Here is a 72,089-nt window from a genome sequence, read left to right on the forward strand (position 1 = left end):
GAATAGAGGCGAGGTGGTGCTGTTTTTCAAAAAAGGTGATAACAGTCTATTGAAGAACTACAGACCCAGCACGCTTCTGAGCCATGTCTATAATAAGCTGTTTTCAAGGGTCATCACGAACCGTCTCGAACACAGACTTGATGATTTCCAGCCTCCCGAACAAGCCGGTTTCCGAAAAGGCTATAGTACCATAGACCATATCCATACGCTGCGGCAAGTTATACAGAAGACCGAAGAGTATAACTTGCCATTATGCTTAGTGTTTGTGGACTATGAGAAAGCCTTCGATTCAGTGAAAACATGGGCGGTGCTTGAGTTTCTTCAGCGATGCCATATTGACTATCGGTACATCGAAGTGTTGAAGTGTTTGTATAGTAACGCCACCATGTCGGTCCGAGTACAGGAGCAGAGCACGAAGGCGATTCCATTGCAAAGAGGCGTAAGGCAGGGAGACGTTATCTCTCCGAAACTGTTTACTGCCGTAATGGAAGACGCCTTCAAGCTCCTGGAATGGCAAGGACTTGGCATCAACATCAACGGCGAATACATCACTCACCTTCGGTTTGCCGACGATATCGTAGTCATGGCAAAGTCGATGGAGGAACTCAGCATGATGCTCGATGACCTTAACCGAGTTTCATACCGAATTTCAAGACGAAACTTATGTCAAATGCCAATGTTGTGCCCATCCCAGTCTCTGTTGGGAACTCGGTAGGTACTCGAAGTTGTTGACTCGTACATCTACCGTAACCCGTACCCGTACCCGTACCGTACCGTATCTATCGTAAGTAGTCCAATTAGGTAGGTCCAACTTCGAGAAAGAGGTCAACCGGCTAATCCAACTCGGTTGGGCAGCGTTCGGGAAACTACGTAATGTCTTTTCGTCCGACATACCTCAGTGCCTCAAGACGAAAGTCTTTAATCAATGTGCGTTACCAGTGATGACTTACGGCTCCGAAACGTGGTCTTTCACTATCGGCCTCATCTCAAAACTCAAAGTCGCTCAACGAGCTATGGAGAGGGCTATGCTCGGAGTTTCTCTGCGTGATCGAATCAGAAATGAGGAGATCCGTAGACAAACTAAAGTCACCGACATAGCCCACCGGATTAGCAAGCTGAAGTGGCAATGGACAGGCCACATTGCACGCAGAGAAAATTGCCGATGGGGTCGAAAAGTGCTCGAGTGGAGACCACGGACTAGCAAGCGCAGCGTAGGACGTCCACCCACAAGATGGACAGACGACCTTGTTAAGGCCGCCGGAAGACGTTGGATGCGGGTCGCTTCCAACCAGTGCGAATGGAGGTCCAAGGGGGAGGCCTATGTTCAGCAGTGGACGTCTTATGGCTGAGATGATGATGATGATGATGATGATATAGGTATCAATGCTAAAGGAAAATAATTCGATTTTTTTAATGTTTAACGACACGGATTTTGTAAAAGATAATATATGTCAGTAAGAAAAACATTTGAAAAAATATTTACTAACAGTTAATGTATTTTTGGGCGACCCCGTAAAGGTCGGTAGGTCGCATCATACCGTCGGTCAATGTAGAAACGTTAGCGAAATATTGTACAGATGTAGTTCGTAATTATTTTCCATCTTATTTTCACGGAAACGTCTCGGTACAAAAGGTACTGAGGTTGACTGAAGTAGCATGACAAATACGAACGTTTCCGAGAAAATACGATAGAAAACAATTATGCACTACATCTGTATGTGAGGTATCACAGCTCAATGCTGATTGACGTTGTTAAGTTCGTCAATTATGGGTTCGATTCGGATCGTCGGTAAAAGTGACATTGGTTGCCCGAATTGCGCTGCAAAAGAGAACTAGTTGATATCTAAACTATAACGTATCTAGAATGGATCGAGTACGTGTCGTGTCTTGTGAATATCATGACGTTCGAATACGGCAGTAAGGGTGTTGCAACTGGCCCTGAAGCTATTATTCTACGTCATCGTTTCACTCTAAACGACTACATTTTATCGACAAACAGAAAGCCTACACAAGACTGTTTCTCGTAGAGGCTTAATTGTATCGCATTGTCTCCGTGAAATGTAGCACAACTTAATTAAAGAGGAAACATAAGCTACAATATTTCTCGCGTGACACCAGAGGTGGCATTAAAACTTTGGAAGTCCTTAAACAGCCTCAGGTCCCAAGTTGGTCGCTGTAGGCAAAACATGGCCAAATGGGGATTGCTCCGTAGCCCCTCAACCCAGTGTACCTGCGACACAGCAACGCAAACCATGGCACATCTACTGGCGTAACCCGCATGCCCGCATCACTGCTCGGAGCTGGATCTGAGGGACGCGACAGCCAGGGCTGTCAACACCGCTGCCTACTGGGCATCCATCGTATAAGAAAAGGAACCTCGACACGAAAAGAAGAAGATTCAAACATTAATAATATTATAATGATTTCACATTTGTTTGATGTTATTAGGCATATATGAGCAAGATGCACTGCAAATGGGTAGGGACAAACGTAAAGAAAATATATGTCAGTATTTGTAGCAGGGCTCGGAGCCAGTATTAAAAAAAACAACTTCGTATTATTCGGTTGTCCCATTAAAAATAATAAACCAAAGAACGAAAAACAACGTAATAATACCAGTATTTTCGTATGGAGAAAATACCGGTTTCCGACCCCTGATTTGTAGTTTATAGTTCATCTTGCTCAATAGATACCTACACTGTATAAGTAATCAAGGGCGTATTGCACTTAGGTTACTTGAAAATATATTTAATGTCAACGGAAAAAGTCAAATGTCAAACACTAAACATAGGTACTTACAGAGCGCACTTACGTGGGCGTACCCAGCATTTCTTAAAGGGTGGGACAGAAGTAGGGTTACGTGCCTTAATTGTTCCTAAAAATGTTTAACTTCTCGTCAGACCACAGACCAGGATGGGGCAACCGCCCCACCTTGCCCCACCGAGGGTATTACGGCTATGCGCACTTAATGAGATCTCTGCATCACATGTTGTCTGTTGAAGCTCAGTGTGGCATCTTGTTACCTAAATTGCTAAATTTTATTCAAATCAGGTGAATATCAAATCAGCATGAAATATTTAGAGTTTGAACGCCTCTTCAGGAAACAGGGCATTTATTTTGCTGGTTGTTTTGATGGCTTTCGTTAATAAAACTGTAAAGTATGTTGAGATACATTCGCTATTTAATTTTCTGTAATTGACTTTGTACAAACTGAAAGCTAGGATGGGAATCATTCAAAAAAACTTAACCCATTTATAGCGTAAAATCAATGAAATAACGTAGAAAGTATAGTCAAATTCACAAACATTTTTACAAGCCAATATTCTAAAAAATGGTGTAAATATATTTTCACAGTACATATGGTGCTATTTTCCCGCACTAGTGCGTAAAGCGCGCTTTCCGTGCGTATGTCAAAAGTTTAAAGGGCCATATGTACTGTAAAACGTTGTACGATACACGTGCGAATAGGTAATTCGCATCTCGTGTCGATTTAAAACACTCCCTTCGGTCGTGTTTTAATTTATCGCCACTCTTTTCAAATTTCCTCTTTTCCGCACTTGTATCGTAAATAACTATTTCTGTTCTCCGTGCGGAAAACGTCAACTTTCGGCACGCTGCGCTGCGGTAAATGAAGTTGCCGCTTTCCGGCTCCGTCGGACAGAAAAATACACACCTTTATTTACTGATCAAAATAAAAACCCGGACAAGTGCGAGTCGGACTCGCCCACCGACGGTTCCGTATTTTTTTAGGGTTCCGTACCTCAAAAGGAAAAAACGGAACCCTTATAGGATCATTCGTGCGTCTGTCTGTCTGTCTGTCTGTCTGTCTGTCCGTCTGTCACAGCTGATTTTCTCCGGAACTACTGGACCAATCAAGTTGAAATTTGGTACACATATGTAAGTTTGTGACCCAAATACGGACATGTAACGTAAACAAATGAATTTTAAACATGGGGGCCACTTTTGGGGGGTAAATAAAAAAATGAAAAAAAAAAAATTTTTCAAACTATATCATGTTACATATCAAATGAAAGAGCTTATTGTAAGGATCTCAAATATATTTTTTTTATAATTTTTGAATAAACAGTTTAGAAGTTATTCAAGAAAATAGGCAAAAAATGACCATTCCCCCCCCTTATCTCCGAAACTACTAAGTCTTAAATTTAAAAAAAAATACATAAAATAGGTCTATACCTATAGATGACAGGAAAACCTATTAGAAATGTACAGTCAAGCGTGAGTCGGGCTTAATTACAGTTTTTGATCCGACCCCTACGGATTTTTTAAAGAGATTTCACTCACGTTTCACATAAAAAATACATTGTTAACAGTGCCGGATTACTTAGAGTAGTAGTTTTCTTAGAGTAATTGGTGATAATTTTCTGATAAGATAATCATTTTAAATATTTAACGGTCTTACCTACTTACGAGTAATTGTAAGGTCAAATTAAAAATAATGTTTAAAAAAATATGTTAAATTGAGAGCTAGCTCAAAGTTTTTTGTACTCGTCGACTTTAATGGTTGAATTAATAAAGACTTTGTAACCAATAAGCAAAACAAGCACGTGCTTACGGCACCACGTTCAGGGGGGGCACCAAAATGCCAGGTTGAAAAAGGTGAACAAATTTTAAAATTAGGGACAGACACATCGTTTTTACCACACGATTTTTTTAGCTGTCCAAAAGCTAACTTGCAAAAATAATGGCGCGTAATTCTTTGGGAAACAATCGGTAGCAGTAGAAGAGTCGTGATTACATGCATAGATTCGATTTCAACCCACTCTTTTGCGGTTCGGCGTTAGGTCTTATGCGAGGCCTTCTGCCTTACGGCAAAGTTGATCTTCTGCCTTAATTACACTTGGGCGTGGATCCAAATCCAAGCTTTCCTCTTTCGCAGCTGGGCCTACTGCCTTTCTCACACTTCGCCAATTCAATTCCAAGCTCTCTGCTTTCTTGCATATTTTATGCATGAAAACAACCTCGCTGAGACCTTTAAATATCGAGCCCTATGCGAAGCTAGGCTGATAGAAAACTGTCCCATCCCTTCTCTGTATGAAATCCTGGATTCGCGCCTGGTTGGGACTATAACTAAAATTGCGTTTTTATATCGAAAAATTTCCGCGGTATAAGGTATGATAAAGGTGACATTCGGGTGGCGACTGCAGCAACATTACTCTGTTGCAACGTTACTGCTGCAGTACTGTCAACTTCCGTGATAAAATGATGTGACTGTTTTCCATACTAAAAGTAAAAATGTACAACTGTCTATCATATTGCGTTTTTATATCGAAAAATTTCCGCGCTCGCTTCGCTCGCGTTTCTATTACTTTCTAAGCTATGATAAAGGTGACATTCGGGTGGCGACTGCAACAGCATTAGGTACTCTGTTGCAACATTACTGCTGCGGCACTGTCAATTTTCGTGATAAAATGATGTGACTGATGATTTCCATTCTCAGCTGTAATGCGGCAATGAACTTCTCTCAATTTACCAAAAAATCAATGTAATCTTGATGACCCTAGGGAGAGGGGGCACCTAGAAATGCTTAGGGCATCAAAATATCTTAATCCGGCACTGATTGTTAAAAATTGTGTAATATACGGAACCCTTGGAACGCGAGTCCGACTCGCACTTGGCCGGTTTTTAGTGTTTGTTGTTATAGCGACAACAGAAATACATCACGGTTCGTGAGACGCGCGCCTTTTTAGGGTTCCGTACCCTTTGGGTACGGAACCCTAAAAAGCCTCAGATCAAATGTTTGTAGACCTCGGCTTCGACTCGGTATGTAAATTATTTGGAAGAGTCCAAACAAAGAAGCGTAGTTTTCACATTCCGAGGTAGTGTGTAATTTTACTCGTTATTGACTCCGTGAAATTCATTTGACTCAGATATGAATTTGGTTAATTCGCTAAGAAAGTGGTTAATCTTGAAAGAACCGCGTCTTTACTTAATTAGCTTAATGGGATTAGTGTTTTCCATGTAATTAGTAGACACGTAAGCTAATTCTAAAAATGGCGGGCTCAGATTAGAAGGCAGGTAGGTAATGACGGAGGAGAATGGGCTTTAATCACGGATGTCCCAAATTAGGCCGTTGTTTAGCTGTAGCCCGAACACAAAAAATAGAAACTAGAAAAATAAGAAGCACTGTGAAAAAACCGGCCAAGTGCAAGTCGGACTCCAAGGGTTCCGTACATTACCCAATTTTTAACATTGTATTTTTTATTAATTATATTCGTTTATTTAAGTTTCAGGTAGATGGTAGATACAATATTCCTTGATACCCGCACGATTCTCTCATCTCCGTTTATCTCTGCCTCAGTTGAAAGGCAGCCTTAGAGTTATTGTGTGGAACCCTTTCTACTATGGAATATAACAATTTGTATTTGTGTAGACACCTACGCATCATATATGTAGTCTGGTGTACAATGTAACTTATTTTTACGGGATCCTTTTAATTTACAGAAACTTTTTTGACCAAATGTCGTTTCCCAACCAAATTTTACCAACTGCACGTTTGTCAACTCAATCTTTCCCATATAAACATTTAGCAAACTTAAAATCCGACAAATGATCATTTCCCAAACTGTTACTTTGCAACTTTTATAAGACCAACTGTTTTTTCCCAAATGTTTTACTTAGACTATAAATGTTCGCTCAAATTTATTTTTGTCAAATAAATCACTGGACAAAATTATTTTGTCCAAAAATATCTTTACTTAAATAATGTTTGTTCAAATAAATGTATTGCAAAACCACTACTTGGCAAATTATGTCTATCCAAAACATTATGTTATTAAAAATGTGTTACGGCTAGGTTAGGTAAAGTGGGTGCTTAGTTTGGTTTGGTAAACTAAACAGCCCGAAAGCTACCAAAAAAAGCGGCCAAGTGCGAGTCGGACTCGCCCATGAAGGGTTCCGTAATAGCAAATAACATAATAAAATTGCGGTCTAGGGTTTATGACGTATTAAAAAAAAACTACTTACCAAATCTTGTTCAAACCAATTTCCGGTGGAAGTTTGCATGGTAATGTACTTACATCATATATTTTTTTTAGTTTTATCATTCTCTTGTTTTAGAAGTTACAGGGGGGGGGGGGGCACACATTTTACCACTTTGGAAATGTCTCTCGCGCAAACTATTCAGTTTAGAAGAAAATGATATTAGAAACCTCAATATCATTTTTGAAGACCTATCCATAGATACCCCACACGTATGGGTTTGAAGAAAAAAAAAACGGCGAAGCCCCCCACATTGAAAAAGCACTACAGTATTACCTATATTTTTACCTAGATAGGTTCGTTAGTTACCTTGTATTCCTCAGAGCACGTTTTGATTTTGTATTCTTTGGTAAGTACTCATTTGGAGTAGTTAAAATTTGTTCAAATAAAAATTGGCAATTTCTTTTTTTGATAACTGTTACGTTTGTCATGTTTTGTTACTTATGGTTTTTGTATTCTTTGGCAACTAATAATTTCGAGTAATTAAATTTTGGTAAAATAAATGTTGCCAAAGTAAGGAAATGTCAATAGATTTTTTTGCATAATAATATTGTTCTCTTGGAAAATATTTATATGCGACTTGTTTAGTTGGGAAATGATTATATAGTTGGCTTTTATATTTTTGGGATATGAAAATCTGGCAAATAAATTTCGGTAATCCATTAGTAACCATATTTTTACATTTTAAATCAGTCTGTATGTAAAACATTTTTTTAATGTTGTTTACGCCGTATGTTGGTTTGAATTGTAAAATCCTTGACTTGTGCTATTTTTGTGTTTACAAAAACAAGTTATACCTAAACATGGCTTGCTTGCGTCTGTTGGTATATTGTATTTATTGAAAAACTAGTATTTTCCATCGCTGTACGCGACAACATTTCTATCTTCACCACTTAGATGGTTGGCCGTCCTCAACTATGCGCTTCTCCAGAAACTTCCTAGCTAAATACTTCTTTCTGCCTGCCTATGTGACTATTTCGCTTTATTCTAAAACTTGTGTCATTCTTGCGACCTCTTGCCCTTAGTGCCATCTAGATGAAGCGTTTTATTGGGTCCATCGATGATTCGACACGCAACGGGCCCCGTGCCCATTTATCTGTCTAGTGAACATGAAAACAATACATTACCATGATCACGTTTCTTTTAGGGTTCTGTATTCAAAATGGTCGAACCAAAACTTTGGTTCGGCATAGTGTGACTGCTATAGTCGTTGAGCACTCCATAGTAATAGGCCTGATGACAGTAACAAAGAATCATGGAAATAATGGTTTCAAAGAAACATATATGTTAATATGATTCTAAAAAATGGCCCAATCTCAGTATAAACTGAAGGATTATATTCAATAAAATAAAAGTACAAAATTCTCCAATCGGCCATTTTCACTGAAACACCAATCAGAAGCGATCTAAGAAGTGACGTCATCAATCCATGACATATATCAGACAGATCATCATGACAGATCTTGTCAGTAGAAAACGGCGGCAAATTTGAAAAATGTAGGCACGAAGGGATATCGTCCCATAGAAAATTTGAATTTCGCGCCTTTTTTTACTGACAAGATTTGCTTGACCAGCTATATTTCTTAGAGCAGCATAGACAACCTCATTTACCGTAATCCATACGTCCTCACCAAAAAGTTTGGAGGTTCAAAAAAAATATTATTTCGCCACTAAACATTTATTACGTCCAAAAAATATTATTACATGATATAAAATAAATATTTATTTGTTATTTTATAAATAAAATGCTAAATAATACGATATTTCACCAAAAACTTTTTAAATTATTTGGTTGAATGGAACTATCATTGCCATGTTGGCGTAACCAGAAAAAATTAAAAATTAAAAAGTAAAACCGGCGCTCGGCACTTTCACTAAAAATTTACATGACGTATCTAAATAATTAATCTTAAATTGCAACCCTGTGAGAGTTTTTGTATAAAATGAGTTATTGTGATAAATTTTTGTAATGTATTTATCACCCCTAATCTTAATATATGGTGCTGAATTAACAATATCATTCGGGTTCATGGCAAAATTCGTAACTGAAAGTATGTAAACAATATCTACCACACTACCACCAACTAATTTATGACGTCACAAATGGCGTGCGAGGCGTTTTCGCGCTAGGTTTAAACTAGCTACAATAAAATGCAATTATTTATGTTAAATCTTATGAGTATAGCTGAAATATTCTGTTTTTCGGAACCAATACAAGTGTACCGACAATATTAGAAGGGATTTCAAAATTGGTCATCAGGCCTATTGACCACTCTTAACAATAAGACTTCTCTTGCATTGTTTTTTTCTGATTTGTTAAGTCTGGCCAATTATTATTGAGGGGCTAATAACTATGGAGGATAATAATTTTCTTCTAAGTAAAGGAATCGGCAAAGCTAATAGATAGATAGATAGATAGATAGCGTTTATTGGTAAAAAGTAATATTTTACATGTCAACAGTCATAAAGCTTAGCATAAAGCTTTATGTCTACGCAAGAAGAGCGAAAAAAGACGGTTCGTCGCTACATAAGGCGTCGGTTAGCCAAGCCCCTCCGAGCGCCGTCTTTTCTTTTTTCACTGATTTAGCTTCATATGTGAAAATTCCCTAAAACTGACTAGACTTCAAATTTCCGGTTTCCGTCTATCACCCAGGACATTAAGATGATAGGTGTAGGTAACTTTAGCAATTAGCGACATATGTCGCCATCTTGCCTTGAATCCTACGACACACAACGTTCGTGATAGTTAGCCATGAATCAGGGCTAAGTATTTGCCATGATGCTAGTCATTAGGGATATACTTTTACATTATGTAGAATTTTTGAAGTGAAAACTTCTTTAGCGGCGCTGTGCACTTTTTGTGACGGGGAAAAAATGTTAAACTCGTAACAGGTGTCACGTGACCGTAAGACGTGACGTCACGTGTGACGCACACTATTACAATGACTTTTTCTTTATTGATTTAATGCCATCTGGTGAGTTTCCCTCAAACTGGTATTAATAACTCACACTCTTAACTAACTCTAATTCTATAACTCTAGTACTCACAGTGATGTGCTTAGGGGTTTCAATTCAAGTAATGCGACGAAATAACGCTAGATGGCCCTTAAGAGCGCTCTTACAAGAAAAGTCGAAATAATGCAAAATTGATGATACTAGTCGACGAAATTCAGGACTTTGCGCTCATTATTAGAAACAATGAGTACTTGTTCCAGTAAAAGCGTCTTCTTATCTTTATAAATGTCGTTGTAAATATTAGAAAAAGGACTTATTAAATTAGTAATGATTTTTTTTCTGATGGTCGTTTCCGAAAAACCCCGTGAAGCACTGAATGGCGAGCTCTTATTTGGAAATGTTGAGAATTTTACTCTGCTAAACCTGGCTATTTTGTATTACTAATACCCTGTACTTTAGGCATATCAAACTATATTTTTCCTACATACCTTTGGGAAAGAGAAAATCAAAGTAAAACGAACTCGATTTTCTCTCCGAAACAAGTGTCAATTCCTACGAAAATCTACTTAATATCGAAGTCATTTTCATACTCAAGCAATCTGCAACGTTTGCTTATACTGTTGGTATACATTAGTGTTTATGAAATTCTACTATAATTTTTTGGCAATTTTTTGAAAACTACTCTATATTACCGATGACGCGCGCTGCGCCAGCTCAGTGCCGCGGCAGAGCTTGTAGAGGCAGGACGTGTGTCGGTCGGCTCCGCACATTTTCAACGGCGACGACGAGGTTTTTTATCATTGTGTGCGGCGGGCGCCGTGTAAAACGCTATACTGTGTGCGTGTAAACCGCAACGAGAGACTTTGATCCTAGCACCGTTTTTATAGTATTATAATTTATAATGGTACAGTTTAATAAACTACCGGACAGGATTAAAAATATTTGAAACGACCTGACATTCTATATGTATTTATTTGACTCAAGATAGTACTCAGGGTCTGATGATGGAGCCGGAAGGTGGGCACCGGTACCAATCAACCATGCAACTAAACCACTTTGTGTTTAGGCTCGTTTTATTCATCTCAACAAGATCTTTGACACAAGATAGTACTCAGGGTCTGATGATGGAGCCGGAAGGTGGTCACCGGTACCAATCAACCATGCAACTAAACCACTTCGTGTTTGGGCTCGTTTGATTCGGCTCAACAAGATCTTTGACTTAAGATAGTACTCAGGGTCTGATGATGGAGCCGGAAGGTGGTCACCAGTACCAATCAACAATGCAATTAAACCACTTCGTGTTTAGGCTCGTTTTATTCGTCTCAACAAGATCTTTGACTTAAGATAGTACTCAGGGTCTGATGATGGAGCCGGAAGGTGGTCACCGGTACCAATCAACCATGCAACTAAACCACTTCGTGTTTGGGCTCGTTTGATTCGTCTCAACAAGATCTTTGGCACAAGATAATACTCAGGGTCTGATGATGGAGCCGGAAGGTGGTCAACGGTACCAATCAACCATGCAACTAAACCACTTCGTGTTTAGGCTCGTTTGATTCGTCTCAACAAGATCTTTGACACAAGATAGTACTCAGGGTCTGATGATGGAGCCGGCAGGTGGTCACCGGTACCAATCAACCATGCCACTAAACCACTTCGTGTTTAGGCTCGTTTTATTCGTTTCTATAAGATCTTTGACACAAGATAGTACTCAGGGTCTTATGTTGGAGCCGGAAGGTGGTCACCGGTACCAATCAACCATGCAACTAAACCAGTTCGTGTTTAGGCTCGTTTGATTCGTCTCAACAAGACCTTGGACACAAGATAGTACTCAGGATCTGATGATGGAGCTGGAAGGTGGCCACGGGTACCAGTCTACCATGTAACTGAACCACTTCGTGTTTGGGCTCGTTTGATTTGTCGCAACAAGATCTTTGACACAAGGTAGTACTGAGGGTCTGATGATGGATCCGGAAGGTGGTGACCGGTACCAATCAACCATGCAACTAAACCACTTCGTGTTTGGCTTCGTTCGATTCGTCGCAACAAGATCTTTGACACAAGTTAGTACTCAGGGTCTGATGATGGAGCTGGACTGTGGCCACGGGTACCAGTCTACCATGTAACTGAACCACTTCGTGTTTGGGCTCGTTTGATTTGTCGCAACAAGATCTTTGACACAAGGTAGTACTGAGGGTCTGATGATGGATCCGGAAGGTGGTCACCGGTACCAATCAACCATGCAACTAAACCACTTCGTGTTTGGCTTCGTTCGATTCGTCGCAACAAGATCTTTGACACAAGTTAGTACTCAGGGTCTGATGATGGAGCTGGACTGTGGCCACGGGTACCAGTCTACCATGTAACTGAACCACTTCGTGTTTGTGCTCATTTGATTCGTCGCAATAAGATGTTTGACACAAGATACTACTCAGGGTCTGATGATGGAGCTGATGATGATAGACAGGTACCCGTCGCCACCTTCGCGCTCCATCATCAGACCCTGAGTACTACCTTGTGTCAAAGATCTTGTTGAGATGAATAAAACGTGCCTAAACACGAAATGGTTTAGTTGCATGGTTGATTGGTACCGGTGACCACCTTCCGGCTCCAACATCAGACCCTGAGTTCTATCTTGTGTCAAAGATCTTGTTGAAACGAATAAAACGAGCCTAAACACGAAGTGGTTTAGTTGCATGGTTGATTGGTACCGGTGACCACCTTCCAGCTCCATCATCAGACTCTGAGTATCACCTAGTGTCAAAGATCTTGTTGAGACGAATCAAACGATCCTAAACACGATGTGGTTTAGTTGCATGGTTGATTGGTAATGGTACCTTCCAGCTCCATCATCAGAGCCTGAGTACTGTCTTGTGTCAAAGATCTTGTTGAGACGAATCAAACGAGCCCAAACACGAAGTTGTTTAGTTACATGATAGACTGGTACCCGTGGCCACCTTCCAGCTCCATCATCAGACCCTGTGTATCTTCAGTGTCAAAGATCTTGTTGAGACGAATCAAACGAGCCTAATCATGTTACTACATGGTTGATTGGTATCCGTGACCACCTTAATCATCATCAGATCCTCAGTACCAGTTCGTTTTTAAACCCTCGTTGATACAAACTTTACAACCTATAGGTACCAAATGCAATGACGAAACATGTAAATAAGCGAGTAGGTACCTATAATTTCTTTCGAGTAATATACCTTCATAAGTACAAGTATGGGGCTATTCATAAATTACGTCGTTTCAAATGGGAGGAGTGGGGGGGGGGGGGTCTGGACATCGGATGATGGTAACATGACGTAGGAGGAAACAGATTCATCCGAAGCTTGATTTTTGGATGATTTGAGGGGTGGGGGGGGGTCAAAAATCGTCAAAAATAGATAACGTAATTTATGAACAGCCCCTATGTACATTTGCACTGCATTTAGTATTTTCGTACTTACCAAATAACAGTTTTAGAACTTTAAAAGTTAAGTACAGTTAGTGTTGTTATGGTTGATTTCAATATGCTTCGCGAAGGATCAAGAATGTTTAATCCATCATTGTAGTGCGAGTTTGGTAGAAGGGATCGGCGTACTGAGCTCGCACGGCCTGCCGCAGCGCGTAAAATACCTAAACTCGCTCAACGCCGAAATGTAATAGCGCTCTTAACCTCAATTATACATAGTGCTGCAGACATTCATTGAGTTTTCACTTCTGCCGGCACTCCCGGAGTGCAACCCGTTGTTTTTTTTTGTGTAAAAAGGTCGGTAAACAAGAATTTACGAACAAGTGTTAGGTAATTAAGCTCGAATCCGAAGGAAAGCTCGATATTGTATCGAGAAGGAACGATACATGTTCATTATAACATTGTTTTGATTTATTAAAATCTGACTTTATATTAATGATGTAATGTCCTCAATCCGCTGTACATGAGAGGAGGCCTGTGACCATCAGTGGATTGTGTATACAAAATAATTTAGCCTGTATAGGCTAAATAATTTTTTCCCATAAATGTGCCATGTGATGTTTTATTTGTTTATGTATTTCATTTCAGTCGGTTTTTCGCAGCAGTCGTTTGAAACCCGCAGCAAATGGAACCACAACAAATACAAACCAAAACAAAATGAAAAGTAAATAACTAAAATAACGATACAGCTTCCAAACAAAAAAGCATCAAACAAATTGCGCTGTATGCCGATTCAAACTTATCTACATTTCGATATCAAAACGAATTCATTTTGTGATTTCGCCCGTGCATTTCACTCGTACTTGTTCATTAACATATTGGCATAAACGAGATGCAATGTTTCGATTCACCCGAATGATAACAAAATAACATCGTTTTAACATCAAAATGTAAGTACGAATTGGCCTCCTGTTTTACCGAACATAAACTTTTTAATAAATTGAGTTAAATGTAATTCCGCAGGGAATTGGATATTTAGATTCCAATCTGGATAATTTCCCTCAATTATTCCTAATCCTTTAGTCCAATATGAAATCAAACATTAATAAAAAATTATTGATAAAGTTTTTTTCCTCTCCTCTATTTGGTCCTCTCCGTCAAGATTTTACCACAATAGGATGAAACTATCAAATTGATAAAACAAAACGTTTTTGATCTTATAGTCATACCGTAAAACGGGGTGAGTAGGTTTCGTGGGGAGAGGTGGGTTATGAATGGGGAGAGAAGGTTTGAGAGGGGGGTGAGATGGGATTTTAAGGCTACTGCTACAAAAACAATGTATTCCAATTTAAAATGGAGCTATAGTAATACGCATAAAAAAAAAAAATCGATCCAACAATCTTCCAAAATCACCTTTGTATGAAAACCCCTCTCACCCCAAATACGAGGCACTACGGGGTGAGGTGGGTTTTCCTCTTTATCGTCAAAGTTATGAAATGGAACTACCCAAAATAAAATAAAAACTAAAATACAAACGTCCGGAACACTTATTATATACACCATTCAGTTTTCATATGTATAAATAAAATGTTATCGAGGTTTGAATTTCAGTTTTGACCCTACTCACCCCATTAAACGGTATAAGTTTTTTGTAAAAAAAAACATTTTTAATACAAGCTTAATTTTGTCACTGATTGTACTCATCTTTCACCGGGCAACGGGCAACTTATATTCATCGAGACAATTTTAACAAACCCAAAAAAAAATCGGTTGCGTTGTTTCAATCACCGAATTCCTATGGCCACTGCCTGTGTCCATCATCAGGTCAGTGTCCATCATCAGGTCAGTGTCCATCATCAGGTCAGTTCGATGGTACTATAATTGCATTGTCACCCAACCTACATATTATGTATGTGAAGAATCAGCTTAATCAAATAATGGGAAGTGGATCTAATCTAGCTTGTAAGATGTGACCGGAACATACAAGTTAGGTAATAAAAGCTTGTAAAAACCAGTATGATATAATAAATTCTATAAAGTTCAGTTTCAGTGTAGTGATAAGAAAAGTGTGACTTATTAAATATTCACAGAAACGTCTGGGAACCCCATTAACCTTACCTCTGTTACTCCGTTACGGAATTGTGAGTGACGGATGTAGCGGCCTCATGCAAAATTCGGGCCGGCATTTTTATTTTACGCTACAGGTTACAGACATATATTTAAATAGATACTGCACCTGTGTTAAAAATATTTACTTACAACCCAGCCATTCTCTACGCGATGAATACCTTGGTAATTCTAAACAACTATTACTATGGGAACAAACCCGAACATACGAAAACAATCTTGAAATTTTAATCGATATCGATTAAAATTTTGATCAACATGAAAATAGTTATGAGAAAATACATAAGTTTTTACAATATATTTATTCTAACTCTAAATTAAACATTTTCGTCATCTTCCTCGCTTTATCCCGGCATTTTTGCCATGGCTCATGGGAGCCTGGGGTCTGCTTGAAGAAACTCTGAATTAAACATTATCAAAAAATATATAAAAAAATAATGTGTCCAATAGGTGTGCAATTAGAGAAGAAAAATGGATGAAATGAAGCATCATATTTTGCCCACCACGCATAACAGGGGTAACAGATAATGTTCCATTTTGTTGTCCTAACATGTTCGTACATGTTTTGTGATTATCATTAGATCATTACATTATTCTTACGTACTGAATTCCAAATTAAAACTATGTTTTCCATTTCTGGAACTTCTATTTACTATTCGTGGTAGGGCAACATATTGTCCCAATTCGCATAATAGAGTTACTCATCATGCGTTTGCGTAGTCTAAATCAGTTTATAAGTCTGTGGTATTGTTTAGCAAATTAGGGAAACTAACCAACTTTGAACCTGGTTCGCTGAAACTTAATGATGCCTTTAACATGTGCGTATAAATAAAATAATTAAGATAACCAGTACAAATTCCTAGTATTTCTCTTGAGACCTAAAATGTTAATGGCATATGTATTTTATTACAGAAATAAAGGGGCAGAGGATATAACGTAATTAGTTTTGTGTTTCATTAATTTTATAATTATGTAATTAACGAATGAAGCCGTTCCTTGGCCTATTAAAATGGAATCCTATAAATAAAATATTAATGTGTACCTTATCTATCCCTAACGATGATATCGTTGTTATTTTTTTAATTTCACCTACCCACGTGTAAGCCGGTAAAGCTTATTATAAAAAATAGGTGTACTGATTTAAATTTTCATGATTTTTGATGACGTAATAATATCATGTAAAATTGCAAGTAGGTAGGTAGACCCACTAGGTAGTATAATTTACAAGTATAGTAGTTTATGAAGTAATGTTATTTGCAAGTACTTTTTAATGATGTAGAAAGCCAATTAGGAAACTATGATAAGCAATTACCGTCGTAGTATTGAAGAATGAAAAATCGTGCCTACGCTCGCGAAGAGCGATGAAAATATATTTGAATACCTGCAATTATTGGGTTTTCAGCTTCATTTCTTCCATTACGTATAAAATTTTCCTATTCATAATTTGAAATTGTTGTTGTTGCATAGTAAATTTGGAAGAACCAAACAAAAGTAATGCTACTTTTATTTGCTTTGTGTAAACTGAAAATGATGTTATACACTGAAGAAAAAGTGGCTAAGTCCACGGTATATATAGTTACTTTAGTGTGACTACTTAAAAAACACAAATCAAACATACATAATAAAATAATTTGATTTGTTCTCTAGTTGGTTTATGAAATGTTTTATTAAAATAGTTTTGAATGATTTACGGTTAGTTTCACTAGATTTATATCGACCGGGATAAGAAAACAATACAAAAGGTAATCAGTTAATCACGGTTCATATCCCGGTCGATATGTCTATATTTTTAGGATGACTCATGCTAGACCGGCCGGGGCCGGGCCAGTCATCATCCTTTATTATATTGAAACGGAGCGTACATTTTAAGACGCATTTGGTTTTACTCTTTCCTATAAATATTTTCGCGAAAAAATGCAAAATAATTTTTCACAGCTTTCAGTTTCCTCCTTCTAATAAAATTCTGAATGTCACTTTAGAAGATATCAAACGAAAGCAATAAATTACATTTTCAATTAAGCGAACTGGAAATTACGAAAAGCTGCTTCCTATTTCATAAAAAAGGGGAAACGATGGGTGCCATGGGTGGTTACATGACGGAATACACGCTTTACAAAAGCAAATAATTTACGGAATCACATATTTTTCTGAATTCAATACCTGTTGGTAGGTTGCTATGAAACCGTTGTTGTTGTAATGTCTGTACAATCAACCGTCAGTCATCTGATTTTATGTATCAAATATATTCCTCGATATTCCACTGCGACTTATTATTCTTCAGGTTATGGGCCCAGTTTACAAAATTTTCTGTTACCAAATTAAACGGATTAGAAGATTATACGTCATGGAAGTTCGCAATTAAAATGCTACTCGTTCGCGAAAAATGTTTCAAGTACACGTCAACGCTACCGAAGCAACTAGATACTGCAGAAATAGAAAAGGATCAGGAGGCTTTCACGTTAATATGTCTACACCTGGAGCCGCATCTGTACCCGTATGTGCAAAATCTATCGAACGCTAAGGAGGTGTGGGACGCGTTGGCAGCTATATTCGAAGATAAAGGTATTAACCGGCGGATATCTTTGATGAATAATCTCTTGGATGAAAAGCTAGAAAATCACAAGTCTATGCATGAATATGTTGCATCCGTGATGAGCCACGCTCAAAAGCTGAAAGAGATTAATCAGAGCTTTGATGACGATCTGATAGCCGTAGTGTTATTGAGAGGTCTACCTGATGAGTATAGACCATTGCGAATGGCATTAGAACACTCAGGTATGAAGCTTACCTCTGAAAATGTCCGTCAGAAGCTGTTACAAGAGGATTCCGGCCAGAGTTCTTCGAATGATTCCTCAGTTGCGAATTCGGCGTTAGTAGCAAAGAAACAAGGTCAACATTCAGTATTAAAGCTCAAATGCTTCAGATGTGGCAAGAAAGGTCATAAGAAGTCAGATTGCCCGAAGCTGGTAAAGGAAATGGATGGCGAAGGCGTATCAACGGTTTCTTCAAAGTCGAAGAAAGTTGCTTTACACTGTTCACTGTCGGTACACGATTCCTTCAGCCCCTCGGCATTTTATCTGGACAGCGGTGCGTCGAACCACATGAGTTTTAAGAAGCACTGGTTTAGAGACTTTATGATAACTGATAAGAATGTTGTGACATGTGCGAATGATGACAAAATGTCAAGTGAGGGTAAGGGTGACATTATGGTAAGTCTAAAAGGAGTTTTGTTTCCCGTAAAAGATTGTTACTATGTACCCGACTTGAAAGTTAATCTTTTATCGATATCGAAGTTGGTAAAGAATGGGTGGAAGGTTATATTTGATTATAATGGTTGTAGGATGATTCACCAGTCGATAGGCCAAATTACGAGTAAACATGTGGTGACTGCTAGTGAAGTCTCAGGTATCTATAAGTTGGATGATTGTTTTCCTGTTGTAGAAGGGGCTTTGGCTACAGTTCAAGTTGAGGACTCGTTGGCCCTTTGGCATCGGAGGCTTGGACACGTGAATCTGAGCGATTTACGGAAGCTTCCACAGATCGAGCTTGGAGGTAAAAGCGTAATGGAACCTTGTGTCGCTTGTATAAGAGGTAAGGCACATAGATTACCTTTTCCAAAGGGTGAAGCAGGACGAGCTGATGACAAACTCGGCTTATTACACGCCGATTTGTGTGGACCAATGTCGGAACGTTCTTACGGGGGTGCTCATTACATGTTTGTCATTGTGGATGATTTCACTAGGAAAATGTTTGCTTATTTTCTTAAGGAAAAGTCGCAAACTTTAAGCTTCTTTAAGGATTTTGTGACGCATGTGGAGAATGAGACAGGTTTGACAGTTAAACAACTGAGAACGGACAATGGTACCGAATTCGTTAATAAAGATTTTAATGCATTTCTTTCCAGCAAGGGAATAAGGCACCAGTTGACAGTTCCCTACACGGCAGAACAGAACGGAGTCGCGGAAAGGTCCCTGCGTTCGATTACGGAGATGGCACGGACCATGCTTATGGACAAAGGCTTAAATAAGAAGTTTTGGGCGGAAGCTAGTAACACAGCGGTATACGTCAAAAATAGACTGCCTCATAGCGCTAACAATGGGAAGATTCCGGAAGAAATGTGGACAGGGAAAGTGCAGAAGTTGGATCATTTGATAGTATTCGGTTCAACGGCCTATGTGCATATTCCGAAGGAGAAGAGAAAGAAATGGGACGCTAAGGCAAAGCAATATATTTTCGTCGGCTATTGCGAAGATACTAAAGGTTATCGCTTTGCGGATCTTAGCAATCCTAGACAGATTATAACAGGGCGAGACGTTACATTTATTGAAGGTTCTGATTTAAAGGCGTCAGAAACTGGTTCAAATGTAGAGTTGTTATCGTCTCAGACGACTGTTCAAGATGAAGACAATGCTGTTGTATGGGAAATCGGTCATTCCTCAAAGACGGTTCCGAATATGTCAATGGCAGAAGAGTTCTATGAAGATGCGGTAGAGAGCTCGGACACAGTCGATGTACCCGTAGAAGCTTGCGCGGACACTACTCGTACAGCTGAGCCCGATGTACTCAATGAAGTTTCTAGACAAGAACCCACCATTGAAGATCGTAACGAAGAACCAAGAGCGGCTGATGTGCATAATAAGGCAGAACCTAGGTATCCTCTACGGAATAGGTTACGTAGTGCACATAGCGGTCTGTATTGCTATAATAGTACCTGCAATATAGAGGAAGAGCCCCGGTCATACAAGGAAGCATTACAGAGACCTGACAGTCATGAGTGGCAAGCAGCAATGGAACGTGAGTTGGAGTCCATGAAGGAGCACGACGTTTGGAAGGTTGTTGATAAACCGTCAGAAGCCAAAGTAGTGGGAAACAAGTGGGTCTACAAGTACAAGTATGACGCCGATGGAAACCTGACATACAAAGCCAGACTTGTCGCAAAAGGCTTCACGCAGTCATACGGTGTGGATTATTTTGAAACGTTTTCACCCGTCGTAAGAAGATCAACTCTAAGGTTATTGCTAGCGTTGGCTGCAGAAAATGATTTACAGGTACATCATTTTGATGTAAATACCGCATTTCTGAATGGGGATTTACAAGAAATAGTTTATATGCGACTACCGGAAGGATTTGACAGCGAAGGTCAGTATAAAAAGGTTTGTCTATTGAAAAAGGCAATATATGGCCTCAAACAAGCAAGTCGTTCGTGGTATGAAAAAGTCAATGATGTTTTGCTGTCAACAATGTCATTTCAACGTTCTGAATATGATAATTGTCTATATTTCAAAGATGATATTTTCATATGCTTGTATGTAGATGCAGGGCCGGATTAACCCTAAGTCAAAGTAGGCAACTGCCTAGGGGCCCCGCCTCGGCTAGGGGGCCCCGGCGGCTCAGAGCGCACCATCACAAAAAAAAAATGTTTCATAGGGTCAAAATTCACGCGTAAATTTTTTGTTCTTATTAATAATGAGTATGCTTTGTTATTGTTTTTTTTTCGATCCATTCTTTAATTTAATGAAACTGTAATAAAATGGAAGCAATACGTTACAGTTTGCGGGGCATATATGCGTACCTGGGGCCCGTTTCTCAAAAGCTTAACTTAAAAGCGTAACTTGTACCTAATACAAGTGGAAGTCCCTTTCTAACAAAAGCTGTCAAAAAGTGACATCCGCTTGTATTACAAGTTACAAGCTTTTGAGAAACGGGGCCCTGTTGTAAAGGTTTTCTGAAAAAATTTAACATTTACTTTTTTTCGAACAACTTCTGGGTTATATCGACTCAGAATCACGAGGACTATTGATTAAAACAAAGAAAAAAAGTGTCCCCAGTTTTTCATACGAATTTTGGGTGTCAGTTTAGTGACGGTCCATACAAAATGTATGTATGTAAAAATGCGCGTCACAAAAGTGACCTATTTCGACGATTGGTTCATGTTAGAGCGCTCCTTCCTTACATCTCGGCCTTCGGCGTCGCTTTTTAAGAAATATCAACATTGATTTCAGTAGCTTGGCCTTTTGCCTCACATGAAAGCTCACTTCGCTAAAAAACGCTTCGGGCTTGTCGAGCAATGCGGAGATTGCTGAGCTCTACCTTTACTTCAGCCTCACTTTTTACCTCATTTTACCATTGGTATGTGTTTCTCATCTCCTCTACTTCAGCTTAGCCTTTGGCCTCGCTGCGGCTAGCTCGGCCAGCGGTCTCGCTTTTTAATACAATGGAATTTGGTTCGTGTCTGTGCTCAACTACTTATCCCGAAGCCTGAACGGCTTTGAGTTCGCATGAAAGCTCGCCTCACTGGGGCACTTCGGACTTTTAGGCCCAGGTGAAGATCGGTACCCGGCCTGGCCTTTTCACAGGCTTTCACAATTTGCGATATTGTTAAAAAAATTTGCGCTCGCTGCGCTCGCGTTTTTGCAAAGTTTTTTGGTTGGCCCTCTATCTACATGTTAGCTTGACTGGTGAATTAATACAGTTAGACCAAGAAAAGTCTGCAATGATTTAGATAAGATACGCAGTGCAAGTGTTATTTATACGTTATAATTTCATAGAAGTTTGAAGCGCTGGTGGCCTAGCGGTAAGAGCGTGCGACTTTCAATCCGGAGGTTGCGGGTTCGAACCCCGGCTCGTACCAATGAGTTTTTCGGAACTTATGTACGAAATATCATCTGATATTTACTAGTCGCTTTTCGGTGAAGGAAAACATCGTGAGGAAACCGGACTAATCCCAATAAGGCCTAGTTCACCCTCTGGGTTGGAAGGTCAGATGGCAGTCGCTTTCGTAAAAACTAGTGCCTACGCACTCGGGATTAGTTGCCAAGCGGACCCAAGGCTCCCATGAGCCGTGGCAAAAATGCCGGGATAACGCGGGGAAGATGATGAATTTCATAGAAGTTTGACGTTTAAAATAACACTTGCACTGCGTGTGCTATCAAAATCGTTGCAGACTTATCTTGGTCTAACACTAATAATTTTAACATATGGAAATTCTTTATTACCATGTAGCTCCTAATAATGTGGCTCGGCGTTTTGTCTTATGGTCGGTGTTAGAAAAAAGCTTTATGTCCAAGCAATAAGTGCGAAAAAGACATCGTTCTAACTAGACTCGGATCGGCTCGGCTGAAGATTGAAATTAAAAACGCAAACTTTTTTCCCTGTAACTGAACATGCTGTATGCAGAATTGACTGTAAGGGGGCCCCGAGCCTTGCACTGCCTAGGGGCCCCGACATGCTTAATCCGGCCCTGTGTAGATGATTTCATAATATTTTTCAAAAATATGAAAAGCAAAGTGGCATTGTTGAATGGGTTGCGAAAATTCTTCAAAGTTAAGGATTTGGAACAAGCGCGCCAATGTTTAGGCATGAATTTAGAACGAGGAAAAGAAGGTACGTTTTTCCTACATCAGAGGAAGTTTATTGAAACCGTTCTAAAGGATCATGGTATGGATCAATGCAAACCAGCGAAAACTCCGCTAGAACTGGATCTGCATAAGGTTTTGGCAGATGGGGGTGGTGAGGAGATGAATCGTCAAGAACAATTACGATACCAGTCTTTGGTTGGTGCATTGAATTACCTAGCATGCAACACGAGGCCCGATATCTCGGCGGCTGTGAGCTTTTTGGCTCAATATAATTCATGTTGCCGATCTGTACACATGAAGGCGGCTAAGCGTGTTCTACGTTACATAAAGGGAACGTGTGACTTAGGCCTTCTATTTCAGAAGTCAAAAGGTGAACGTAACGATCATTTAATTACAGGTTACGTTGATGCTGACTGGGGAGGCGACATTAGAGACAGAAAGTCTTATTCGGGGTATATGTTCAAAGTTGGACCGAATATAATATCCTGGGCCATGTTGCATAATAAACTACAACTAATATTACAAGCGGAACTCCTTTTCTAATAACTGAAGTTAGAAAAGGAGTTCCGCTTGTAATATTAGTTGTAGTTTATTATGCAACACGGCCCTGGGAGTGCAGAAAGCAGAGCTGCGTGTCACTTTCTTCAAGTGAATCAGAATTCGTCGCATTGTCTGAAGCATCCAAGGAAGCTGTATACCTCCAGAGGTTAGTGAGTCACGTATTCAAAAAGGGGAACTCTGAGGATGTCAAGTTGTTTGTAGACAACCAGAGCGCCATGGCGTTGGCGAACAATCCTGTTTCTCACCGGCGGACGAAGCATATCGACATTAGGTACAATTTCGTTCGTCATTGCGTCAATGAGGGGTTGATTAATTTGGAGTACATCCCGACTGAAGACAACTTGGCCGATGTCTTAACTAAGCCATTGCCCCGCGTTAAGTTTGAAAGGTGTGTGACTGGTTTAGGTTTAGACTTGAGTGCTTGATGATGCTGTGAGTGTTCACATGATGATGGATGGTTGCTTGAGAGGAAGTGTTGGTAGGTTGCTATGAAACCGTTGTTGTTGTAATGTCTGTACAATCAACCGTCAGTCATCTGATTTTATGTATCAAATATATTCCTCGATATTCCACTGCGACTTATTATTCTTCAATACCCGACCTACATACTTCCAATGACACAAAACTGGACTCTCTCTCTCTTCTTAGTCGTGCACTCTTGACAGAGTGGTCGTGGTCATGTCACGGTCGATTTCTGCGCCACCGCAGCTCTGGACAAAACTGTACATCATTCCGATTTTGGTGTAACTATTGATATGTGACAGGTAAACTTATACATTGTAGATCTGTGGTAAAATATGTCTAAAGGGGCCCACAGATTACCAGTTCGCCGGACGATATCAGCCTGGCAGTTAAACGCAAAAGGTGACAGTTCCGAACAACTGACAGGCTGATATATCGTCCGGCGATCTGGTAATCTGTGGGCCCCTTAAATATGTTTATAATTTCATCACACTTTGTCGTTACCAAGACACACGGGATTGTTATGCCATTTAGGGTTCTTGCTGAATTGGAAATTCTATAGCGTAAGTATTGAACATCCAATTTAGCTAAGACTCTAAATGGCGCAACAATCACGGATCAAGCTCCGCGATATTTCAAGCGCCGCGTATTTTGACAATCCAGACTGCAAGTATTATTTAAACGTCATAATTTCATAGAAGTTTGACATTTAAAATAAAACTTGCACAATCTGGGCTAAGAAAATCGCTGCCAACTTAGCTTAGTCTTACACTACAGAATTTTCATACACTACTACTACCTGTTTTAGCCTTGAGCGTAATATGTATATGCCTACACTTGTTTGTCGCCTCCTTGAATTTTCTCCTCTTGTGCAAAAGTTTCCCTCTCCATAACGCCCTAGAGCTTTCAACAAAGTTAGGCATGCTAAAAGTTGGACCTGTCTTCATTGACTTATATTGTAAAGACGGGCCTTACGGGCACTAAGAATGGGGCCAGGGCTATAACCGCGAAAATCGAAGTTCGCAAATTGCGGGCATTTTTATCTGTCACTCTAATTACGCCGTCATTGGAGTAAAAGAGAAAGATCCCCGCAATTTGCGAATTCCGGTTTTCGTGGTAGCCCCTCTGTACAGCGGTGTCGCGCGTACGATTTCGAACCCATCGTGCAGTCTAACGCCACAACGCCATTGGTTGATGAGTTCGCATAACGCGCGCCTTTGGTCGCAACTAGTTGCGTTAGACTGCACGATTGGCTCGAATTCGTGAGTGACATCGCTAAACTAGACCATTTTTAGTGCTCGTATGGCCCGTCTTTATAAATATATCAATGCTTGTCTTGCCTTGCCTTGAGAAGTTAAGGAACAAAACGAGACAATATTTATTGGAGCTGCAATTGTTTTTACTTTGTGCAAATATTATATTGTAGGAACTTTCAGAGCGTTTTCACATTGTCGGATCCGATATCGAATGTCCCATGGCATCGTATATTTTGTACTTACGCTTACATTTCAACAATAAACTTTAAAAAAATGAACTATTAAATATATTAAGAACGGGTTACTCACGTATTTTAAGTCGAAAAACGCTCGACATGTAATACGTAGTGACCCGTTCTTAATATATTTAATATGTCTGTGTCTCACGAAAGTTTTGTTATTACAATTTTAAATAATGAGTAAGAAATAAAACACTTTACATTTTGCTTCTTAGTGGTCGTATCCTACATTCCCCATATTTTAATATACCCTTTGTAATAAAAATACTATTGGATCACAACTACGTCTCTATTTTTGACTCAATAATCTAACTCAACATACTTGACCATTATGTTTTATCTTGCCTCAGTCAGGTGGCCCTTCAACAAGAAACCCCATTCAGCAGAATTCGTAGGAATAATAAATAGTAAAAGCGTGAATATTACGGTAAAGGTCAACAGGATCGTTAACATAAGTAAGGAATTTAACCGTTTTAACGAGATATTTTAGGTTACAAATATATTAAAGATCTTTACTAAATAGGTATATTTAAACTCACGTATTTTGATAATTTGATACAGCATAATAACTGTGCACCACTGTGCTTCCAAATGTTACACTTTTGTTCACCAACGTGTGGGGCTTAGTCTAAACTAATAGGTATGTTAGTTTGTGTTTTAGTGTTTATATATTATTATTTTTGAAAAGGAAAAATAATAAATACAGTCCTTTGGTATAGTTTATTGACAGATTGACAACGAATTGCACATTTTTCCATTGACATTTAGTACAAGGCCTAATTTCGTATCATATACATTAACAATTAAAAAAATATCCTTAGTTTAGACAGCATTCGTTAACCTAAAACTTAAACATACAATACAAGTACTTAATAATAATTTACAAAGCTTATTAAAAAGTGTTTCTATCAATGGGCTCATAATTCCTTTAGGAATTAATTGATGTAAACACTTTTTTATCACAATAAAGTATGTATGTACACGAAACTAATTATAATCTATTTTATTTACAACGTTCGTATACTATTACAGTATTTATCTAAAACAAAACAACATCGCAGTTTAACTACTAACAAGCTTAAAATGTATATTAAATAATACTATTAATTATTATAAAAATCACAATGAATGTTCAACACATGATGTTTCATACGGTCTTTCTGTGAGGTAGGTAATTATTTTAGTAAAAGTAAATCATTTGAAGCGTGGAAGTCATGGGACTAAAGTTGGGCCAAGCCTGCTGATGCGTGCCATTTGCAATGACAAAGTGTCATCATTAATGTCAAATTTGTATGATAAAATGACCAATTATAAGTAATGGCACTTCCTCACTTGGTTCTGTTCAAGTCGATGCAAAGCTAGCTAGACGGACTCTTACCGTAAAATATATAATAAAATCAACATACTAGTAGGTACAAAATTTAATCGTCACATCGGTTCGCCGAAATGAAACAGCCAATTTTTTAAGCGATTTGGGGTTGTTTCCATATCGAGTAAATTTAGTTTAGTACAAGGCTCGGAGCCGGTTTTTTTCAAAACCGCCTATATCGCCTATACCCAATATTATTAATTATTTTATGCTCTTTACGTAAGACTGAATTATGTATTTAGGTACAAATTCGTATGATTAGATTGTCCCATTAAAAATTAAATAATAAAACAAAGAACGAAAAAGAACGTAATAATACCGGTATTTTTTGTATGAAGAAAAAACCGGTTCCGAGCCTTGGTTTAGTATGACATACAAATATAGCCTCGTACTTAAGACCCAAGCCAATTTTTGCGCTTTTGAATTTGGAACTTTCTTTTATTTCTATAAGAGTTCATAACTCGAATTTAATTTGTACTTTTACAAGTACGCCGGGACTTACGAGGATAGGCTACGCTGAGTAGCTATCTAATTAGTAAAAGATCTGATGCGTTGGTGTCCTAAGATAAGTTTTGGAACGGAACTGAACGTCATTTTTTCGAAGTCCGAGGACTCTTCTCTTATTTTAATTATTTCATACAACATTTTCAGAAAATCCATCGTTGTACATAATCCCAATGCCCCTTACAGCGTTTCATCATGCCATTTTCCATTGATTAATTTACGGAACAATAAAAGGCAATATCGTTGAGTTCGACATCACCATCAGCTTTCGATCTGATTTAAAAAAGAATACGTCACATAAAATTAAATACAGGGTGATTCGGGAGACGTGAGCAGGATCAACCCTGCGCATTCAGTAAATTATAAGGATCTATTTTATACAATTATAAGATAAACGTTATTTTTCTAGAGTAAAAGAAAAAGTTTTAATTTATTTACGACATACATGGACACCCTACAAGAATACTTCCGTCAAATACCGATACTCTTTGCTTTATCCATGACAACTCTCAAATTGAATCTCATCAAAGTCTTCTGGTTACTTTTTAAAAATCGTATCTCATTCAAGTGTGAATTATTTTTTCTTCATACCAATCAAAGAGCTGTCATAACGGTCGAAGAGGTTTGCTTTATTAATTAGATGTTGTTGGGTGGCCATGATTGTAGATAATTAAAATTATCCTTACTAAAAAAGTTATAAACAGGGAAAAAAATTATGATTGTTTTTTGTTTTTTTTGATACTGATTTACTGACTGCGTAGGGTTAGCCTTGTACATGTCTCGTTAATCAACCTGTATAATAAAACGGTCGAAGTCGAACATGTCAATCAGACTTCAAAAAACAGTATGTCCTTTAAAATATGGATTTAGCTACCTAAATCCATATTTTAAAGGAAAGGAAGTCAGCCAAGAAAGTGGCTGACCGTACTACTCAACGAATTCAAATTGTTCCACTGGCGTTAAAATTTAATTCGATTATATTTTCTACAATTGTCTATTTTCATTAGATATTTACATCGATCACGAAAATTCTAGACGACTCTTCCTTTAAAGCACTTTAACAATTAACGAAAACTATGTAATCACGTGCACAGAAGTAGTAGGTACCTGTAACAGAAAAAAATGGCGAATTAGGCAACAAAAAAGTGAGGCAAGGACATATAATAGCGTATTTCACGTGCGAATTTCGTGGTCTTGGCGTTTAATCAAATAGAAATGAATGCTCTTATTTGGTTGGGTGAATATTTTAATCAAAATCTCAGTACCTATATTTGATATAAACAAATTAAATGTCGTCCTATTTAATTTATTTTTTGTAAGCTTTAATATTTATATTGTAGGTAAACACATGTTCCTTTATATAAACCTTAATAAGTACCATATAATCTACGTATTTTATAAATAAATATCTAGTAGCCATTTTAGGCAAATAAATCTATAGGTGCTATTTATGTATGCTTGAACCTCAAAGTTTAATAAAAGTTTGACGTTTAAAATAACACTTGCACTGCGTGTGCTATCAAAATCGTTGCAGACTTGTCTTGGTCTAACTCTATCTATCATAACCATACTAGCATAAACTACTAAGAAGATATGCATACTAGTCAGTATTATAACCCTCATTTTGCTCTGCCAAACCGGTAAAAATGGCCGCGCCGCCGCTATACGGAAAGTATAACCCGTGCTTTTCTAATATCTGAATAAACTACAAAATAATCATAGTAGAGTTTTCTTGATCTATATATGAAATCATAATAAGAGAGAACTCAGAGCCTGATAATGTACCCAGCTGTCGTGTGCAAAACCTTTGTCCGCACTCTAGTGAGCATTTGATTGCCTCACTATATCTCTATTGACGCGAAGAAGATTGGCTTCATGGATATATCACAACCATAATAGTCAGTATTATAGCCTCCATTTTGCTCTGCCGTAGTCCGGTAAAAATATTGTCAACGAAAATTTAGTTTTTAAAATAAAACTATATGGTCGCCGCTATACGGATAGAATGGAATAGAATAGAATAGAATAATTTTTATTCGCAAGAATATGTATGTACAAAGGTGTCCTTATAAATAGTGAGTAACGATATTCAGCCATTTGGCATGCAAATTTTAGGAACATCAACAGCATAAGAATAAACAAAACTTCCGTGAGACACAAACATATTAAATATATTAAACATATTAAATATATTAATTAAGTGGTTGCCGGTTAAGAATAGCGCCAACCTATCTCCTCCTTGGGTGTCGTAAAAGCCGACTAAGGAATTATACTGTGACAGGTCTAAATAAAACCTTTGATCAGTCACAATATGCTACTTTCGCTGACCCTAACTGCGTAAAGGAGCGGCTCTCAGGGGTGCCTGGGGGTACGGTTGGTAGTACAGCATAGCTAGCCACCAGCTAAGTCCGATGGACTCGCTAACAAATTACGGATGTGGTCCTCCAACATAGTGGGGGTTGTGCGGCGGGTTAACAGCCCTCCCACGGAAAAACTAATTCGTTATGAAACCGACACAAGAGAATATACGATCTGATCCCAAAACAAACGACAAATGGCATGGCATTGAGGATCTCCGATTAGCCTCGTGGAATGTGCGTTCTCTTTATAGGCCTGGCGCTCTGTACCAAGTAAACAGTGAGCTACTTAAATACAGAATAGATATAGCTGCCCTTCAAGAGGTCAGATGGCTGGGCCAGGGAGAATGCGATGTTGATAACAGTTCAATTTTGTTCTATAGTGGTGGTAACGCTGGGCAACACAGATCTGGGACTGGTTTTATGGTAAGGAAAAACTTGGTCGGCAACGTGATTCGATTTGACGCAGTGTCCGATAGAATATGCGTCATTCGTATCAAAAGCAAATTTTGTAATATTTCAATTGTAAACGCGTATGCCCCTACGGAAGTATCCGAGGACGAAAGGAAAGATGCTTTCTATGACCACCTGGAATCCGTCTACGATCAACTACCAAGCTTCGATGTCAAAATACTAGTAGGCGATTTCAATGCCAAAGTTGGACGTGAGGAAGCGTTTGTGCCTACGATAGGGAAGCATAGCAAACATGAAATTTCGAACAATAATGGTGTAAGACTCATAAGTTTTGCATCATCAAAGGCAATGGTCATCAAAAGCACTATGTTTCCTCACAAAGACATATACAAAGGCACCTGGAAGTCGCCCGATGGTCACACAGTAAACCAGATTGACCATGTTGTTATCGATGCTAGACATAAGAGCACCATACAAGATGTAAGAACTTTTAGAGGAGCAGACTGTGACAGCGACCACTATTTAGTAGGTATTAAAATAAAAGCAAAGATTAATGTAGAAAGAAAACAACGCATCCAAGGCAGTAATAATATCAATATTGAAAATTTGAAGGATCCCAACATAAAAGAAAAGTTCCAATTGGAACTAAGCAACAGATTCAAAGGACTGACAATAGACGCTGATATAGATAAAAACTGGGAAGTTATGAAAAACACAGTTAAAGAAGTTGGACTAAGAATACTTGGGAGAAAGACAAAGAGCAGACGGAAGAAGTGGTGGAATGAGGAGTGTAAGAGAGTAACAGAAGACAGGCGACATTACAAATTACTGGCCGAACAGGATAGCCAATGGAAAATAAACCATGAACAGCTACAGAATGAGGCGAAACGAGTCATCAAAAGAGAGAAAAGAAAACATCTTGATAACTTGGTCAGGGGTATGGAAGTTTTCATGAAAGCACAAGAGTCCCGAAAATTTTTCCAAGAGGTGAGATCTTTCAGGAAGGGCTACCAACCCTCTACACAGATGCTCATTGATGACAGTGGGAACCTAGTAACATCACGTGAGGAAATTGAAGGTATGTGGCGGGATTACTTCAAACGTCTGCTCAATTGTCCTCCTATAGAAGAGCAAGCCTCGCTAACAACAGACGACAATGACCTGCATGTAGAACCTCCTTCGTTCGAAGAGGTACACAGCGCTATCATTAGGCTAAAAAACAACAAAGCTCCAGGCATTGATACGTTGCCTTCCGAGGTGTGGAAGTATGGCGGAGGGGCTGCCCAATCCAAGCTATATGAGCTAATTCTCGGAATCTGGGAGCTGGAACGACAGCCCCAGGAATGGAATACAGGTGTCATCTGCCCCGTGCACAAAAAAGGCTGTAGAAAGAAGTGCTCGAATTACCGAGGGATTGCCCTGCTTCCTACGGCGTACAAGGTTTTGTCGTATGTGCTATTAAAAAGGTTAGAACCGTACGCGGAAAGAATCCTAAGTGATTTTCAGTGTGGGTTCCGCAAGAATCGTAGCACAACCGACCAGATCTTCCTCCTCAAACAAATCATGGAGAAAAAATGGGAGTACGCTCAGAGCATCCATTCGTTATTTGTGGATTTCACAAAAGCATACGACAGCATCGACCGAGGCGCCCTGTATTCCATTTTGAGAAAGTTCCATATTCCCAAGAAACTTGTAGATATGATCCAAGTAGCCACCAGTAAAAGCCAAATGCGCGTAAGAGTTGGTAATGAGTTGACGGCTGCTTTCACGGTGAGTACCGGTCTGAAGCAAGGCGATGCCCTGTCCTCTATGCTTTTCAATTTGGTTCTGGAACATGTTGTTCGAAAACTACTTACGCTTGACATTGGTGTCGAACTGAATGGAAGGCATAGACTGATAGGGTACGCGGATGATCTAGCCTTGCTAGGGGAAAACCGTGAAGAGGTAGAAATATCGGCAAGTATCTTGGAGCAAGAAGCAGCAAAAGTGGGTCTCAGAATCAACCATGATAAATCGGAATACCTCCACATGAAGCGGTACAGGGACAGTCGCACCCAAAGACAGAACCTACTTGTGGGTGAAAACACTTACAAAGGAGTGTCCAAGTTTAAATACCTTGGGTGCACTGTCTCGGATACACATACAAGGGAGGACGAAATCAACATCCGAACTCAAAACGCCTTACGCTGCAGTGCTGCGCTCCATAAGGTTTTGGTGTCCAAGCTTCTTAGTAGACGTACTAAGCTACGGATCTACAAGACCGTGATCCGCCCCATTCTGATGTATGGGTGTGAGGCTTGGACACTAACACTCAAGGAGGAGAACAGCCTTTTAGTCACAGAACGTAAGGTGTTAAGGAAGATTCTGGGACCCGTCAAAAGAGACGATGGCAGTTGGAGGATCCGAAATAATGCCGAAATAGAACATCTGATAGCCGAGCCAAATATAATAGGTGAGACCAAAGCGCATCGTCTCCGCTGGCTTGGCCATCTCGAAAGGATGGGTGAAGATCGGGCAGCCAAAAGGGCCTACTTGGGTCGACCAACTGAGCGCCGTCCTATTGGTCGTCCTAAATACCGTTGGGCAGATAGAGTGGAGGCAGGTCTCCGTGAGCTGGGCGTCGGCGAAAGCTGGCGGGATACCGCTCTGGACCGATCAAAGTGGCGTGCTCTTGTGTTGGAGGCCAAGACTCATTTTGGGTCACCGCGCCAACCAAGTAAGTAAGTAAGTAAGTAAGTAATTAAGAACGGGTCACTCACGTATTTTAAGTCGAAATACCCTCCTCGACATGTTTCACTTCTCGGTACGGAGTGAAACATGTCGAGCGTTTTTCGACTTAAAATACGTGAGTGCCCCTTTCTTAATATATTTTTTCTACTCCCGTACTTTTATTTGTCATTTAAAGGGTCGTGCACACACCTTTAAAACCCTACCTTATAGTTGTCAAGATAGTCTATTCCCCAAAAAAGAATTCGTGCATACACGCAGTATCTTTTTGGCGATTTTACGATACTTCGTGTAATGACCACTTAAAAAATCTTGAATGAAATACAGTGTTGCCAACCGTATTTTAAATGTCATCTCTGACAAATAAGTGAACCATAGACATTTTTTTTTTAATTTCATTCGTTCATTCATTCTTTTCCCGCCCGTACGGATTTTTGCTACTTCTTGAATTAAAAATAATTGTTCAATTCATAATTTTATTTCAAAGTAAGTGCTTGGTCATAGAAAAAGTATTGTATGCAACTTTGTTTAACTGAGTCAAAAAAATACTCGTGGCGCCTTTATTAACAATTTTCGGCTTCGCCTCAAATTCTCTCACGCCACTCGCCTTTTTTGACCTCTCTTAAACAACGGTTGCATAAAATACTATAATAGGCATAATAATTAAATGATAACGGAATGTATAACCTGTGTACAGCTTTTCTAATATCTGAATAAACTACAAAATAATCACAGTAGATTTTTCTTGATCTCTGTATCAAATTATAATAAAAGAGAACTCAGAGCCTGATAATGAAACTAACCAGCTGTTGCGTACGAAACCTTTGTCCGCGCTAGTGAGCATTTGATTGCCTCACTATATCTCTATTGACGCGAAGAAGATTGCCTTAATGGATACATACGACTGAAATCAATTCTAGGAAGTTTTCCAATTTCAGTGATCTGATATTGATATGATTTTAATGGCACTTTTGGCCAGAGCAAAGATTCTGGTAGTGGTAGGTACCCAATACTACCTATATACTTACATAACAAATAGGTACATGAAAAACATTGAGTTTATGACTTATTATTTTTTTCATTAAATCTCGAAAAATCATTCTAATTCAGAAATTCGAAAATAATCGCTGTTGTTGTCGTTTCTACCACTGCAGAGTGACCTAAGACAATGTTTACAAAAAGTAATTGGATATATTAAATTTAATATGTTGTTTATTTACAAATATACGGAATTAAAATTACAAATTTTCTTGATTTGTAAACTATAGATGGTCAAGCAGATCTTGTCAGTAGAAAAAGGCGGCAAATTTGAAAAATGTAGGCGCGAAGGGATATCGTCTCATAGAAAATTTGAATTTCGCGCCTTTTTCTACTTTGCTTGAGACGTAAGATTTGCTTGGCCATCTATATATCATCAGTAGCTTATTCTTTCATCTTATTGGTCCCCACCCTGTATTCGTACTAAGCTAGAAGCACTGCGGTATGTCAAATCGGTGTCAAATCACCAAAACTCGAATGCTTCTCCGGTAGGTATATTTGCGTGTGTACAGTACATTATGTGCGTATACACTTGAAAAATATTTCTGGCTCCCAGAGAATTTCATTACGCGAATATTTTTAAATGAGTCCCTAGCCTTAAAAATATTCGTCTGCATAAGACTATAATATAATTATGCACAATACTAATTAAAAATATCTAATCAAGCATTTGATCCTTGACATAATTTTATATACTTAACATTAATTAAGTCAGGGACTTAATTTTCTATTAAGAACGCCTGTTTGCATAAAAGCACGCTCTTAATCTTTTACACGATAAAATTAAATATTAAATATTAAGTGTGCTCGTATATACGGAAAAGTTTAATAAAATATTCTATTTTTAGTAACATCGCTATTTGACTTGATATTTTTGAATTTATTTTGCTCGTCTCATTTATTACGATATTGTTAATAAGTAGGTAAAGAAAAATTTTTAGAAACTTGACGTACTCTGTTCAAGCTTTTAGTTACTTGGCAAAATTGTGATGAAGAAGAGAAATCAAAATATGCACCGTATAAAAATCTTTGTCAGCGTATTTTTGAGCTATTTACATTGTACTAGTGTAAAGATTTCCGAAAACAAAACAAACATTTTTTCGCCTTTGTACTTCCACTACTGTAATTTATTTTTGTAAACCCATGTTGTGTACAACAAAGTGATTACTGCAATTACTACTACAAAACGCTTTGTAAATTCTTCTCTCAATATTTAGGTCAAGCTTTGTTTTAGCGAAAATCTAGACTCTTTTACTGGAATTTGGTTCCTACTTCTCACTTTAATCCCGCTAAAATGCTGATATCACCGCTTCAAGCCGTTAAACTCTTTTACGGTTTATGACTTCATGCTTTAAAATATCGTGATAAGACGTTGTTTCCTCTTTTAGAACATTTTTGTTCTAGCTCTTGTGGGATAAGTCCGCTTCAATAAATAAAACTGGTGTATCTTCCTCGTAAATAGCATTATTGCGCTCGTAACACATTTTATTGCTATCTGTACGTAGATTTCGTCTCATAGATTCTTCATTAATCGCAGAGAATCAACCTCCACATTGGCTGTGTTATACCCAGCTACCAATAAAGGTGGCATTCGGATGGCAACTGCAGCTGCATTGCTGTAACGGCATTACTGCTGCGGCGTCGTCGCGGGCGCTGTTACTGTCAAGTTCCTTGATAAAAAAATGAGTGACGGATTGAACGTTTTTGTCGTGGCAGTAATGCGACCACGAACGTCACTCATTTTCCTTTACTTTTACTACTTCCCTCTCGTGCTAATATTTCTTAATTATTAATATTTCGAACGAAAAGCAAAGAGATTTGTTTAAAAACCTGTCTCCAATGAGTAGATATAGATATACATCAACAACAATAACTTTTGTAAACCGGCGGAGTAAGCAAAGTGCTACTGTCCGAAAAACTTATTTTAATTGAGATAGTAGAGACGCTTGCTATACACAGGTCTGGTATTCATGATCACATATCGTCGGCCTAATTCGCAAACTTCGTAACTCAATTTGACCAAATTTTACAGGAGGCACAAAAAACTTAATTACCAAAAATTTTGCATGAAGACTTGCTTAGTTTTTTTTTACATAATGTTAAGTTAAATTTAGCCGTCAGATTGTTAAAACCATTTTTTGTTTAAATCACCTGAACCTGGAAAATTTGACGTTACGAGTTTTTCTTGAATATTTTCGAAAGTTAATCGGGGGTAAGAGTTTTGCTATAAAAATCCTTGAAAATAGTGGATAATCTTTTGATCTGAACATTCTGAACAAGGTAATTGTGGATCTAAAAATATATTATTTTAGTAAACTTTAAACAGAAAAGCCTCTTTACGCAAAACTGACGTGCTATCACAACGCCATTGCAGACTGTACTGAAGGGAGTGGCGGGGGGGGAGATATGAGTTATTCCTTTTACAAAATAGCGGTCGGGAGTTGCGAGGTTTTCTATTTTGCTTATTAAACGTAAACGGTTTCTTTTTGGTACCTATTTAAGAGTTTTGCCGTTAGATGCGTTCAGAATAGTACTATCAAAAAGTGTCAAAACATGATTTACAAAAAAAAAAAACGTCATCGCAAACTGTACTGAAGGGAGTGGCGGGGTGGAGATACGAGGTATTCCTTTTACAAAATGGCGGTCGGGAGTTGCGAGGTTTTCTATTTTGCTTTTTAAACGTAAACGGTTTATTTTTGGTATTTAAGAGTTTTGCCGTTAGATGCGTTCAGAAAAGTGTCAAAATATGATTTTCATAAAAAATGCAGTTACGAGGTATGCGAATTACTAGTACTTGAAATTTTGTTGACAATATTTTTACGCGCTCAGAAACGCCTAAATCATATGACTGTGTTTTGATCAAATTCACTATGTAGTGGATGGCAATCTGTGTGTCTACAAGATTTGTGCTCGAATCGGAATGCGAAAAAGTGGGAATTTGCTGGAAATGGTTGTTACGTGGTTCAGGCTTATTGTAAATGTCGTTTTTATGATCAAAAGGTCTCGTGGGGATAATATTTGTGACAAATAGAGGACATAGTGTTTTGTTAACAATATGGTGGATACAATTCACAGATTTTATTTCCTATTGCGAAGGACATGTATGTTGCTAATTTGAAATGGTAAAAATATACTTAACAATAAAATTAGCAGCAGAATGGAAGTAAAATCAATGTAGAGACGACCGTTTATATACTCTGAGCGTACCTAATGTAGGTTTAGGTATTCAGGAATGGCTAGATGCACTAGGTATTACATCCTTAGGGCACAGGTATTTAATATGATAACTAGTACGCGAGGCACAATGCAGTCTCTTTATTGCTACTGTCCGGACAGAACGAGGTTCAATCACAGAGTGTCCCAGCTCTGCCTGAGCAGCACCCCTTCCTTTCTGGCTGTGTCTACGCGACTTACGCATTCAATTCTAGTTTATGCCCTGTTATAACAGACTTCTCTTCTTTAAATTGTATATGCCGGTTATTCTTTAATAATTAAGTTAAATTTACGGTTTTTCAATTATTCAGAAAAAATAAATAAACACGAGATTTGAAATGTAAATTGCCGAGCAGTCCGAGCACTGACTGTTTCCGTTTCTCGATTAAACTTTTAACCCCAGACGTAAAACAACAAGTGTGTTACGGATCTGGAAATGGCAAAGCAAATTAAGCATTCCTGATTTAACTTTGCATTGGTGATTTTTCCAATACTTTGATTTCATACCATTTTTAAGGGTACCCGTACCTCAAAAGGAAAAACGGAACCCTTATAGGATCACTCGTGTGTCTGTCTGTCTGTCCGATCATTCCCCCCCCCCCCCTCCTTTATCTCCGAAACTACAGGGTTCCAAATTTTGAAAAAAAAAATCACAAAATAGTTCATGACCTACAGATTTTTTGATCCGACCCCTACGGGTTTTTTAAAGGCATTTCATTCACGTTCCACATAAAAAATACATTGTTAAAAATTGGGTAACGTACGGAACCCTTCGAACGCGAGTCCGACTCGCACTTCACCGGTTTTTTAATGTAAGAGTTTTACATTCAATTTAAATTTATGCTTGTGCATGACGTCAACATTGAAAAGTTTTTTTTTGTACTTGGCCGGTAAAGGGAGAAAATTAGTTAAGCTTTGAAATAGCATGAGTTCTATTTTTCATTAAAACTGCTCATTACGTTTTTCATATTTCAGGATATTTTTTTTTAGTTTAGGCTGTAGTCTTATTAGTCTCACGGCAGTTTTGTATTTAAAATTATCTTAATGTTACATAGGTTATGTTTAACTTTTTTATTTATTTAATAAATGTAGGTAGGCTAATTAATGTTAAGAAATTATCTACTAAGGTTCTAAGAATAACATAAATCTTACCGTTGAAGCTACAACGCTGACACGATGGGCTCCTTATCCGAAGTAGTTACAGTTTTATCTACAAACATGTACATATTAACACAGTCTTCACTCGGACTCGGATTGTCCTCCGGTTTCTCATCAGGACTTATATTTTCATCGTCCTCATACACTTTCATCTTATCTTCGAACTCCATTTTATATCTAACTGAAGGCATTTTATTTACAGTTGACAACAAAGATTCTTGTATCGTGTTCTCATTACCGTTGCAAGTCTTTTCGGATCGAAACATATCTGTTCTCTCAGATGCGTTGCATTTTCTTTTAGGTTTCTTAACTAAAACTGCCAAACAGGGAAGAATTTGCTTAAACTCTTTCCGGAAGTTATCGTTCAACCAAGCGTAAAGGAAAGGATTATAGCACGTGGAGGACATTGCTATGAAATGTGCAAAGAAGAATAATACCATATAGTATCTCCAATGCTCTGTCAATGAGTAGAAATCACTGCTTATATTTGTTAGATTCAACGGTAGCCAAGACAGACCAAAGATAGCTACCATTGCTATTAACATTCTATTCGTTCTTCTTTTCCTTTCTCTTTCAGCATCTTCCTTCTTACTATTCTTACTCCCTGGTCTTGATTTTAACCTATCATTTAATTTAACACTAACGCATGTATAACAAAACGCCATGATGGTAAAAGGTAACACAAATTGCATTATAGTCGTAATGGCGCCAAATGCTTTCCGAATTTGATCTGAAGGCCATTTCTCCACGCAATAAGCATTATCTCTCTCGCTTTCTTCGGCTTCTGGATTATATTCTAAACCCATATAGTAGCCATATGGGAATGTTACTGTTAAAGCGAACACCCATATTCCAATGATCAATGCAATACAGGTGTTAATCTTCATTCGCGGTTTAAATGGGTATATTATCACGAAGAATCTATCTATGGCTATGGAAGTTAAAGTGAGAGTGGAAATATAAACGCTACAGCCTTGAGCATAAGGCATGATATGGCATAGCAGACCGCCAAACACCCATCTGCCTAGGAAGGTGTAGAGGGGTGTAAATGGCACAGCAAATACGCATAGTAATATGTCTGACAAAGCTAGGTTCGTGATGAAGAGATTAGTGACCGTTTGCATGGCTCGGTTTCTAATGACAGCATAGCACACGAGAGCATTTCCGAAGATTCCTATGATGAAGATTAGAGTGTACGCCGTGCAGAAAACTGCTTGGATAGCTTTATCTTCGATAGGGTCTGGTGGACGAGAAGCGTTTGCGCTTTCTGTGAAATTGTCATTGTAAGACGGTTCAGTACTCCATTCGGTCATAATGAAATCTTTTTAACTGAGCATCACAAACCTTTTAGGTTTGTTGCTATCATTTCTAGTTTTGCTGTATTTTAGTACAGTTCGTGTCATAGTGTTTATATTTGGTTTATCAACTTCTTCTTTCTGGTCTGAAGTGCTTCATGTTGCCTTGTATCTATGACGTCATTTCGTTTAAGCGCCCATAATCTGAAACAAAACAGTAGTAAGTATTAAAATGATGTTTTTCATCACTCAGTTTGCATAATAATCTAGGCTTAGTGATATCAAGGGTAATATGAGATAAATATTTGATTTGCCTTTTCAAGTGTGCTTTTAAAGTACCAAAAATAACATCGATATATAGTGTTTTGATGTCGTGCACTCACTGGTTATATTTAAAGCTTACCTATTTATATAATATACCTATGCGAGTGTGATGTACCTAATATTTATTTAAAACGACAACGACAAATAGGAAGACAGCTGGTGCCGCCATATTTAAATTTTGATCAGTATAATTAAGGTACTATGTATCTATAACTAACCTACATGAAAGCTTAACCTATAGGCACACTACTACTGCCAATCTTAATAAATTCTCAGGAACTGTATCAGTTAAGCGATAAAGTCAAGTCCTGTCAGGACAACGTGTAGGTATATATATAAAATGCGCTGTGATTGATTACTATTTGATTATCATGTTACTCGGGGCAGGAGTAGGCATGGAGTAGGTATCTAGTAGTTCGGTTAAGGCGAATTATTCTGGTGCAAATCCATACCTAAATAAAATTCATAGCTATTATCACAAATTTATAACTCATAACACGAACTAGTAAAAATTCAGAATAAAAGGCCTGGTATATTTCTCTCAATATTATGAGAGAAATATAAGTACCAGACCTTTTTTCAGCTATCATTTTTTTTTTATAAAAGAATAAATGCTCAATAACGAAACTGTTTTAGAGTACGTTTGTTACAGGTGTCTTAGCTAAAGTTAATATTATCCTTCGTTGAATTAAGACTATTGTTATCAGCGAAATGCTATACATGGAAGTATTCTGTCCGCTCAATTATGACCCAACGCAAACTACCCCGCGATAGGCGGTACTTACAAACTGCTCGATTGGCAATCTCAGTACCACCGAGATGACAGTCAGTGACAAATGGCTAAATTGATTTATAAAAACAACGTTTTTTTGTAATTAAAAATATATTCATGTGTCGTGAAGTGGTGCAGAAGTTATTTTAGTTCATACCAAGGACAGTGGAATCACTTTTCACTTGTAGTAAACAGATAACTTCAGTAGAATTTGGAAAAAACATGACGATTTGTTTTCAATACTACCGTGCTAAGCTAAAACGTAACAACTGCATACGACTTTCATAACAACATACGACTTTTTAAATTGCGAGGATAATAGGGATGGTGTTATGCTAAATGAAGTAGACTATTTTATTAACTTGTGTTTGGTTTAGGTATTTTCTATATAATTATAAATGTAGTAATTCCTTCTTACAGATTTGTATTTTCCTTTTTTATTTCATGAGATGGAGCTATAAAAAAACTACCTAGTTATTTCAAATTAATAATCAAATTTGGTATTGTCATTTTACATTACTTTCCATTCAGATTCCCACAAGACGCTATTCGCAGAGAACTATGGAAAAAAGCTGTCCAATTAGAGAGACATGAAATTGAGTGGATGCCTGGCAAGATATCTAGAATATGTTCTATTCATGAGATATAACCCGTGAGATAATCATACCCGGTCTCCTATATGTAGATACATTTTTCCTATCATGCTTTCACTGAATTAATTTAACAAATACACACATTATCTGAAAATGTTGAATATTTGAATCCACCCTCTACTGTCACATATATGTAGGTTCTCTCTCAAGCCATTTCCGTCAGTAGAAAAGAGCGGCAAACATATTAACTCACATTATAGACGGGTCTAACGCGAATTATATTCAATTTCCTTGATTTACCGACGTAAATCAGTTTCGTTTCGTATAATGTGAGTTAATATGTGTTCAAAACGCGAAAGTTTAAAATATTATAAGAGCGGCAAATTTAGAAAATGTAAGCGCGCGAACGGCTGTGGTCCTATACAAAATTTTAATTTTGCACCTTTTTCTACTGACAAACTTGCTTGACCGGCTATATATGTACATATAAAATATTCTGAACTGAAAGTGGGGATTTATTGTGACTCCGCCTGTTCAAATATTTTTGACCCGATTCGTGTACCCATGTAAATTTTGCAGACTGTATAGCCAGTCCGATTTCTAAGATTAAGTTCGCCATACATTGACTATGGCGTACTTGATCTTAGAAAAACGGACAGACTATACCTGAACGTGACTTCGCACTGCCATGCAGATTGATAATAAAATATACAAAATACTTATTATAGCGGAATACATTTATACAACAATGATATATTTACTTATGTTGAGTTAGTCTGACATGTCATAACAACATTTCAACTAGTTATCTTTTAATCTGCATTAAATTATTATACGTGAATTATTTGACTGGTTCTTCACTGTATGGCATAAACCTATCCCTATCCAAGTCATATTCTAATCAAATATGAACCGCGAACTCTCAGCGGCCAGTACGTACAGCAAGAAGGTTATTAGCGGATTAATGTCGCTGATTGGTAGTTATTGACATTATATGCATTTCATCTACACTTAGCTATGTACCATTAGTGTAATAAAGATGACTCTTATTTTGTTTACCAACTTTGATTACAGGCTCTGTAAACGCGTCGTCTTATTTGAATGTAGGCGTAATTGTGTATGTGTGCTAATTTGGCCCGAGAATTTGAACGGTAATGTTCCTAAAGGCGGTATCCATGGTTATATATGATCGCAGATTGTTATATTGAAATCGTCTCTTTAAATTTTTTTAAATGTTTACTTGTTTCTTGTTTGTTGTTGGATATGACGTCCGACTTTCAATCCGGAGGTCGCGGGTTCAAATCATGGCTCGTACCAATGAGTTTTTCGGAACTTAAGTACGAAATATAATTTGATATTTACCACTAGCTTTTCGGTGAAGGAAAACATCGTGAGGAAACCTGCATACATCTGCGAAGAAATTCAAAGGTGTATGTGAAGTTCCCAATCCGCATTGGGCTAGCGTGGGGATTATAGCCCAAGCCCTCTCGCGCATCATGGTCTAATAAAACATGGTCTTCTATTCCCAGAGTGACACGGGCCTACGTCACAATAACATTGCCACTTTATTTCAACATAACATGTTACTTGGGTACATTATACCTATGGTTAATAAGTTAAAATATTTCTTTATAATTTTATAATTTTCATTTATATGTATTTTATCTTAAATTTTACAATAACACGTCATTTTTAATTATTCGTTAGCAATATCTTCCGATTCACGAAAGACATTTCAGACGTTCGGGTAATTCTGTTTACATTACTGGCAACACAGGATAGCGCTGTCACATTTGACAATTCGGATCTAGATAACTTCATGCCCTGACCGTCATCCTTGTCGAACGCGTGTTAATTGTTATTTCCTTCTCGCTCAGTGTCAGCAGTCGCAGTGTTTTCCAAACTTTTCACGTCGTAAGCTTGGTAATTAATGTGTAACTGTGAATTAGTTTTTCAAACGTTTGTCTTGTATAGATAAATAAAGTTTAATTTAATAAATTACATTTGTTTTATTTTACTATGTTTCTACATGAATAACTTAAAATTAATGCCGTTAAAATAATTTTCACCGTTGGTTAAAACTCTCCCACATTTTAAAGTTTGAGAACCTGTAAACAGCATGATGACGTAGGCCCGTGTCAGTTAGGTCATACGCGAATCTCGGAATAGAGTACCAGGCGGAGTATATTATTATACCATGTCGCGCATGAGAGGAGGCCTGTGCCCAGCAGTGGGATGTATATAGGATGGATTATTATTATTTACTTGGTTCATGTTATTGTATTAAATGCACGCGCGGGCGACATTTCACGTGCGCATATACATTACCTAATTACATTATACAAATATTCTTTTTAAAAGAAAACTATATAAAAGGTCTGCGAACATCAAAGATTTAAATTGAGTTACCATTACCTTACAATATTGGTGTAAAAGAGACGCAGATATCTAAATATAGGTTTTCATCGTTAGTAATGCGCTGAGAAACAATTACACTAATACAATTAATGACGTTGTTCCTAAATATTGTCTAATTTCAAATCTGACAAACCGTTGATAATCGCTTGTCCGAAGAGACAAAATTTAACAGAGGTTTGTAAGAGGTTCGGACTAAGAATATGGACAGACTACAAGCGATTATTATTTATAGGTACTCAATATGTATGGTCAAGGTCGTTGAGGCTACCAGTCGCCTTAATATAGCCGAAGGCGAATTAATTTAGATGGCAGCTGACGTAATTTACTGACTAATAAGTAACAGAAGCCGCTCGTTAGATATACATGTAGCCTCGGGAGATACGCTCATGTGTAGTAATTATATACAGACGCGTTTATTATGCATATGTTTAGGTAATTAGTGAGAATTAACAAGCACCGCGAAATGAGATCCGCAGAAGAACAAAGGTTCATGTGCTGGAGTAGTTCCTTTCTAAAGCCTGACCATTAATATATGATCATGTTGCGGAATTTCATTGGAACTAATTTCTTACACTAGCAATAATTTTAATGATAGGTTTTCACTGTTGTCAGTGTTATTGTGGCGGTTTACTTGAATAATACTTAAGTGTTGAATATTAAATAATAAATGACCTAAAATGGCCAAAACTATACATAATCAAGAGCGAAACATTGTAAATAATGTAAATAATAAACTGCTGGAAAATAACCGTTCGGGAAATTAAACTATTTCGCTACGAAACATTTCCAAATTAACATCAGAGCTGACAGGTAAACAAATCAAAATGTCATTATAGTCTGGTTATTACGACTTGGTTATTGTAGTGTTATGTTATACATAAGCGAGGAAATACTTAAGTACAGTAACAAAGATGTGTTTGAAAAATATTTACTATGGGCAAAGATATACATAACATAGATTTTCATTTTTAGTTTTAATCTTGTGTCGATAGATGGCAATAAATTTACAGTGACTACAAAATTTACTATGACAATAACTCTCTATACACTCTATCTCTTTGCTATGGGCTTTGGAGACGATCAATTTTATTCATTGACAATGTAGCAGACCCTATGTAAGGTAATTTTGACCTACTGCCGTGTCACGCCTAACTCCGTTAACTCGAGTTACATGAGTTACGGATAACCAGTCTAAATCGTCTTAAAAACCATTAAAGATATATCTTCTAAAAGAAAATTTTGAAAATCTTCATTATTTACTGAGAAAAGCATATGAGTCATATGACTAACTCATGTAACTTCATTTTTTTGCCGATGGCGTCAGGCACAACTCAGTTAACTTGAGTTGCATGACGGACACAACCAAAATATCACCATCGTTTCTTAAGTTGCCGGAGTTAGGCATGACTGGCCGAGTGCTTGGTTTATACGAAACAATATTGGTCAAGTAATACGTGTCACGTTTGATCAAGCGTATGTCATGTAACTTGACTTACATGACTTCGTGTGACCACTATAGTATGGAAGAGTTGATCATGCAAAACCATTTAATTCGAATAAAATGAAATCTATTCAATTATGCGGAAAAAAAATTAAAGGGCCTATTCTGTGACCATATTTCCTACATGTAGATTAGAAAAAATAAAAAAATTACGATGAACCGTCAACGATAACAGCATTTGAATCTTTAAAACTTTAAACGTAACTATCTCGAAACTCAACTTTTAAAGTTACATGAGATGCGCGTGACACGGCAGCCTAACTATGTGTGACGCGTAAGAAAATACATGAATTTTATACGGTAAAAACCGACAATAAAAAAATGTGAACACCGAATATTTGGATACTTATTATGATTAGAGTGAGTAAAACTATGTAAGTCAAAATAACGAGTTGCCAATCCACATTGTTCAGACTATACTGACCTGTTGCCATATACATGAGAATAATAGCGCCCTCTTGACAATGATCATATATTACTGGTCAGGCTTTACAATTTAAACGTGTGATATGAAAACCTAATATGTTAAATTTAAATAAAATAAACATATTAATATAATAGATCAACCTAGCCCCAAACTAAGCAAAGATTGTACCTACTATGGGTGCTCGGCGAAGATATATATACTTATATAGGTACGTAGAAAACACCCATGACCCAGGAACAAATATTTGTGTTCATAAAACAAATAAATGCCCTTACCGGGATTCGAACCCAGGACCATCGGCTTCACAGGCAGGGTCACTACCCAGTACCCACTAGGCCAGACCGGTTGTTAAATTGAATTTTGTTTATATTAGTATAAAACTACCTGTATTATCTTCGAATTAATATTCTGTTTTCCTTTCCTCCTATGACATAAAGACTATTATATGTATAATTACATGAAAAATTAAAAAAAAAAAAATGAAAAAGGTTTAAAAATTAAAAGGTTAAAAAAAAACATTACATGAAAACAAATTGCCAGTGGTCCCCAAACTAGGCCGAGCCTGTATCTTGGGAACCATAGAGAGTTACACTTCTGTCTTATAATGTCTATGATTTATATGAGTTCACCTAGTACATAAGGAAATTGTAATTGTAATACTAAATACTTATAACATATTTAAAATTACAAAAAAAGGCATGCAGTAAGTATATAACTATATTTACAAAATAAAGATAGTGGTAGTGAAGGGTTTATTGTAGAATAATTGATTAAGTGTGTGGATGAGTGTGTGTGTTTGTGTATGTATGTTTGTATGTATGATCCTATTTACTCGAGGAGAATAGGGTCTCTGTTACAGTATGAAAAAGTCAACAACCATTTCTCTAGGACCACTTTCAAATTGCAACATATACATTACGTATATGTTTCTTACGCATTGTACCTACCCTTGACATTGGAATTATGAGAGTCGTCAGGCGCAGTTATTCTCTGAATGAGAGACTTGATGACGTCATTATTTAGCATAGCCACTCGCATCACGCGTTTGCACGAAATGTAATATGTGATAAGGCAAAATATAAACGAGACGTGTTTTTGGGTATTTTAGAGAAAACATAAAACATAAACCCGATTCAGATTTTGTAATTTGTTATGGTTTTGAACTGGTTTCAACTGTTTGGTGATTGGCGCGCACCTCTCGCACCACTTTTACTTAATTTCGCATGCACTAATCAGCGTGAGCGATCTTCAAGCTCGTATCAAAATTATATCGAAACCGTTTTGTTAAATCTGAATACGGCTCCTTAAACGTAAGCAATGCATTATCAAAAAATAACCGGTCAAGTGCGAGTCGGACTCGCGTAACGTTCCAAGGGTTCCGTACATTACTCAATTTTTAACAATGTATTTTATTTTTGTGGAACGTGAATGAAATGCTAAAAAATCGGATCAAAAACTAAGTAATTAAGTCCGACTCACGCTTTACTGCTGAGGTGGAATCTTGGTATCAGATACCCAGTAAGTGTTAATAATTTAGGAGTATCACCCCATAATAAGGAAGCAATAAATTTAAAATAGTTAGACGGACAAAAACGGCAGGCTAAAATAAACGACGATAAGTTAAAGCGAAACCATAAGTAAAAAGGGTGTAATTTATGAGTTGTCCGAAGTATAGTTTCGAGGAAATTATAAAAACTACGCAAACAACGTCGATTCTGGCTTTCGCTGGGAGAGATAAAGGGCCGTCACTGTACACAACGGTAAACTAATCTAGAACCTCAACACATGACCCTAAGGTCTACAATACGATACGCAGCGGTATCTACTTTGGTATATTCGAATGTTTCAGTGAACATGTGGAACACAATCGCTGCGCCCGCGTCGCTCGCGCTGCGACGGGCACTTTCGCATCCCTGTGCGAGCGAGCGAGATAGAGCAACGCTAGCCCCATGTGTGGGAGGGAGAGAGAGAGAGAGAGAACGCGTCCAGTACGAGCAACTACAGGGACGTCACGACAAACGGGATGTGCAGACACTTGTAGCGAGAATGTATTTTATTCACTGTTAATAAAGTCCACCCTAATTTAAGTAGAGATAAGCTAGTATTGTAATGGTTTTTCGCTAAGAACGGGCGAGGAGAAGGACACTCAGATTCCAGACACCAAAGAGGGCGGCGCGACCATTAGATTTGCTCTTGCTACGAGATATCGCCAAGTGTTATCTAACTTTGTAAATTATATCTAATTCTGTATAAAATCAGATCTAGAATCAGTGGTTCCGGTTGGGCGATATAACCAGTTAAGTACTTACGTAGAATTAAGCCAAGAGTAATAATGTTACCTATAGCCTGCCAAGTTATATTATGAGTATTTAAGGGTGACATCCTATAATTATATTATATCTAATGAGTTCGACTCTCATTATTTTTGCCTAATAAATATGGTTAAATACAGCTATAGAATCAGGGATTCAAGCTCCCGCAGATAATTTGATGTAAATTAATTGTCTATGGAAATATGTACTGATATTGTATTTTGTAATTGAATATTACCGACTAATCATGTTAAACTGTCATTCGCAATTATGCTGTGTATACTGTCTTGGAAATTACGAGTAGATTGTTAAATGTTTATTGTTAGATAACTGAAAGTGTAAGCACCAATGTATTTAGACATTACAATGTTGATTATTAAGGGTCGAGCCAAGGTTTTCCTGGGTTTTTCCTTGGTTCGACGAGTACATACATATTGTTCCCAGGGGGGTATGTGCGTTGGTAATTGTTATTGTATTTAATAAAGACTTCATCAAATTCTGGTAATGGTTCGAGCAATAAAAGACATAGGTTGCACTTCATATTTGTATTACCACAGTGCAGAGATTACTTATTGAGTTTATATCCAAGCACGGATAATTGACTTCCAGAAAACTAATGCCTTGTGGAGTTTTTCATAGGAACGCACAATACCCCACGAATTTGCGATAATAAATTCAAGTATATAAATCGCCATGCGCATTTTTTTCTACAGACACCCCAAAGTAGTTCAGGCCCCTGTTATAAGACAGTAATTACATCTAGTTTCTCTCTTTATGACTCAACGACTTAGACTGGTATATTTTATCAACCCCAAATGCCATCTCACTGCACATCTCTAATAGGTTTTCCTGTCATCTATTGGTAAAGAACTATGATGTGTATTGTTTCAAAATTTTAGACCCAGTAGTTTCGGGGATAAAGGCGGGGGGGGGGGGGAATGGTCGGACAGACAGACAGACGCACGAGTGATTCTATAAGGGTTCCGTTTTTACCTTTTGTGGTACGGAATCCTAAAAATAAATTTCTAACTGCATTTTTGGAATAGCTTTTCGTACGTAACATTGTTTGTGAATATAGGAAGCGATAACATGGTTTGGCACTAGGGTGCAAAAAATACACCCTTGCAATATCCACGTTAATGTGATTTCTGCGCATGAAGCTGTAAGCGGAATAGCGTAAAAATTTTGTGTTGTTGAAAAATGAAATTTTTCTATAGAATCAGATTATTTTCAGGATCGAAAATTTTATGAAATTGTGAGCGGTGAAAGCACCGTCCAGAAAATTCTACAGAAATCACATTTACATGGGAATTGCAAGTGTAACTCGATTGTACTCAAGTGTATAAAAGTTACAGTAAAACGCAAGGTAATTAGGAAACTGTCAATGTCAATGTGGGAAATCTTCCCACGATGTTACTAAGTACTAAGTTTCGTCTCACAAGCCAAAAGTCTACACCTCGACATTGGCAGAATCCACCTTGCTAAATTTAGCGAGGAGTAAAAGCCATAATAATAATAATAAAAAACGGGTGAACGGTCTAATAGCGAAGAGTCTCGACCAACATCTTGAGAGACTCTCGCTAGGTGGTTGGATCAAGGGTCAGATGCAGAAGGCGGTGATCTTGGACACGGCGCGGATAGTCCGCCGGTTCCTCTCTCTGCGGCCCTGACCACCGGTAGCTTGGGCCCTGCCCCGCTGCTGGCGGCACCCTAGGTTAGGTTTTTTATAATCTGTTTATATGTTTTTTTTATGTGTTTTTGTATTTTACTTTTATATTCATGTTATAAAGAGCCTAACTTATGAAGGAAAATAAATAAAGAAAAAATAATAAAAAAAAAAGTACTAAGTTCCTGTTAGACTTGGAATTTCTGGTGCTAATTATTTGTATTAATTGTTATTTCATTTATTAAAATACATGCCATTGAATACCTACATAGATACGAATATATCACGACCGTTTTCCGTATGAAATGGTCACGCCGCTTTAATTTGTTTTTGTCAAATGCCAAAAAGCATAACAAAATGGTCACTGGGCTAGAAAATTCCATTTTTCTACTCCCGTATTTTTATTTGTCATATAAACGGCCGTGCACACATCTTCAAAACCCTACCTTATAGTTGCCAAGACAAGTCTTTAGTCTATTCCCCAAAAACGCATTTGTAAACGCAGTATCTTTTTGGTACTTTTCGATACTTCGTGTAATGAACTACTTCTTCGTGTTTTGTTACCAACCTTATTTTAAATGTCATCTCTGACAAATAAGTGAACCATAGACATTTTATTTTATTTGAAAAATGTTTACATGACCTTACAGACAGATCCAATGCGCCATGAAACTTAACATTAACATACACCAAACAGGTACTACATATAACTATTACAAATAACAATCAGGTACAAACAAACAATTACAAATCACTAGTCTATCATGCTTCTTTTTAAATATGTTTGATTCATGAAAGTCATTCATTTCAAGTTCACTAGATTACATGAAAAATATTTGTTAAATTTACAATTTTATTTCAAAGTAAGTGCTTGGTCCTAGAATAGTACATCGTGCAACATGGGGCGTAAGTTGAATATTGCAAACGAGAGTAAGTTAAATCGCGATGGCTTGTCGTAGCGATTTACAGACTCGAGTTTGCAATATTGTTACGCCCCGAGTTACACACAATGTTTTTCATCACACTTGCGATACAAAAATTAAGTATAAAGACAAAAAACTGTTAATTATGGCACTAGAAACTTCATAACTTCCTAGGGAGAACGCTTTTTCTATACCTCCCCCTAAACCTACGTGCAATTCCACATTTACTGAGCGAGTGTGATGAAAAAAGTATTACCTATATGCAACGTTGTTTAACTGAGTCAAAAAATACTCGTTGCGTCTTTATTAACATTTTTTTAGGTACTCACGCCACTCGCCTTTTTTGACCTCTCTTAAACAACGGTTGCATAATAGTACATTTCGATGCTAGTGCGGAAGGTATGTCATTACATTTCCGCACGTGTATCGAACGACGTTTTTTAATACAGTTGCGAAAAAATAAGTAAAACATTGTTAATCGTACACTAAACAAAAGTGGTAACAGTGACAGCTCGCTTAGACGTCGTCTTTAAGTATATTATATCTATGGGCGTTTGGCAGCTATTCCGTTCCATTCAGACAACTTATTAAGAACGGAATTTTCAATATTCAATATTAAAAAATAAACGTGTTATAATGATGAAGAGGTAAGTATTAAAATATGAAATATGTATATTTTTCACATTCTTACATTAACAGTAGGTTTTTATGCTGATTACGACGTTTAAAGGAAACGAATATTAACACTCATCAATAAGTAGTCGTGAATTGGAACAAGTATAAATTTAAAAAAATTGGAAAAGTAAAAAGCACTAGTTCGAGATAACCAACTTTCCGCACGCTAAACAGCTACGTAAAGTAGCACTTTTTGAGCAACTGTATTAAAAAATACTATTCTCGTATCGTAGGTACATTAGGTGTATCTACTTTATATTTGCCCCACCACGTACACTCAGCATCAAAAGAAGCAGATTAAGTCAAAAGTCATTTCATGCGCAATAAGTGTTATGCTTTATTAATATTATGCCTGTTCAATGTTATGCACAATTATGTTATGCCAAATCTGTTATGCGAATTCATATTATGACAATTAATGTTAGGCGTATTAAGGGGCACCCCTGTATGTAGAACAATTACATTATGGCAAATAATATTGAGCGCGAACTCTGTATTTCAAATTGGAAAAGTATTCGACCGTGGCAGATACTTGTTGTTTCATCCCGCACTATTAATACGGACTGTACCTTTAGGTAAAAGCTGTGACAGCCAATACAATTAGTCTAGTATCGAACCTGCTCACAATATTTTACGAGAACCGGTTGAGAAATGTGACCAAGGTGCCTAGCCAAGGTGACAATCGCTTGCGCTACGACAACGAAAGGTTTTGCGTCTCTCTATTACTCTTTCATATTAGTGCGACAGTGATAATTGCGTTTCGTTCGCTAAGGAGCGTAAACGATTGGCATGTTAGTTACGCACCCTGTAGAGGAAAACAGCCGGAAAGACTACTAATCAACCAACCACTTTGAATTTGAATTTAGGTGCGTGAGAATACGGTTAACGATTTAAAAAAAAAGATTGTTTTCCTACATTGATGAAAGGCAGCGCAAGAACTATACTCAATATTGCTTATTTAGTATTTAAATACCTAACAGGGCTTACATAATAGGTATTAGGTACTACTTTTCTAATAATAAAACGATTTGCCGTATTTAAGCAAAAAATATGAATCACTTTTATTTTTATATATTATTTAGGCAGTTAGGTGTAGGCGTCATCGTCATAACCATCATTATCAAAACGAAATAAACGATACCTATGTATCACGTTTAGCGCTGAAATTGTCGGAAAAAATCTAATGATTTTTTCGGGAATTTATGAATATTTCGTTTTTTTCGGATTTTTAAAGAAAAAAACCAACTGACTGATAAGGGTAATGACACAACTGTGACAACTGAACTGAACTGACACTGACACCGATCCGATGTCAAATGTCACCAGTATTAAGAAAAATAACCGATTGAAACCTGTTTAAATCGTTTTTTTCGGAAAAATTTAAGCGGTAAACCTCACGGTTTTTTTCCGTAATAATCCGAAAAAAACGAGTTTTTGGAAAGAAACGGGATTTTTTCCGGAAATTTTCAACGCTAATCACGTTTATACTATTTTTATTTTGGCAACAGATTCTTGACCAAAACGTTTCTCAAATCAAAAGTGACATTAGCCAAGAATGCGTAGCTTCAATATTATCATTTTTATTTCATTCATTTTTATTTTGATAATAATGCTTGGGACATCTGTCACTTATCCCATTTTTATTGGAATAAGGCAATAAGACTCGTCCAGTGAATTGGTCTTAAAATATCTTTTTATGAATTGACTTTGACCTACAGCCTACAGGGCAATTTAATATTAAACTTGAAATCATTTTATTGTTACTCAAATAGTATTTTATCAGATTGAACTTCTAGCCTAGTCAGTTCAATTCATTTTTCAAACAGTATTTTAGATTATTTTAAATATTTTAATATAGAAATAGAATATCGAATTTTCATAAGAATTTTAAAAATTCTAGTGTGGTAGAACAAAAATAAAAACTCGAAAAGTCACTTCGAGAAGGCGCATATAGTAGAATCATTCGCTGTCCTCGAGTGAAATCTATGTAGCTCAGTTGTCAGAGGGTTGGGCTTTAGATCCAGAGTCGCGAGTTTGAACCTCGCCCGAGACAATAAATTTTTCCACTTTTAATTTATTTCTAAGCTCGAAACGATCGACAAAGTCAGGAGTAGCATGTTGAGAATGGCGTTTAAAGGATGACTCACGCTAGACCGGGCCAGGCCCGGGCCGAGGCGTCCGACGTGCCATTTTCTTATGACGGCTGATCGGTGATCACGTGTTGCTTTCCATAGAAAACGAAGCGCCGGAAGCTCCGGCCCGGCCCCGGCCCGGTCTAGCGTGAGTCATCCTTAAAGTTACACTTGCCCCTGCTCACCACCCTGCCCTTGAAAGGGAGTGTACAGGATCAGGGACGTGGTTTTGACACCGCTGTTTCAAGTACGGTCTGCCCTACAGTCCGCTTACTCTCAGGTGTACCGTGTGCTTGTTTGCCACTGCCAATGTATAAAAAAGCGACTGTATCATAAATTGGCATCAAGCTATCAGCGCAAAGTGTAAAGGTTTTAAATGTATTAAGAGCTTCGTACACAAAAACGTTGGGTGATAAGATAAACGGGCAGACAAAAAAACGTTTAGGTATATCTACAGTGGTATATATCTCTTGATTGAGAGTCACAATATAGGTACCTATTGCAACTCTATTGCAAGAACTCTAGAAGCTGTAAACATTTTTGCACAGACTGATTATTAATGATGATCTGGCGGTCTAGCATAAGTTGCGTTCTCGCGCGAGTCCATACTTGAAGTCGCGCTAATGTATGGAGTCGCGCACGAGATATAGGCAACGAACTCAACTCATCCTAGCAGGTCTTTTGATATTTGGTTAATTGTTTATGCCAAATTATATGTTATTTATCATCTAAGTAACCATAGTTTTCATAAGTGACCATAGATGGCGCTAGATGTAGGTACGCACTGTAACGTAAATAAGTTTTTGGCAAAAATTTAATTTTTGGTACAAGCTATTATCGCTGACTGTACTTTTCTTACGACAGGCAAATAATACTCATCGAGACAATTCTAAACACCCCTGACACAATTAGGTTGCTTTGTTTCATCACAGAGTTCCTATGGCCACCTCATGTCTCCATCATCAGATCAGTTCGACAGTACCATATTATTGTATTGTCATGAGAACTACATACAGCTGCCAATTTTCACGACGCTACGATCCTTGGAAGATGGTTAAATTAGTTACCTTAGATTCCATTACATGTTAGTTACATACAGGTCGAGAGTTCCTATTGCCACCTCCTGTCTCCATCATCAGATCAGTTCGACAGTACCATATTATTGTATTGTCATCAACTACATACAGCTGCCAATTTTCACGACGCTACGATCCTTGGAAGATGGTTAAATTAGTTACCTTAGATTCCATTACATGTTAGTTACATACAGGTCGAGAGTTCCTATTGCCACCTCCTGTCTCCATCATCAGATCAGTTCGACAGTACCATATTATTGTATTGTCATCAACTACATACAGCTGCCAATTTTCACGACGCTACGATCCTTGGATTGGAAGATGGTTAAATTAGTTACCTTAGATTCCATTACATGTTAGTTACATACAGGTCGAGAGTTCCTATTGCCACCTCCTGTCTCCATCATCAGATCAGTTCGACAGTACCATATTATTGTATTGTCATCAGAACTACATACAGCTGCCAATTTTCATGACGCTACGATCCTTGGAAGATGGTTAAATTAGTTACTTTAGATTCCATTACAGTTAGTTACATACAGGTCGACCTAATAAAAGCTTGTTAAAAACGTAAAGCTCGTAAAAAAGAATACCTATCTAAAACTCAGCGTCATAATGTACTTACGAGTTTATAGGTACGTAATAGTTGTATAAGGAATTGCAACTCTAAAATCAATAGAGCATCCCAAAATAAGCAAATAACGCCATAAAACCATATTAGTATTCGATAAACGTGATTATAACATGTTTGCATAAAAATTAACATCGGTGTGATATACCGTATAATGTTAACTAATTTTGAACCTTATTTCCAAAATATAAAGTCCATAGATGTTCAGTGAGGAGTGTTACTGTAAGTACAGTCGAGTTCACAAACATCTTTGCAAGCCAACGTTCCAAAAATATATCTACATGCCTCTAAGACACTGACAATAATGTCGTGTACATACATTTTTGGAACGTGGGCTTGTAAAGATGTTTGTGGACTCGACCGTACGTCGTGGGGAATGACGTAGATGGCGACCTTAGAACGTTCTACTTTACGTTGTGACGATATTTACGTCATAGTTTATGACTGATTGCTATTTGCGTACTTATTATGTATTAAATGCGTTATCAGTCAGACTAAAGAGGATACACCGCGGCCGCGCGAAATCGCAATTTCATACAAACGTAGTCCTTACTTTCCTCTCTGGATATTAACATTATTAATAATATTTTGACACAGTTTGTTGTATATGAATTACAGCTGTGCCCCTATTTGAATTTTTTCGAATCTTTAATTATTACAAGAGTTATAAATAATAAAAAAATAAAAATAAAAATAAAAAGCCTTTTATTTCTTGAACATTTTAAAATTTGTTTACATACCTATTTTATTAATGTTTTAAATAGTTATTCAAGAACCCCGTGTTCACAGGTGAAGGTGATTTACAAGAGTTACGAGTATTTAAAAATTGGTATGAAATCTGTTTTTTTCTCCTAATTTATACACAATAAAAAAAAAATCGAAAAAAGTCAAACATAGCGACAAACATAGCTAAGCTAGCATAGAAAAATCAAACATAGCTATGGTTAATATAATATAACGCTCGTTCCGGATCCGTCGCCTGTGGGACTGTGGGTTCCTAGCGCGCGTCCACACGTTGACGCTGTAATACACGTAATCGTACATTACACGTTACACCCGTCTGGATCCGGCTTAAAGGTCCTACTTGTTTTAATGTTTCCAAACTTTGGTCTGAATGAATTCCTTTTTCTTATGAAGTTCTATACACCTAAACTAATGTTCTCGAGGATTATTCGTAACTAGATACCTACTGAACTTCGTCAATATTATTATGTTACGAAAGTTTTCCTTGCTATTAATATGTATTAAGTATAAAAAGAATACCTACAATGTAGGCAAGGTGGCCGTAACGAGTTGTATAATGTTTGTTATTTGTTTGAGCAATTTTCACGTGGCTACAAACGTGACGCGCTAAAGGAAAATAAATATGATTGAAGTGTCCATTCGACCATAATCCATACAATTCTTTAGTTTATTTTAATTTTGCCTTAAATATTTGCAATTTAACTTGAGTTACACTTACAAGGAAAGGTATACCCAACTGTCAATCATCAACAACAAAATGTAAACAGCATAATTTCGACGAAATTCGCCTAAATTATGAAGACGATTAGTAATTGTTCGAATGTTGGTCTAATATTAGCCATTATGTCGATCTCGTCAAGAGGTGCCCTCGGGATATTAGCTGACATTACGGCGCCGAGGTCGTAGGAGGACGTCCGCCCTATGTCACTTGCAGTGCTGACTGTTCCCATTGCAAAAGCAGATGAATGTTTAAGGCTACCAGTGTGACTAGGTTTTTGTAACTACAACCATATATCCCAATTTTATTTAGATTTTGATAACAATTAAAGTACTACTAGTGATACTTTTGATGCTAATATAGAAGGAAAGTGTCTTTAGATTTATTTTTTATTTATTATTAACTTAACCTTACTCGACCTCGACTCGACAACTTTAGTCGACCTCTCTCTCAAGAGGTGTCCTCTGGGAATTAGCTGACATTACCTATTTACTTTATTTAGATGTATTTTAATTTAGATTTGTTTTGGTTAAGAATACAACCTTTAGTAATAACTATAATCATAATAAAAACTTATAATCTAAATTATAGTAAGTATCCTAAATTAATAAAAATAAAACATCTCTAAACCTATTTACTTATGTCCTTGCCTTAGGCAGGCTGTTGGTAAGTAATGTAGCCAGGAGACATGAAGCGGCAAAAAGTACCTTGTATATTCCTGTATCATCAATCAGAGCGCTAGAGTTCAAGGGAGTTTGAATCTCATGCTTATCATCATTCTTAATCAATATCCTGAGGTGGTGCACTGAGCGTGAAATTAAATAATAAAATATCCGGGAGACCGAGCTTTGCTCGGAAAACATATAAAAACTCAAAAATGCGCGTGTTCTCAGAGATAAGACCTAGCGAGATCGATTTTTGGACCCCGAAAACCCCTATCGTTATAATCGTTAAAGCCGTTTCCGAGATATATAGACAAGAATTGCTCGTTTATAGGTATGTATTAGATAAAATCTTCCTGCAAACGTATATTCTCGGCCCCCTATCTTAGACAGACAGACCGCATTTGCACTTACCATCAGGTGAGATTGTGATCAAATGCTTACCTTTTACTAATAAAAAAATCTTTTTTTTTATTAAGTTCGATGGTACCACTTGCAGTTTAATACTCTATGATAATTTAATGCCAAAAACTCTGTGTTTTTAAAGATTGTAGAGAGAACTTAAAAAAAAAAAGTGAAGGCACTACTGGTTGTGATTTGAGTTCCCTCTGCAGTCAACGATTGGAATAACGCTGGCCCACTCGGAATGACGTTAGCGGTCGTACGTAAATCGTGGCCTGATCGTCTCAGGGGATACTTCTCGGTGGAATTATCATTTTTTGGCTGGGGACCCTTTAAATGTAAGTATTCAGAATTTGAATTTAATTTCTCAACAACTACCACATGGCTAATCGTACTTTGGAATAATCATGTCGCTACGAATTCGCGTTTGTCGCTTCAAGGCTTTACATAATACCATAGTACATACGACAACCTTATAATCAATGATCGTAGATTTTCCAGCATTTTTGGTGCAGCAGAGTAGTGTTAACGGAATTGGGATAGATAATTTCAACTGAAATGGTAAATTAAGGTTAATATTAACGTAATTAACGCTAATTAATCATTAGGGTTGAAATTATTTATACCAATTCCGTTAACACCACTCCGCTGCACCAAATCGATTCGCGTGGTGTTAACGGAATTGGTATAGATAATTTCAACTGAAATGGTAAATTAAGGTTAATATCAACGTAATAAACGCTAATTAATCATTAGGGTTGAAATTATTTATACCAATTCCGTTAACAACACTTTCTGCACCAAAAATGCTGGAAAATGTACTATCACTGCTTATAATTTACTTGGGAGATCAATTATTACGGTAGACTAGCGCCAAAATGTACTATTTTGAGTTCAAACTGACTATACTATACATTGTTACTTACTTCATGAGGTGGGGCAGTTTAATCTATCAACAGAAAAACTAAAAGCATTACCTAAACGGAAACGAAGAGGGGAAAATCAATAAGTGCTTAGGTACATTTTAACGGAGAAATTCTTGTAAGTAGTAATATGAAGGTAAATATGTCATGACATCATTTGTCAGTATAAAACATTAACGGATCTATAAATCAATGCTTGTAAAATGGAACTCTCAAAAAGTAATAAAGTAAGTAAGTATAATAACAGATACCACTAATGCTGACATTCATATTAATTTTTACGTCATTATTCCTGCTCACTAAATATTTCTTGTACGAAAAGAAGCAAATAGTGTTAAGGTGAGTTCCTAGATTTGTTATTTACGTTTAGTAGAAAATCTACTCGCACAATCGCTGTGTCAATCGGGTCTAAGCGCCAAACTGAGTTTGACAATTTAATTTAGACTTTATAATTTTTAAAGTAAGGAATATATTATAAACTATAAGCATTTTTCGTGTATTTTTCTTCAGTAACTAAGCACAGTAATCCGTGGTTCATGTATTCAGGCTATCTGGGCGCCGTTAAGCATGTCAGTATTTCGGAACGTAAAGACGCGATTACACGATGTTTACCGTACGATTGCTATTTTATTGCCTGTTGATATATGTGACTTGTCCGATAACGAAAAAGGTTAGCAAAGGTTACCATTTCATGGTAAACTATTTATTTATTTCTATGTTTAACTTTCTTTGTTGTTTCTTTACTTGTGTATGTTATAGTTTATCACGAATAAATGAGATGATTTATGATTTATGTTAGTGTGTTATTGTCGTTATTGAGTATCGCGTGACTAACGCACCTAACGTAATCCTATCAATTATTTACTTCGTAGCTATTTACATCTCTAACACTGCTTGACTGATAGACAAAGAAAAAATCGATAGCTTCAGTAGTTCTTGAAATATTTAGCAATGTGACAGACAGACGGACCATAAGGGTTCCTTTTGTACCTTTTTGGTACGGAACCCTAAAAAGAAGCACATGTCTTCTTAAATCAATGTTCAGATAATATGACATATTCTAAATTCTCATAAACAAAACCGAAATTCCTAACCACAGCAGCTCGCTATCTAGAGTCTATATACAGGTGATTTCGGGGTCGTGATCCAGAACCACTTTTTCTGACTCTGTAAATGATCCACATTATCATATGGTACCGTGGAATGGGGTTACTTTGAATCCTGGGTTTACTTTGATAAAAACTTTACTTCGTGTTCAAACTCGAATATTACGCTTTCTGAATGCACCCTGTGGATTGTTTTTTTTTACGGTTGGCAAGATTGAACGTCACTGTCAGTTAGTGATTTGTGTCCGTGGGATCAAGCATGTCGATCGATGGGAAAAAAATTAAAATATGCAAGTATCAGTTTTGGGTAAGTACTTTTGATAGCCCGTATAATTTCTAATGTACAATGTTCTATACTTATAGCAAATACATAAATTTGATGTAATCCATTGAATCAGGCATGTATCGGCCTATAACATCGATTCTTGTTGCAAATCATAATCATGGCGGCCATTTTAGTATCTCGGTTTTTGTGGCATGGGGTGTCATTGATCGCCTATAAGGGTTTACTTTGATCACTGATCAATGACAATCGACGACATATAGTTTTTTTAGATTATTTAGATATTGAAGATTTTTTTACTGATTTTTGTATTATTGTTTTAGAATAATGCCTGAGCATATAGGAATTACTCTGAAAAAGTTTTAAACCGGACTGTGACAGAAGTGGTCGAAGGCAGGCCGTCGATACGCCAAGCATCCGTACATCATCGTATTGTTATTACATATTGTTAATAAATTTTGATAGGTTTTTATTGTTCAATTATGCTTCTTACCTTAAATAAGTAAAATATGAGACTGTTTTGCAATAAAGTTGATTTTTTCTAAGCTAACCTTTTTTCTCTTTGTCAAAATAACCCCAAAGGCAATAAAATCCTTATAAATCCTAAACCTGCGAACGGATTTTTTTGTAATGTTTTGAAGTTTTAGTCCCTATAGGGGTTACTATCGAATTCCGTCGAAAAAAAGGGGGGTATCAAAGTAACCCCAAATTAAGTTTAAAGTTGATCACCACTTTAGAATTTTTTTTTTCAAAGGACACATTAGTATTTAAAAAAATATTATTGGTGAAATCGATAGAGGAGCAAAAACCGATATTGTAATTTTTATAATTTATTTTTAGATTCCTTATTCGGGGAGATAAATAAATATTAATTTTGAAATTGATCAAAGTAACCCCATTCCACGGTAGTATTTGATTAAAAGATAATTACTTGAATTATTCTTATTTTTCAAGTAAAATTAATGTTATACTATAAGTAATTATGGTCATCCTATGACTTTTGACATACGCTGTATGGAAAGCGACAAGACGTCACATTGAGTAGGGTCACCAAATTGTATGCAAAAATGTTTTTTCCTACTTGTCATCTGGAAAATAATCATCATTATTGGTGATAAACAATAATTAACAACATCATTAGGCTCATCTTTGGATTCTGTATGATGTCTGGCTCTCTTGCTCCACGACCCCGAAATCACCCTGTTATACGCCAACAACTGTTATTATTCTTATTAATGTCAATTAAATTTAGTGATAAACTTATTTTAATTAGCTTTAGATATGTTACCCATACCGTGCATGTTGTATTGCAGTTCTGGTGTCCCACTTCCGTGCAAAGGCCTCTCCCCTTGATCTCCACAACTACCGATTTAGTGACAAAATTGAATTAAAAAACTGGTAAGCTAATATTTTTTTCCTTCATTTGACAAGATCTTACAAGTCTGCAAGAGTTCTAGGTATCAATTCAATCGAGTAATATAAAAGACATTAAACGAAACAATTGGTAGTTCAAAGCCGAAGTTTATAGCACTTGCCCAATTATAAATACGGAAATGGCGTAACCCATTAAAATGCTATAAAATTGTATTCGGTTAACTACTGTTAGTATATTGGGAGTAAATGGTCTATAAGACCGGCGAAGGTCATATCATTGTTGGACAATTTAGAGACACCGTAAACGTTAAGAGGATAGTGGATTACCGCTGCATACATAGGGGCTGTCCATAAATTACGTAATCGATTTTTGACGATTTTTGACCCCCCCCCCCCTCTAAAATCATCCAAAAATCATGCTTCGAATGACCCCGTTTCCTCCTACGTCATGCTACTATCATCCGATGTCCAGACCCCCCCCCCCTAATTTGAAATGATGTAATTTATGAATAGCCCCATACGAAGTCGCCATTTTTCTCTTTGGATATTAATATCACAGAAAACATTTTTACACAGTTTAATTAGATATTCTCAGCTATGCCCTGAATTTAAAGAAACACAACTTAAGTTTTGTAACACCACGGAATGTATTAACTTAAATACAGACAGACAACTGAAATCGAAATCGGCCCAACTACGAGCCACCACACACTAGCGTCTTTTGAGCGTCGGCGTCTAGTCACCGCTATGGAAAAAGGCGTCGCTGCGTAGTTGCGCCAACGTTGCGTCAATCAGCGGCCATAGAGTTCACTAGACGCCGACACTCGGGTGACGCTAGTGTGGGGTGACCCTACGTCTTACAATTTTGACATTGGAAATGTCTTTTCGTTCGCTCCAGTATACGGTCCGATTTCACGAAAAAGTGCGATCCCCTTATATCTCGGAAAGTTGTGAAGATATGATATTAAAAAATAGGCTCAAAAGACGCATAATCACGAGAGCTGTAAGGTGCAAAAATAATTATTCGAGAAAGTCAAAAACAAAAAAAGTTATGGTCGAAATAGTGAAAATAAAATTCAATTTTTTCCGAATTTTTGATTTTGGTGCTCGATAATTTGGAAACGAAGAATGATATCAAAAATTTGAGAAAAACGGCTATGGACAATTTAGTCAGCTACAATTTGAGCCTAAAACAAAGACGATCGGGTTAAGGGTTTGCCCTGTAGCCTAACCTTAAAATAGTCAAAAAGTCAGAACGACATTTTTCACAGGACATTATTTTATGACTTCATGTTTCGCAGAGTTCGTTATCGGTGTTTGTTGTGAATTATCGGGATTATGACGGCAGAATAACACTTGCACTGCGTGGGCTTTCAAAATCGCTGCAGATTTTTCTTGGTCTAACTCTATCTATCCTGTTTGAGACGGGCGTAGATAACGCACTATTCGACAATCTATGCATTATTGTGGTGGTGGAAATAGAAATAGAAATAGAGATAGAGATAGAGGCAGAGGCAGAGGCAGAGGCAGAGGCAGAGGCAGAGGCAGAGGCAGAGGCAGAGGCAGAGGCAGAGGCAGAGGCAGAGGCAGAGGCAGAGGCAGAGGCAGAGGCAGAGGCAGAGGCAGAGGCAGAGGCAGAGGCAGAGGCAGAGGCAGAGGCAGAGGCAGAGGCAGAGAGGCGGAGAGGGAGAGGGAGAGGGAGAGGGAGGGAGAGGGAGAGGGAGAGGGAGAGGGAGAGGGAGAGGGAGAGGGAGAGGGAGAGGGAGAGGGAGAGGGAGAGGGAGAGGGAGAGGGAGAGGGAGAGGGAGAGGGAGAGGGAGAGGGAGAGGAGAGGGAGAGGGAGAGGGAGAGGGAGAGGGAGAGGGAGAGGGAGAGGGAGAGGGAGAGGGAGAGGGAGAGGGAGAGGGAGAGGGAGAGGGAGAGGGAGAGGGAGAGGGAGGGAGAGGGAGAGGGAGAGGGAGAGGGAGAGGGAGAGGGAGAGGAGAGGGAGAGGGAGGAGAGGGAGAGGGAGAGGGAGAGGGAGAGGGAGAGGGAGAGGGAGAGGGAGAGGGAGAGGGAGAGGGAGAGGGAGAGGGAGAGGGAGAGGGAGAGGGAGAGGGAGAGGGAGAGGGAGGGAGAGGGAGAGGGAGAGGGAGAGGGAGAGGGAGAGGGAGAGGGAGAGGGAGAGGGAGAGGAGGGGAGAGGGAGAGGGAGAGGGAGAGGGAGAGGGAGAGGGAGAGGGAGAGGGAGAGGGAGAGGGAGAGGGAGAGGGAGAGGGAGAGGGAGAGGGAGAGGAGAGGGAGAGGGAGAGGGAGAGGAGAGGGAGGAGGGAGAGGGAGAGGGAGAGGGAGAGGGAGAGGGAGAGGGAGAGGGAGGGAGAGGGAGAGGGAGAGGGAGAGGGAGAGGGAGAGGAGGGAGAGGGAGAGGGAGAGGGAGAGGGAGAGGGAGAGGGAGAGGGAGAGGGAGAGGGAGAGGGAGAGGGAGAGGGAGAGGGAGAGGGAGAGGGAGAGGGAGAGGGAGAGGGAGAGGGAGAGGGAGAGGGAGAGGGAGAGGGAGAGGGAGAGGGAGAGGGAGAGGGAGAGGGAGAGGGAGAGGGAGAGGGAGAGGGAGAGGGAGAGGGAGAGGGAGATATGGTCTCACCTCAGCATGTTGCTGGCGGCTGCTAGCAGATAGCTGATGCTGAACCCTGGCAGTACCTAGTGGAGCTCGGGTTTAATACAACATAAACACACGCTGTTTTGGTCATCGGACTCGTCTCGATGAGCACTTAGGAGAGTAGTACCCAAGATAGAGCTGATGGTGAACCCTGGTTGTACCTAGCGGAACTCAGGTTTGGTGCAACATAGGCACACGCTGTATTGGACACCCGATTCGTCATGATGAGCACATGGTAGAGCATTACCCAAGATAGCTGATGCTGAACCCTGGTAGTACCTATTGGAACTCAGGTTTGGTGCAACATACACAAACGCTGTTATGGTCATCTCTCGTCGCGTCAAACTGCTGTCAAGAAAATTTCATATCTTGCAGCAAATGGGCCGCTGCCGATCACCACTTCTCGAGTTGACTACGGATTTGCCGTGTAGGGCAAACCTTGGCTTATCGGTGATACTTGGTAATTCGGTGATAATGCATTGTTAAATTACGCTGAGCTCACAATGCTGAAATGTAAGCAATTAAATCGCTGCCAACCAGATTGCAAGGATCAAGACTGACAGCTGCCAACGATTTTATAGCTCGCATTTCCTCATGGTGAGAACTGTGTAAGATTATAACGGAGTATCACCGAATTACCAAGTATCACCGATAAGCCAAGGTTTGCCCTACCTAATAATTTTCTTGTACTTTGAACATTAATATATCCTGCTTATTAATCGAAAAATGAAATATGTATCTATACTTATGCGCCACGGCGACAATTATTCAAACTTGGACACGCGTGTGGGAATTTTGCAATTTGTTTGTTCACATGCGTTATGTCCAGGATACTTGTGTTAGTCTAAGAATAAAATAATTATCATTCAACGTTGTAGTTTTATTTTGTAACTTTTTCCTTATCCAGACTTTCTCGTCGCTCAGCTACAATATTTTTTCGAATTCCGTAGATTCATTTCCAATGTGCTCGATAGTCGTGTGAGGCACGAAATCTGTGAATTTTTTTTAATGTTCCCATTTACGCAATGCCAATTGCCAATATAAGAAAACATTTCTTTTTACCGATAAAATGACGACCATAAACAGACTGTTAGTGAAATCGCTGTCAGATATCAGATTGCTGATAATAAAATGCTCTTTGTTTTTCCTATTCCGTACAAAGTTATTTTTGCTTAGCGATGAAAGTGGGACATTTCTTATCAAAACTAAGCTGTTGGTCGTGACATTATTCGCCTCAAGATTTATCATAACTGTTTAAAATGATAAATCTCTATAATAAGATCTAGTATTTGCACGAGTGCACCGCGACAGTATCTCGCGCGCGATATACATCGCGTCCTTTTCTAACTGTATTAATTAGAAAGGGTACGAGTAGTCTATCTCACGCGCGAGATACTGTCGCGTCATCCTGATGCAATTATAAAGACCTTACAGTTCTTTAACTTTAAAGGCCTGTGCGCACCAGATGCGTCTTAGTAGACGTGCACGTACGCGTGGTAATAAACAGATCCTCACGAGAGATGGCACACCACTTTAGAGTTACTATAATATGACGATAGGTCATATTTGTCTATGTGACAATGATAATGACAATATATGTCATTATCAATCGCGTGTTATCAAACAATTGCGAGTCGGACTCGCACACGAAGGGTTCCGTACCATTATCTATAAAAACGGTCACCCATCCAAGTAGACCCTGCCCGACGTTGCTTAACTTCGGTCAAAAATCACGTTTGTTGTATGGGAGCCCCACTTAAATCTTTATTTTATTCTGTTTTTAGTATTTGTTATAGTGGCAACAGAAATACATCATCTGTGATAATTTCAGCTGTCTAGCTAGCACAGATCACGAGATACAGCCTGGTGACAGACGGACGGACGGACGCACGGACGGACGGACAGCGGAGTCTTAGTAATAGGGTCCCGTTTTACCATTTGGGTACGGAACCCTAAAAATGACATTTCAACACGTTGATAAAGCCATTCATACACCTAGTAGAGGCGAAAGCGCGCCTACGCTCAAATCAAACCGAATAACCCTTTCGGGCCAACAATCAAAGATAACACGTTATTGAACAGCAAAAACAACTTTGCTAATGGCCATGTGCTGTCATGAGTGGTCTTACGTCATATGTCTGGTCAATGGCAAGGCCACAGTATTTATGGATGGTCTCAAGGGTTATATTTGACTAGCGAAGGGCAATACATTGCTAGGACTATAGTAGCTAGTGTTCAGCTGTCATTGAGTCATGGATTTTTTTTGAGTACTGTAAAACCACCCAACTATAGTCCAATACTGTAACAGAACTATAGTCTACAAATCCAATACGTGTAATAATGTTATTAGGTATATAATTACCACTGTTCTGTTTGGTTTTATCTTTTTTCTTCCATTTACAAACATTTCTAGCCATAGACTTACGACATTCAAATATTACTAGTTTACACCTGAACCTATAGTGTAGACATTCGCTAGAATGACAGTCTTGTACGCATTTGCGTTAAGTCTCATTTTGTATGGGATTTTGAACAAGCGGGACGTTTTGGAAACTCCAACTCCAATACAAAATCATACTTGAGCGTTTCTTTTATTTTTTGCCATTTTATATATAGTGACCTTTTCTGCCACTTTTGTGTTATTTCTAGTCAGGATCGCGAGCCCTTTTCATCCTTATAGGAGAAAAAAAGTGTCATAAAATTTCCATACATTTTTCAAACTTTCCTTTTTGTTACCGCCATACAAAGTGTATGGGGAAATGATAACACAATAGGAAATAAACTCTGGGACATTTTTTTATTCCATAAGGAATATAAGGATCGAAAGAGCTCGTGATTCTGAGTAGAAATAACACAAAAGTGGCAAAAAAGGTCACAATAAATAAAAATGGCAAAAAATAAAAGAAACGCTCGCTTAACGCAAGTATACCAGTGTCATTAAAAAAAAACAACGGGTTGCACTCCGGGAGTGCCGGCAGAAGTGGCATTTAAATCAAATTATTGGCATTTAAATCAAAAAAGAAAAACACAATGACATTGTCCGTCACACGTGACGTCACGGAAACGTCCTGCGCCGCCTAAACGAAACAGCAGGCTCAGGCATACATTTTTGCCGCGCGGTAGAAAGAGAGGGTTACGCCTTACGCTGTCTCGAGTTTAACATTTTTTCCGCACCTCAAAAAGTGCACAGCGCCGCTAAAGAAGTTTTCACTTCAAAAACTAATACTAGGGTTTATACGCTCGAAAACTTTACACTCATTTAATATAAAGTCGATTAAACAAGAAACTTCACATGATATTCATTATAAAGTCTGTGATTAATACGCGAAACTTTTCGGGTAATGTTACTCGCAGGTGCTGTACCTACAGTGATTGTCGCGAATAGGTTGTAGTAAAGTAAAATATAAAGAACGTGTAAATAAATAATTATAATTTCTGTCGTGTATTTTACTGTGTGTTTATTGTCATTATTTTTACCATGTAACTTGTGTCTAATTTTACCATGTAACTTGTGTCTTATTTTTTATTATTTTATTATGTCACGTGTCTAGTTATAAGTCTTTATTGTTCCCCAATTAAATATTACCTTTTTTCCCTAATTTTGTAAACATTTGTAATACGCTACTGTGATTGGTTCAATAAATAAAATACTTACTCTGCACGTAACACCCACGCCTTGAGTAGGCGTGGCCTAGAGTACCCACGGTGGGATCGCGCCGAGCGCGCCTATATATACGCGCCCACCCTGGATGCTTGTCACTCACTCATCAATAGCCACAGAGGCACCAGCCTCCCAACACTCTCCAAAGTTTTCTTATAAATCAACAAATGTGTTTTCATTAAACACCCTACACAGCCCCGGTAATGGTGCGGTAATCTGGAGGTAATCTGCAGCAGCCAGCCAGCGCGTTCCAGCCATCGTGTACGAGTTCCTGACTTCGGAATCTGCGAGCCCCACAGTAACTACGCTCGACAGTGATATTTATACAGGGTGGGATTTTTTCGGCGTCGCTCAGCTAAAATGTGGAATGAACTGTCGCTAGCGGGATTTCCGGACCGATACGACCTTCAAATCTTCAAGAAATTAGCTTACTCTCATCGTAAAGGCCGGCAACGTACTACTTTCTGGTATTGCTGGTGTCCATGGGCAACGGTAATTTGCTCGTCGTTTGCTTCTTACGAGTATATAATAGAAAAAAAAACATTTTTGTTTTATTTATGTATTCCTTGTAAGTATGCACTAGCACTTCCACCGTTGAAAATATCTTAATTTGAAATATTAAAACCTTTCAACGGGTGTCGAAAGTCGAGTTCAAAATTCAAGTACTTAATAGTTAATCAACATACAACTGATGAACTGGTTTGATTTTATTCCGATTTATTTAAATACATCGATATAGATTCAGAATTAATTAATTTTATTGTCATGCATATACAAATACATATTAGGTTTTGTGGGTTAAGAGAAACATAGTTTATTTTGCTTGGGGCAACAGAAACAGTATGAGGGTTCCCTGCAAGTGTTTTTGTCCCATCTAACCTGATACACGACATTATTCAGACCAGAAAAATTATGACTACCAACTAAAAAAAATGCCTCGTCTGAAATGCCACCCCGTATAAAATTGTAGCCAGTATAATGGAATTGCCGTCACTTGGGTCCTTTGTCCGCAAACCGGGAGCCTCATTCAGATTTAAGACTTGCTAGGGTTTTGATCTTATCATGGTATAATAATATAATCCGCCTGGTAACTATGGATCTTATTTTGATACGACATTGGAAACCGCTCGCTGATTGGTGCATGCATAATGAAGAAAAAATCGTGACTCGTGCGTGAGACGATTGTTGATGTCGTGTCAAAACCAGTTCAAAACCGTAACAAGTTGTTAAAATCTGAATCCTTAGAGCATTTAATAACCGTAGTCGCCTTTAGAAGCTTACCCCTCTGCCAAAAACCTTGCACAATTGTGCAAACTTTTGCATGGACTGACATGGCTATTTGTACGTTACGTACAAATTATGTAGAAATACATTTGACGTCCCCTCCCCGCAAAAATCGGCAGACTGTTTTGTACAGTAACTGACAGCCATGACGTCTCCGTTACTAAATGCTAAGTCTGAATCAGGCTCCAGAGAACGCTCAGTTCTCGGATTAATTAAAAACAAAAGTAATTCGTCCGATGAAACGTTGGCGTGATTAGTATGAGAAATAAGTATTTCTGATACTTATTTTGATTAGTTTTTCTTTTAGAGTCCGTCTAAGCTAACTCTGCGGCGACTTTGTAATAAAAAATGTGGTTTGACGTTAAAATAGTGTAGTAAATAGGCGTCCATAGGCTATAGTGGTGGGCCGTTTGCTTGTTTGCCACCGATGTGGTATGAAAAAATAGTGCAAGGGCAAATGAAAGTAGCTGTATATGATATTGATAAACTTTGACATAATATCATACCACAGCTATGTACCAAATTGTAAAATATTGTACCTACTCGTAATCGTGCTTATAATAATATGAACTGAATTAATATTGAATGTAAGTAATTTTATTAAAAAAAAAATTGTACGGACTACTTATTTTCATAGTAAAATTTTATTTCACGATTAAATACCCCCTAAAACATTTCATAATGGGACTTTTCTAGTAGATAGGTTTTTTCTTTCAAGTAAAAGTAAAGCGGTAAATCATTTTGTTAAGTAAATCCCACAGGACAGCCTGTTGATGAAGGTTAGGAGAGCCATTACAGCCACAGATCATATAATAGGTAGGTACTCGCAGATATGTCTGTCTCATATGTACTAGGTGGAGCCTGTAACAGGAGCAAAAAATTCAACTGTAGGTTGTATTCCTAAAACTCACCAACATTTATTTCAACGACTTTTAAAAATGACTTTTGTTTTGATTTTTAGCGCACTTTAAATTTTAATAGGAAGGTACTCGCAGATATGTCTGTCTCATATGTAGGTGGAGCCTGTAACAGGAGCAAAAAATTCAACTGTAGGTTGTATTCCTAAAACCACCAACATTTATTTCAACGACTTTTAAAAATGACTTTTGTTTTGATTTTTAGCGCACTTTAAATTTTATTCTACACCGCAATGTATTGAGCATTTTGTTTAAAGCGTGACAAAACACGTCAATCATCATTGTATGATGATAGCAAAGACTTCAATATTATTTAAAAGTTATTAAACAAAAGTGTCAAATTGCATTTTATGTTTTAATTATTTGATCATGTTACAGGCCCCACCCGATATAATGGTTTCAAAGGCTTTTGTTAATAATTGTTTTTGTACTTTGTTCCTCTGAAAGTAAAATAAACAAAAAATAGGTACACAATAAAGGAACTAGGAATAATAATTATAGCTGAAATCATGTTGATTGCCAAACGAGAATCGCGTGCCAATCGTGGTTTACCGTGCGATCGACATTCAAAAACAACTTTTTTTTAAACTGGTATATCTGATCTGATATAAGCATTATTGAATCCATCTTCATTTCATAGACTGTTTAAGCTCACGTTTTCACGAATAACTTTAATAACCATTCATAAATTGTGGGAAGCTCCAGCTGGCATATAAAAAGCAAATGTTGCAATATTGTTGAGTTTAATTTTCCGCTCCATTTGTGGTTAATGGATGACCGACGTTATTTCGTACATTTGCAATTTGACGGCCGTTTTCTAGACTGAAGAGGTGTTCGGAATTGGGTGATTTTTTAATTGAGGCTGTCATTTTGATAGGCGCTTTTAGGCGGTCCGTCCGTCCGTCCGTCCGTCCGTCCGTCCGTCCGTCTGTCACCAGGCTGTATCTCACGAACCGTGATAGCTAGACAGTTGAAATTTTCACAGATGATGTATTTCTGTTGCCGCTATAACAACAAATACTAAAAACAGAATAAAATAAAGATTTAAATGGGGCTCCCATACAACAAACGTGATTTTTGACCAAAGTTAAGCAACGTCGGGAGTGGTCAGTACTTGGATGGGTGACCGTTTTTTTTTTGCTTTTTTTTCGTTTTTTTTTTTGCATTATGGTACGGAACCCTTCGTGCGCGAGTCCGACTCGCACTAGCCCGGTTTTTTTTTACTAATTCTACACAATCTACAAAATCTACGATTTTGGAGGAACTACAGACAATATTTGCCCTAACTATCTATTTTTTTATACTACGTAGTTGGCAAACAAGTATTCGGTCACCGTAGCCTATGTACGCAATTTTCCTTTATTACACATAAATTGTGGGTTTGTTCGTATTTTTCTCTCTTGGCTTTGGTATTTTATAGGACATATAACAAATTACAATACAAAGCAACATACCTACACAACATATATAAGTAGCTCACTTGACCTGTCTGGGTGTCTGGCCTAGTCGGTAGTGCCATTACCTATGAAGTCAATGGTTCTGGGCTCAAATCCCGGTAAGGGCATTTTTCTGTGTGATGAGCACGGATGTTTGCTCCGGAGTCATAAGTGTTTTCCATGTATTTAAGAGCCAACGGGAGTGGTCATTTCTTTATACAAACGTACTCCTCGTTTTCCTCCGTGGTTTTTGAAGCTAGAGCAATGATTTTTTCAACACAGATTAATATTGTCAATATCTGAGTCGGACCGTTTTGATTTTTTTGATATTTTTGTTTTTTAAGGCGCTAGAGCCCTTCAAAAATGGCCAAAATGGCCTAATTGACTATGCCGCAATGAGAGGCGTGGCATTCAAAACTGATATCAATTAGCCAAAAAAGCAAAACGGTCCGACACAGATAATTTCATAATCATTTAGATTTCCAAATTTGGTTACGATTGGTTAAGTTTTGGAGGAGGAAACAGAGGAGTACGAAACCTCGATTTTTGAGATTTTTACGCAGGATTTTTCGCCTTGTCCTTATCGCACTACTTTTAGGTGCCGCTTCCGTTAGCGAGACGGCTATATTTACCTAAAATATTTAAAACTCAGCTCCTGTTTCGTCTTAAGTTTTTATAAGTGTTATATGTAAGTATACCCACAACACAAGTCTTATAAGGTTTACTGTGGGACTTAAGTAGTCAATTTGTGTAATAATGCCCTATAATAAAAATAACTGACCATTTTTAATAAAATTCCCCTTCAAACTTATTTAACGCTTTATAACGCATAAGGGTGACATAAATTATGCAAAAGAGCACCCTTTCACTTTGAAACAAAGTTCAAAATCACGTGGGAAAGATATTCTCTCTGCCTTATAAAGGCAAAAGGTATAAAAACCAGAAAAGGTAAATGCGTAAAATTTAGTAGATTTTTAAACTTGTAAATCTGGCTTTATTACCCGACAAACTGGAGTTTAACTCAATGAGTTATGAATGAAAAAAAATGAAAAACTTTTTAAACGGT

At 37.9% G+C, this 72,089-nt stretch overlaps 1 protein-coding gene across 1 annotated transcript; it reads right to left on the bottom strand.

Moving 5' to 3' along the window:
• Positions 1-26,060: 26,060 nt before the first annotated feature.
• On the bottom strand, positions 26,061-39,759 carry LOC134795278 (prolactin-releasing peptide receptor-like). The gene is made up of 2 exons (XM_063767073.1): positions 38,129-39,759; positions 26,061-28,334 (listed from the first exon to the last, which is right to left on the bottom strand). The coding sequence occupies exon 1, from the start codon at positions 39,445-39,447 to the stop codon at positions 38,137-38,139; it is 1,311 nt and encodes a 436-aa protein (XP_063623143.1). The 5' UTR covers positions 39,448-39,759; the 3' UTR covers positions 26,061-28,334; positions 38,129-38,136.
• Between the last annotated feature and the right edge of the window lie 32,330 nt (positions 39,760-72,089).

This window comes from Cydia splendana, chromosome 12 (genome assembly GCF_910591565.1).
Source record: "Cydia splendana chromosome 12, ilCydSple1.2, whole genome shotgun sequence".
Taxonomy (NCBI): Eukaryota; Metazoa; Arthropoda; class Insecta; order Lepidoptera; family Tortricidae; genus Cydia; species Cydia splendana.

Excerpts from the sequence above, each read along its gene's own strand:
- LOC134795278 (XM_063767073.1), bottom strand. The coding sequence starts at position 39,447 with ATGACCGAATGGAGTACTGAACCGTCTTACAATGACAATTTCACAGAA.